Source organism: Ambystoma mexicanum, chromosome 5p, assembly GCF_040938575.1.
Source record: "Ambystoma mexicanum isolate Mex_15411 chromosome 5p, UKY_AmexF1_1, whole genome shotgun sequence".
Classification (NCBI taxonomy): Eukaryota; Metazoa; Chordata; class Amphibia; order Caudata; family Ambystomatidae; genus Ambystoma; species Ambystoma mexicanum.
Genome location: NC_090930.1, coordinates 872,984,082 through 873,056,170, shown reverse-complemented (window position 1 = coordinate 873,056,170; position 72,089 = coordinate 872,984,082).

Below are 72,089 nucleotides of genomic sequence, written 5' to 3'. Positions count from 1 at the left end.
GCAAGCAACAGAGACGGGGTCTGGAGGTGGGGATTCCACTGGTGCTAGTGATGCAGTGCAGGACCAGGGACAGGAGGCAGCACAGGTCGCTGCAGAGGTGCCTGTGTGCAATCCTGTCCCTGATCCTGTCACTGCATCATCTTGCACCAGCAGGGATGCCTACGTCCAGACCCGTTTTCAGGCAGGGGATGAGCTCACGACAACTGGCCTTCCTCTGCCTGCGGACGTGGCTATCCGGGTCCGGGTTGAGCCTGTCCTGACTGGTGTGGCATTGCGTCAATGGGCCATGCGAGGTGACCTGCAGTCTTTTCATGAGGAGACTGCACGTCATCTCGAATGGCTCATTGACCACGTCGGCCTACTGGGACAGGTCACCCAGGCCGGATTCTTCCGTTTGATGGGGCTTGCTCAGACCCCCTCCTCAACTGAACCCCCTATGCGCCAGTCGTCCTCCGTGCCATCTTCCCACCCATCAGTCACCTGGGTGCCCTGTGGAGCTGCCTCTGACGGTGCGGCCAGGCTGGTGGAGGAGGCATCCCTGCCACAGTCGGGAGTCGGACGTCCAGCAGGGGTGGCCACATCAACGACTGCACCCCAGCCAGCGGAGGATGTGCAGGCAGCAGGAGGCAGTGCACGGGCAGAGGCGCAGCAGCAGCAGCAGCAACGTGGTGGGAGCCATGATGGCCCGGGGCCTTCCACATCGGAGGGGCAGGCATCGGCCGGAGGGCAGGAGGACCCAGGACGGGAAGTGTCTTCCGTGTGGCAGCGGTTGGGCCACGCCATAGATGCGGAGCGGTAGCGGGCGGAAGAGGCACGGCTCACGATGGTCAGGGCGGAGAACTCCATGCAGAGGGCCCTGAGGCGTGCCGAGTGCCTTCGAGGCAATCCGCAGGGAGTTTGGGGGGAAAATGTGGACGGCCCTGCGGACCCTCGGGGCCATGGAGGAGGAGCGCCTCCGGGACATTGAGCAGGAGTTCGATGATGCCCTGGCCCGGAACATCCCGAAGTGAGCCGTCGGACTAGCCCGCTGCCCTTGTAAATAGTTATATAGTTAGTGTTAGGTTTCCTTTGGTTTAGCTTTTTTTTTGGACCTTTTGGACAATGGGCCACATTTTTGTATATAGTTATTTTTTTTAGGTAGTGTTATTAGATAGGTTTCATTTCTTCGTTTGGGATCATGGACCCTGGATAGTTATCTGTACATAGTTGACTTTTGGATTTTCAATTTTTATTATGATTTCGCCATGGAGCAATGGTTTTCGATTTTAATTTTCCATTGGATTTACTTTTGTGGACTGTGACTTTGGACACCTTTCCTTTGCATTATGATTTGTGGTTTTGCATTATTTCACGGACCTGCTGTTGTTTTTTTAAAAACATTTCTATTATTGTTTGTTTATTTTTGATTCAATTTATGTTGCTTTTAATACATATTTTTTCTTCAAAGTTCAAAGGGTGGGGGTCTGGTGGAGGCTGCCCCTGCACTGCTGGGGGGTGGGGGTCATAGGGAACATGAGTTGGACATGAGTGGGGGCCTGGTGGAGGCTGCCCCTGGTGGCTGGGGGGTGGGGGTGCAGGGAGACATGAGTTGGACATGAGTGGGGGCCTGGTGGAGGCTGCCCCTGCACTGCTGGGGAGTGGGGGTGGCGGTAGACATGAGTGGGGGCCTGGTGGAGGCTGCCCCTGCACTGCTGGGGGGTGGGGGTGATAGGGGACATGAGTGGGGGCCTGGTGGAGGCTGCCCCTGGTGGCTGGGGGGTGGGGGTGCAGGGAGACATGAGTTGGACATGAGTGGGAGCCTGGTGGAGGCTGCCCCTGGACTGCTGGGGGGTGGGGGTCATAGGGGACATGAGTGGGGGCCTGGTGGAGGCTGCCCCTGGTGGCTGGGGGTGGGGGTGCAGGGAGACATGAGTTGGACATGAGTGGGGGCCTGGTGGAGGCTGCCCCTGCACTGCTGGGGAGTGGGGGTGATGGGAGACATGAATGGGGGCCTGGTGGTGGCTGCCCCTGCCCTGCTGGGGGCTGGGGGTGGTGGGAGACATGAGTGGGGGCCTGGTGGAGGCTGCCCCTGCACTGCTGGGGGGTGGGGGTAATGGGAGACATGAGTGGGGGCCTGGTGGAGGCTGCCCCTGGTGGCTGGGGGTGGGGGTGGTGGTAGACATGGGTGGGGGACTGGTGGAGGCTGCCCCTGCACTGCTGTGGGGTGGGGGTGATGGGAGACATGAGTGGGGGCCTGGTGGAGGCTGCACCTGCACTGCTGGGGGGTGGGGGTGGTGGTAGACATGAGTGGGGGCCTGGTGGAGGCTGCCCCTGCACTGCTGGGGGGTGGGGGTGATAGGGGACATGAACGGGGGCCTGGTGGAGGCTGCCCCTGGTGGCTGGGGGTGGGGGTGCAGGGAGACATGAGTTGGACATGAGTGGGGGCCTGGTTGAGGCTGCCCCTGCACTGCTAAGGGGTGGGGGTGATGGGAGACATGAGTGGGGGCCTGGTGGTGGCTGCCCCTGCACTGCTGGGGGGTGGAGGTGGTGGGAGACATGAGTGGGGGCCTGGTGGAGGCTGCCCCTGCACTGCTGGGGGGTGGGGGTGATGGGAGACATGAGTGGGGGCCTGGGAGGCCCCCCCTGGTGGCTGGGGGGTGGGGGTGGTGGTAGACATGGGTGGGGGCCTGGTGGAGGCGTCCCCTGCACTGCTGGGGGGTGGGGGTGATAGGGGACATGAGTGGGGGCCTGTTGGAGGCTGCCCCTGGTGGCTGGGGGGTGGGGCTGATGGTAGACATGGGTGGGGGCCTGGTGGAGGCTGCCCCTGGTGGCTGGGAGTGCAGGGGGACATGCGTTGGTGGACAGTAGTGCAAGGTGACATGTGGGTTGGCTGGGGGGCATGGCCATGATTGATGGGGTGCCTGCAGGACATGTGCAGGGTAGGCCCCTGTGGTGTGGGCCACCTGCAGGGGCCGTGGAGGGTGTAGAGGGAACACCTGGGAGGACCCACCCGTGCAATTCATGTGTGGTGCTCCCCGCGCACCCCTGTAATACACGTACCCTGATGGAATCGCGTGTGATACTTCCCGTGCATCCCTGGAATACACGTACCCTGCTGTTTTTGCATGTGATACTTCCTGCGCACCCCTGGAATACACATACCCTGATGGAATCGCGTGTGATACTTCCCGCGCACCCCTAAAATACACATACCCTGCTGCTTTTACGTGTGATACTTCCTGCGCACCCCTGAAATACACGTACCCTGCTGTTTTTGCGTGTGATACTTCCCGCGCACCCCTGGAATACACGTACCCTGATGGAATCGCGTGTGATACTTCCCACGCACCCCTGAGATACACGTACCCTGCTGCTTTTGCGTGTGATACTTCCCGTGCACCCCTGGAATACACATACCCTGCTGTTTTTGCGTGTGATACTTCCCGCGCACCCCTGGAATACATGTACCCTGATGGAATTGCATGTGATACTTCCCGCGCACCCCTGAGATACACGTACCCTGCTGCTTTTGCATGTGATACTTCCCGCACACCCCTGAAATAAACGTACCCTGCTGCTTTTGCGTGTGATACTTCCCGCGCACCCCTGAAATACACGTACCCTGCTGCTTTTGCGTGTGTTACTTCCCATGCACCCCTGATGCACACGTACACAGGACAATCGCGTGTGGAACTTACCGCGAACCACTGAAATACACGTTCCCCGCTTGGCGTTTGCTGTTTGCCAGCCCTGTGAACTGGTCCAGAGTTAGCGCAGCCCTTTGCGATTATTTGGGGATTTTGAAGGCTTTTCCTTGCGCGAGGGCGTTCTTGGGGGCATAACTGGTGCTGCTGCAGGGTCGCTGCGCCACGCTGCGCCACGGCTGGTTTTGGATGCGAAAATCCATGAATACGCTGTGCGCGGAAATCGATTTTAGCGCACGTGGCTGCCGCAGACATTCGCACGGGCACGCTGTGCGCCAGCCGTCTGCGCCACTTTTGTGCGAATTTCTATGAATTACCCTGTATATTTCAAGGCTTTGTGATTCACCAACCAATGCCTAGAAGGCACCACCACCCATACCCATAAAAGATACTGCTCTTATATCCTTAAACTGCCTTATGCCCCATGCCCTTCAAACTCCTGGCAGCTACTGAAACTAACATGCAGAAGACCTGATGACAGGTATATCTGAGACTACATGCCTGTTGAACCAACTTCCCTTAGAAATATGAAAAGCCCACAACCATATGCGTTTCAGGCTGTCACTAAAACCCCAACTGTTCTGACCCAAGCCCATCCTTACTTGAAGAGACCATAGAGGTGGTCCTAAGACCACACATGGTACATGACAGATACAATAATTATGGCTGTAATATTAGAGGAATGGAATAACGAAAAACAACTTGTCCAAATGGCTAAATATGTGCTCTCATATCCCTGCAACTTCTAACCAGGTTTGAGGATCTTACTGGAGGGAATCAGTAGACACTCTTGGAATGCAGAATCTGATAGCCAAGGCTGGATGCTGTCTACTTATAGGGGGCTGTCACCTTACATAACACCTGTAAAGGCAATATTAAATGCAGTTCACACAATTTTTCAGTTACAATTTTATTAACACCAAAATGGAAATATCAACTTCTAAACATTACGCAGAAAGGAATAGTACAAACCCAGGACACTAAGACCAACAACGATGACTTCTTGAAAGTCCAATTTAAAGGTGCTATTGAAGTATAAAGAGCCACTGGGATGCTGCCCATGGAACTGGGAAGACATAGGGGATAATGAAGCATCAAAGCCAAAACCAGTTCACACTCTGACAAGCTACAGCCAATACACCTACATCACCAAACACTGCTTTAGCACTCCTCTCCATCCGCAATAGTTGGGAACCACTTAATTCCCAATAGAAAATGCAGGGACACAATGTTATCCCACAGTCCTAAGCTCAATGGAGGCTGGGCCTGAACAGGTTACAATAGTGGATTCAGGCCAATGAAGGTGTGGATTCAGGCCAAAGAAGGTGAGGAGAGGACAACCTAGAGAGGTAGCATTTCCCAGGTGATTTAGTAGAGCCATCAACACTATAAGAAATACATTCTGAAGGGGATTTGAGCAAGACGTAGTGCAGAAACGCATGCCAGACTCCTCAAAGAGGGGGACCTGGGCGGTAGTCAAAGCCAGCCTCTGGGATTTTGGGTTGGTGAACACTCACTGTGTCTTTGTTCAGTGCAGAGGAAACACTAGTTCAGTGTCTAGTAGTTTCTAATAGCCAGCTAGCCCACCAAATCTTAGACAATACCCTTGAGACATGTGAGGGTTTGAGATTACGGCAGGGTGATGGCTAGGAAATTGATGGGCCAAACAATGGTGCAATATCAGTGTTTAATAGCTAGGGGCTGGGCAAGTGGGTGACCAGATTGGCAAGGGAATCCCAAGTGGGTCAATGAATACTTGTAAGTGGTATTGTGGGCTCCACTTCAGGGTCAACCATCAAGTCATTCGGCTCCTACCCACTGTAAGGAGGACTAGTGATGGTCCAGGTAGTGCCGTAGCAAACTCGCCTGTTCAAAGCTGGGTATTTCCACTTTGTAGAACCCTCAAGGTGTCAGTACCTAGTCCTTCCTCTCTGAAGTTTCAGCTGCACCAAGACACACGTGCTAGGGTGCAAGATGGCGTGGAGGGGTAATCAGATGAAACCAAGGATGTTCTGCCGTCTTCAGACAGATGATCCAATGTCCAGAGGGAAATGTTATCATGCTCGACTTGGTCCTTTCTTACAGTACAGTGCTACCCGAGGTGAAGCTTTGAGCAGCAGCTAACAAGCTGTGGGAAGGCAGAAACATCGTTTTTACGTTTTGCGCATGTCCAGAAAAGGATGCCAATGGTGCCAAGAAAAATGAATGCATCCATATCGTCTTAAAACACAACCACTACTGAGAAGCTGTTATGTTAGGTGAATCCATGGGCTTGGCTGGGCGAGGTAGGGGAGGGGAGTGGACGTCTTCTCTTTCCACCAAATGCTATTCACTTACATTTTTGCCTAAACGTTTTCCTTTCTAGATGTGGAATATTAAATCAAGTACCTGGCCCAAACAGGCCATGCTAGCGACAGGTGCAGTGTCTGCAGTGTGGGTGAGGTGGAGCTCTGTCTGTAGTGTAATAATTACATTTGGTCAAAAGGAGGGGGCCTAAGAAGGAGCAGGGAAGTAAATGGTTTCTGTTGGGCTGGGGCATGCGTGTCACTAGCCATAATCTTAGGACAGAACCCAAAGCTCAGGGCTGTCGGGAGCACGGCCATCATCCAAGTTGAGTTTCTAGGATGAATCTACAAAGGATTCCTCCTAGGAGACAACATGACTCCTGCAATGAAGCACTCAGAGCCTGGAGAATGGGAACTCTCGTGAGGGATCACACCCTGTCTCTAGGATGGATAACTAAGAAAAGGGAAAGGGGGAAGGTATGCAGTAAAGTAACCTCAGTTAAACCTTACCATTCCGATCTTAGCTCATAACTTCACACACTAGTACAGGGACAATTTACAAACACGCAATACAGTTTCCAGTGTGCTAGGCATTCCTTGTGAACAGGACTCGGGATAGTGCAAAAAAATTGCTGGCAGTAATCAAGATCTTACTCCAAGCAGTGATCACAATGTGTTTCTATGCAATTCTTAAATTATGGGTCTCATTAAAAAATAAAAATAACTTTAAGATGCATGGAGGGGACTGGCAATATGGTCTCCTCTGTGCAATATTCGACATTTTCACTACGAATTGTAAAATAAAAGTGTTAAATAATACAAAATAGCCATAACACTTTATTTGCATTTTATAGTGCAAAAGTGTCAATGACTCCCACAAGTTACACTTGCAGAACTTATTTACAAATGATTTCTATGGAATCCGCCTGAGTTAACAGTTTCTAAGAACAGCAGGATTCCATAACAATCCAATGCATTTACATTAGCATGAAAATTACACGCTGGCGTAAATGCATTTGATATTTGCAAGCAGCGTGGTGGGGGCATGCAGGGATGGAAATCCTATGCGCAAAGTACAGAATGGGATATTTAACCTGGTGGACCCTTTTGATGTTAGATTTTAACACCTGCTTTTGCACCTCATCAGACTCAAAAATTAGCTCCTATGTAACCAGGTTTCGCATTACTCTCGAACATGCATAAATAGCAGGTAGCATTTACTAAATTTTCACTCCAGTGTACAAAAACAAAGCATGACAGTAATATGATATGTTGTGTTTCTAGGTGCGACAAGACAACGAGGGGGAAACAAAGGAAGGACAATATATTGATCTTACTAGGCCGTGTGTCATTCAGATAGCACAAGTGCAGGGCAGGGGGAAAGTGCAGTTAACTCACAAGTGCAGCCAGCGCTTGGCTCATAAGAGCAGACAGAAGGGACTGTAGCTTCACCGAGGATCCCACCCTACTCAGCCTATTTACTCCTCCCAACCCACTCCTAGCCTTGTCCTGGCACTCTTCACTTCCCCGCTTAAATCTCCTTCACCTACAAACAATCCACATGGCCCTCCCCCCAGGAAACACCAATGAGGCTTCAACCTCTTCCCCACCTCCCCTCCTACAGCACCACAAATCATCACCACTCGGATTCCCCCAGGCCATACTCCCTCCCTGTCACATTTATCCGCCACCGCCCACACAAACATCCACTGCCACCCTCTTTCAACCTGCCCACAGAGCCAGACCACCTTTCCTGCATCCGCATTAAAGACAGACCTATCTCAAAAAATAAGTACAAAATTTTCAATCTCCTCTCCAGTGATAATTCTGATATCATATTCATCACAGAAAAATGGTTTACTGATGACTATGGATCCATTGCACATTTAACTTTCCACCCCTGCTACTCCCTGATCAGACAAAATAGGCCCATCAGAGCAGGAGGACTAGCCATCCTTCAGAAACAACACCTCTCAGTTATATCCACTGAGAATCTACCCTGTAACTCTGATTGTGAATTATTACTAGTAAAGATCCGACTCCGCCGTCACCCACAGCTTCCTACTCATATATAGGACTCCAGGATATAACAGCAACTTCACTGACTTCCTCTGTGACTCCCTATCCAATACCTTAATCCTACATCCATACTTCACTATATTAAGAGATTTCAACATCTGGTTTGACGTCACAACCAACCCAGTGATCTGTGCGCTAACTGACAACTAAGATGCTCTCAGTTTGACTCAGCTGTTCTCTCTCCAAACTCACACTGTAGGGCACACCTTCAATGCCCTTCTCAGCCCATCAGACCTACTGTCCATCATCCTGCCTTGCACACCACCCTGGATGAATCACTGTGATTCTGGAAATGCATTGGAGGGACAGGGCCTCCCTGTCCTTGTCCTGTAGTCCTTTTTCATGTGTGTTCTGTATTGTTTTCTGCCCAGGAGTCCACATGGAATTCCAGGCAGTGCAGCTCTTCCTGTTTTTGGTTTGGTGTGCAGGCCCATGGGAAACCCGTGTGGCACCCATGCGTGGGGAGTGCAACCCTTTGCCCCTAGTGTATGTTTTTGGGCCCCTGTGTGTGGCCCACAGAGCAGGATATGGGCTGGTGGCAGCTACAGGCTGAATTTGACAGGTGCTCTTAGTATCCTCCATTTTGGGATACCCACGCCCTGCCAATGGAATCAGTTGATTCCTGAAAGGAAACAGGATGGGCCTACCTAAGACTTTTGATTCACGGATGCACTCGTCCGCACCGCTGCCGGCCTTATCCTGCTGGAGAAGGCCAGGCTGCTGACGCACCAAGGAGCATCTGCCGGTGGGTTTCCCGCCACCCAACGACTGTAGAGACGCCGGACAATTCAACACCCTTGCTGGGCCACAGTTCTTCTCAAACTCTTTGCGGTCCTGAATTATCATCATCGAGGTGCCCCGCACGCCTCTTCCTTGCAGGACGTCTTCGTTCCGCTGTTGACAAGCACCGCTGGGACCGAAGCTGCCGCATCAACGCCAGAGTTCACTTTCTTCGAGGGATCTCGACTATCCATGGCTCCTGCTTTAATGGGAGTCACTCAAGAAGGATCCATCGACGACCCGACATTGAACTCTGCTATTCCAGGTACATTGGGGTGGTAGAAACATTATAGAAGGAAATAGGACTTATAGAACAATATATCGACTGGGCTTGTGATGCACCTTTGCTTTACAGGTTGCCTAGGTGGGGGGGGTTCTAACCCACTGCTTTCCCTCCTATATTTATTGTTTGTTTCCTTTATTAATTTGATCTGTGTGACATTTAACCAGAGTACAGTTGATGCACTTTAATGAGATCTGCTAATAATTGTGGTACCACTTAGAATTGTATATATTTGTCATTGTAGATTTGCTGAGCAGAAAGTGAGTTATTGTGATAGTGTACATAACCTTGAACTTAATTATATAAAGACTGTGTTTTAATTAATACAGTGTGTGGACATTCCTTTGTGGGGGCTTGGGGACTACACTGTACTTAAGAACTAGCCTGCATCACCTCCTGAGAAGCTAGGCCCTGATTGCTCGTCCATTTCTAGCATAATAGAGAATCTTGGCTGAGGTCCACTGTGCCTCTCCTACCATATAGAGAGCAGAAGTACAGACCTCCCCTCCAGTCTTTACACTGGTGGCAGCAGTGGGATGCTTATGGTTTTAAGGATCAGTGTATAACCATGCCACTTACAAAATATCTGCACTTTGTTAAATTGAGGTTTAGTTGTGTACAAGATAACTGCATTACACGCAATGGAGTCTATTGCAAATGGCAAATTGACTAGGATGAGTTTAAAGGCTCTCCAGAACGCTTGTGAAGCCAGGGAGTTAGACTTTGTGGATAGGTCTAGGGCTGAGCTGATAGCTGCCCTGGTGGACTACCAGACTGATGGTGAAACTCTTGAAGGGAGGGATTCAACCAATGAGGACTGTGCCTCTGGCGTTTTTGCTGAATCTGATTCTGGGAATGCCACCATTCCTGCTGCCTCTGTTCCAAACCCCAGCACTGGTCTTCAGGGGGGCGCCCTGAAGATTGATTAAAATTGGAGCTACAACAAGAACAGTTAGCCTTTCAATACAAAAAGTTGGCAACGGAAGCTGAGTTGAAGAAAGAGGAGTTGGCACAGCAAGTGATACTCAAAGATAGGGACACTGAGCACCAAAGAATCCAGCTAGAGAAAGCTAGAGTGGAGACTTCAGCTAAACCAGATGAGAGTGGCAGGCTCCCCGCCACCAAGTTTATTAAAGATTTGGTTGGTATGTTTGTGGAGGGTTCTGATATCCTCCAATGGATTGAAGTGTTTGAAATGGCTTGTGCAATTCATGATGTTGATAAGAGAGATTGGGCTAAGTGTTTGTTAAGTGTTTGTTAAGCAGAGTGCCTCAGACTGGATATGACTGTATTCTGAAAATGAGTGTGATAAAGGGGTCAGTATGAGTACATGAAATCTGCTTTGATTGCCAAGTTACAAAACCAAAAAGGAGGTAGAGCTGCTGCTGCCTAGGTCCATCACCAATATTTGTCAATGAATAAAACAAAACAAGTAATTTACAATGGGGAACCTGGTATGTTAGTACTAATTGATTGAATCCCTTAATGCATAACCCATGGAATTGTCCAGAAGGGAAAAAGAAACTCACACACATCAAAGACTGTGGATATACATAATCTGTATTGAGACAAAAACATCAAAACGCAATTGTGACCAAAAACATCAAAAAGCAATTGTGAAAGTATACATATAGCAGAATACAATATTCTGAACACAGACAAATGGTGAAAACAAAATTTGAAATCGTCTTCAGTACATGATTAGTTTGCAATATGTGGCATAACCCGAGAGGGAAAGGTACATAGATTGCTTGAAATGCAAAACTTAACCCATCAATGAAACATATGAAGATCATAAGCGCCGATAACTTGGCGCTCTTGCGGACCTATAACCTTCTAGGTCCTAAAATTTCTTAAATGTGGAAAGTATCTAATCTTTCAGGTGCCAAAGCATCTGGTTTTACAGGTGCCTCTGTGCTGTACCAATCGTTATTTCCAGATGGTACAAATGATAAACCCTTTACTAGAACTGAAGTTTGTGTGGCCGTAAGTTGCACATTAGCTAAGTTGAAAATAGGTAGACTCTGGTCTTCCCCTGGATTTATCGCCTCCTCTGGCGTCTCGGGCATCTGTATTGACCTTGGAAACCTGGGTTCCATGGTAGAGGTCCCCAACCAGTCCCTCCTTGTCCTAAAAAAGGTTGAAAAGGTGGCGGGGGATAGTTGTGTGGTTGTGGTTGCCCAAATTGATTATACTGGTATGGGTTATAATTCGGATTGGAGTTCCCACTGGATGAGCTGCTGCTTGATCCAGAGAAAGATACCCCCCTTTTCTTTGGTTTCTGATGACCAGATTGCGTCCCTCCTGGCTGGTTGGTTTTTTTGGAATATTCTTCTGTTGTGTAGGGGTAGATTAATTCTGTTTTGAATTCTTGAATGTCTTTCTGTAATTTGTTGGTTTTCTTAGTCACAGTGTTTGTTTTGAAAGTAGCAAATTGTTTGTTGATTGCCTCTATTTGATTTTTGGCATCAGTTATAAGTGAATTATTTGCAAACTTTCTCTCTTCGTCGTCTAGTGTCTTTTGTAATTCCAGACTAATTCTTTGTGCTGTAGTGATTCTGAGGACCATAAGATCCCTGCTGCATTAGGTGGCAATGTAGCTAAAATTTGTTGTGTATTCTTTGTCTTCGAGAAACAAAAAGGGTTCATTTCTAACAACTAAACCTGTAGGAATAATGCTAGCTCGTAAATACTCTTTCAAAAAGTTTGGCAAGACACCTACCCAATACCTTAAAAGGTTCAGGGATTTTAAGAAAAGAGAGAATGTGTCTTGGGTTGACTGGGAGAGTGCTGCGCACCTGGACATGATTGGGTGGATTGATGGTTACAAAGTGAAAATGTTTTTCGAATTGTACCACCTGTTGTTTTTTGAGCATTTTTCTGAAGCCTGTTCACCAGAGCTGTGTCAATATGTTGCTGACCAGAACATTTTGGATCCCTTTAAGCTGGCTGACAAGTGGGTTTCCCACCGGGTGTCCCCTAGGAACTCCAGTGGGAAGGACAAGGACCAAGAAAAAGGGACCTCTCAGAAAACTGAGGAGTCCCAGAAGCAATCACAGTCGGGTAAACCAAAACCTTCCTCTCCTAAAACCCAAAAATCTAGTGGGGATAAGTCATCTGTGGGTGGGAATAAGAGTAGTGGTCCACCTGCTGCAAAGGAGGCTCCCAGTGGTTCCATTACCGTACCCCGCATTCCAGGCACCTGTTGGGAATGTGGGGCTCTGGATCACAAGAAGGGTGACTCCAAGTGTCACTTGGAGTACAGGCTGTCAGCCTGAGCTACCCTTACCCCATGTCTGAGGTGGAGGCCACTGTCCTCCCCTCCTCTACAGGAATCACATTTGGTGCTCCTGTAGAGATTTCCTTAGTGTCCCTTGGGGCCTGGGACCAGTACGCATAAGTTCTGGCGACTATCCCACAGAACACCCATAGGTTTTTGATAAGTACCCTCTTGAATGGCCAGCCTTCTACTTGCTTGAGAGACACTGGGGCAAGCATGACAGTAGTGGACAGGGTCCTGCTCAAGCCAGAGGACTGTGTAGGTGCTCCTCTGCGAACCACCAGGTTAGCTAGTGGGCCTCCCAAATTATCGCCTGTACCCTTAGTCACACTCATGATTGGAGACAAGACAGCAAAGCTTCCCGTCCTGGTTCAGGACAATGTCCCTGCTAACATTCTGTTAGGTAATGATCTAATAGAGTTGCGGTTGATTTCGGATGGTCTCCCCATGGCTGCTGCTGCAGTCCCTAGGTCGCAGGTGACACAGGGTCTGGCTGTGAGTCAGGTACCCGAACCAAAGGCAAGGCATAAGGCAAGAAGACGGAAGAACAAGAAGGCCACCTCTGTGAAGGGGGCTCCTTCTCTTCCTGCTGTTCCTACAGCACCCATTGTGATCCATGCTCTGGATGGGCTAGGTCCAGTGGAAAACCCAAACTCAACTCCTGAGGGGGAAGAGGCAGAAGACTCTCCTGTGGGAGAGGTTCTCAACCCGGAGGACCACCATGACCTTCAATGCCTGTTGGCTGAAGGGGGTCCCTCCCGGGCGGACTTCTGTAAGGGACAGAGAGAGTGCCACTCTCTCGAGGGTCTGAGGAAACAGGCCCTGTCCCAGGTACAAGGAGAAGTGCCTAGGAGATTCCGGATCTATTGGGAGGGTGAACTCCTTGTTAGTGAGCCCACTAAGCCTGAACTTGGTGCCCTCAAGAGGGTGTTGGTACCTCAGGTTTACAGGCCCTTCCTGCTGCAGTTGGCGCATGAGGTACCCTTTGCTGGTCATCTTGGTACCAAGAAGACTAAGCAGAAGCTCTCTGCCCATTTCTACTGGCCCCAGATGGGAGTGGAAGTGGAGTCCCACTGCAGGACCTGCCCAACTCGTCAGTTATCTGGCAAGACTGGAGGCAGTGTCATTGTCCGCCTGCAACCATTACCAGTGGTTGGCACACCATTTGAGAGGGTGGTCATCATTGACATTGTCGGTCCCCTTGACCCTCCCACTTCAGGTGGACATTGGTTCATCCTGGTCTAGGGTGATCATGCCACCAGGTACCCTGAGGCTATACCCCTTTGGACTGTTACTGCCAAGGTGGGTGCCAGGGCTCTCCTGGGCATTTTCACCCGGGTTGGATTCCCTAAGGAGGTTGTCTCTGACAGAGGATCCAACTTCACGTCTAGTTACATGAAAAGCATGCGGAAAGAGTGCGGGGTAACCTATAAGTTCTCCACCTCTTACCATCCCCAGACCAATGGTCTGGTTGAGAGGTTTAATAAAACTCTCAAGGGCATGCTAGGTGCTTTGGAAGAGCCCCTAAGGAGGAAATGTGATCTCCTCCTGCCATGCCTGCTGTTTGCTTACAGAGAGGTACCTCAAGAGGGTGTTGGTTTCAGCCCCTTTGAGTTACTCTTTCGACATCCCGTGAGGGGGCCCCTTGCCTTGATCAGAGAAGATTGGGAGGCCACCCCTCCATGTCCTGCCAAGCAAGTTTGGGACTATGTGTTAGGCCTCAGATGGAGGATGACACAGATGATGGGTCAGGCAACAGCAAATCTCAAGGCCAGCCAGGAATTGAACAAGTACTGGCATGACCTTAAAGCCTCACAAGTGGATTGGAATCCAGGACAGGAAATCCTTGTGATGGAGCCTACCAAGCCTAGAGCTTTGGCAGACAAGTGGACTGGACCCTTCAGAATCAACTCCAAGATGGGCAAAGTCAATTATCTGGTTGACATGGGAACCCCTGGGGTAGCCTCTCAGGTATTCCATGTTAACAGGCTCAAGCCTTTCCACGTGCGAGCAGAAGTCTCATGTCTCTTGCTAGTATCAGAGCAAGAAGAGGATGAGAGTGAGCCTCTTCCTGATTTGCTGCATAGCAACCCTCAGGATGGCTCAGTGGAGGGAGTGCATCTCTCTCCCGATCTGATGACAGAGCAGCAGAGAGCCTGCAGCGCTTTGCTCCGGAAATATGCCTCTCTGTTTTCACTGACACCGGGCCTTAGACCGTGGTGTAGGCACGAAATTGACACTGGTGACAGTGTGCCTGCCAAAATCAGGTGCTACCGTATGTCAGATACAGTTAAGAACCACGTCCAGGCTGAGGTCGCCAAGATGTTGGATCTGGGTGTTATTGAACCCTCAACCAGTCCTTGGTCCAGTTCAGTGGTCCTTGTCCCCAAGGCAGGTTCCCAGGCTGGTACCAAGTATTGGAGGTTCTATGTGGTGGACTACCGAGGAGTCAATGCTGTCACCAAAACTGACATGTACCCATTGCCCAGGGCTGATGAGCTCGTGGACACCATAGGTGCTGCCAAATTTGTGAGCACCTTTGACCTTACCTAAGGCTATTGGCAAATAGCTCTGACGGACCATGCCAATTAAAAGACAGTGTTCTCAACACCAGAGGGACTCTACCAGTTTAGGGTCATGCCTTTTGGGTTGAAGAATGCCCCTGCCACCTTCCAGAGATTGGTCAATCATGCGCTCAGTGGACTGGAGGCCTTTTGTGTGGACAACTTAGATGACATTGCCATCTACAGTTCCACCTGGGAAGAGCATTTGACACATCTGGATAAGGTGTTGCAGGCCTTGAAAAGGGCTAGCCTCACTATCAAGGCCACCAAGTGTCAGATAGCTCATGGGAAAGTCATGTATCTTGGTCATGAGGTAGGAGGGGGTCAAATCCAACCTCTCCCCAGTAAAGTACAGGATGTATATGACTGGGAGACTCCCACTACTCAAACCCAGATGAGAGCTTTTTGGGCCTCACTGGGTATTATCACAGTTTCATGGCAGACCTTGGAACCATAGCTGCAGGCCCTGCCATTGGAATCAGATGATTCCTGATAGGAAACAACATGGCCCCTGTGGCCTCTTGCTTTCTATTGCCTGTTACCTTGTTTTCCTAAAGTCCTGGGAAGCCCTGACTCTGTCCCTTCCCCCTGACTGGCTGTGGGGTGGAAGTTCCATATATGGAACTTCCATCCCACAGTCCAGGTGGAAGTCCAGGCCAAACTGGATGGAGCCTTCCCAGTGACTGTATGTTGTGTGTACACCCTGTGGGGTGGGACCTGGGTGAATGGAGTGTGGAACCAATATGCAATTCTTGTTGTGGATGTCTGGTTTCTGGTGTTTGACACAATGACTGAGACAGCCCTGCCTGAAACTGGTATGAATGCAGTGTGTAGTGTTGAATGGCTGGGTACGTGTCCTAATACACATTCCTTGTTGTGAGCATCTTAGAGGGAGGAGAATGGCCTGAATGCACTGTATGCCTGATTGGCTGACTGACTGCATGAGTGCCCTCCTGTATGATTGGCTGCTGAGTGTGACCCAGCAGTGTGGCTGAGAGACAGAATAGTATATCTGGGGACCTCTCACCACTGGAAATTGTTTAGAAGCTGAAGTTGAAACTGATGCTTATTCTCGAAGCCAAGCCTGACGAAGAATGTTTACTGCTGTCTCCCTCTGCTGAAATCTGAAAGCCGAAAGCCGTTGAGACTGATCCAAAAGAGGACCTGGTTAGGCGCCCTCTTCCCATGCTCCGAGGGACCATTGAGCACCACTAACCGTCGCTGAAGCGCCCTGGAAGTCAGACCCTCGAAAGGCTGCCGACCGGAGAATGGGACCGCCGAGGAGAACGAAGATCAGCACCAGATGTTCCGTCCACCGTCGTCGACCAGTGTTCGCAAGTCTGCTGTAACCATTGAAGGGCCATCGAAGCCATGTTGCCCAGAAGAGGGGACCATATGATGCCGTGCCACCGACGACCGGAGCTGCACGCTCCTTTGCCTAAGACGTTCGATTCACAGACACGCTTGTCCGCACCGCCACCCGCCTTATCCCGCTGGAGAAGGCCAGGCCGTCGACGTGCCTAGGAGCATTCACTTGTGGGTTTCCCACCACCCAACGACCGTAGAGACGCTGGACGACTCAACGCCCTTGCTGGGTCACAGTTCTTCACAAACTCTTTGTGGTCCTGAAGTATCGCTATCGACGAGCCCCGCACGCCTCTTCCTTGCAGGACGTCTTCGCTCCGCCGTCGATGAGCACCGCTGCGACCAAAGCTGCCATATCTATGCTGGAGTTCACTTTCTTCGAGGGATCTCGACGATCCGTGGCTCCTGCTTTAATGGGAGCCGCTCAAGAAGGATCCGTCGACGACCCGACATTGAACTCTGCTATTCCAGGTACATTGTGCTGGTAGAAACATTATAGAAGGAATTAAGACATATAGAACAATATATCGACTGGGTTTGTGATACACCTTTGCTCTACAGGTTGCCCAGGTCGGGGGATCTCCACACAGAACTGTGTCTAGGTAACGAGGCCAGTAGTCTGTTAATTATTCTAACACATCTGCTTTCCCTCCTATATCTATTGTTGGTTTCATTTATCAATTTGATCTGTGTGACATTTAACCAGAGTTCAGTGGATGCACTTTAATGAGATCTGCTAATAATTGTGGTACCACTTAGAACTGTATAAATTTGTCATTGTAGAGTTGCTGAGCACAAAGTGAGTTATTGTGATAGTGTACATAACCTTGAACTTAATTATATAAAGACTGTGTTTTAATTAATACAATGTGTGGATATTCCTTTGTGGGGGTTGGGGACTACACTGTACCTAAGCACCAGCCTGCATCACCTCCTGAGAAGCTAGGCCGATTGCTCATCCATTGCTACCATAATAGAGAATCTTGGCTGGGGTCCTCTGTGCCTCTCCTCTACCATATAGAGAGCAGAAGTACAGACCCCCCTCCAGTCTTTACAATCACTATGCTATATTCTTCTCTCTTGTGCACCTTTCTCTCGCCCCCTCCTGCCCCACCAACCCCCCTCTACCCACCGCCCCACAGTACCCCTATGGAATAAAGCCATCATAAACCCTGATGTGGCCAATTCCCTTCTTAACACCCATGCAGTCCTCCCATCGCAGGGGAGATACCCGTCCATCGAGATTTTTGATTCTTGGCTCACCAATGCCCTGATCCTCCTCACGCAAATTAGATGCACCTCTCAGGGGTCAGGTTCCATCCTGAAGTGGTAGACACCCTCCCTCAAATCCCTTGAAACCATCAAGCATTGACTAGAGTGTACTTGGAGGGCTAAGCCCACTCCTCAAAACAAAATCTCTATGCAGGACTAAATAGGGACTACTATGGAAACCGGATTTCTAACTCCAAAAGCACAACAGGAAACTACACAAAATCATCACTGAATTCCAGATCCCTAGCTATTAGACCCCTGACTCACCACACTCCCAAGCTTTCTGCAACACACTATCCAACCACTTCCACAATATATCGCTATGGAAAAACACTGCCTCATCCTCTCTAAACTAGCTGTGGCCACCCCCCGTCCTTCTGTCCTATCCCTCCTTGGCCCACTAAGCCAGTCCTCCTCTCATTCTCACCTATCTCTTACTAGGAGTGCCTCAAACTCCTCGCACTAAACTGGCCCTCTGGCTCCTCTGTGGATCACTGCGCCGCCACACTTCTAAAAAAAAGCCTAACTACAACATGTACTGCCAATGCTGCTCAGGCATTTATTAACATGCCTCTCTCCTCTGGTATTTTCCCAAAACCCTTCAAAACCACACATGTCAAACTCATTCTCAGGAAACCCTCTCTCGACCCCCTTCTTCCTTCAAACTACAGACCTATCTCCAACACCTGCTTCATTGCTAAACTCCTTGATCACGCAACTTTCAAGCAACTCTGCCTTTTCTCTGAAGCCAACATGCTCATCGACCAATCCCAATATGGCTTCAGACCCCTTCGAAGAATTGAATCTGCTCTACTGTCCATCTGGGGAAATCCAAAAAGAACAGCTGACTCAGAAATATGTGCTGCTCTCATCCTACTCAAACTTTCTGTCCCTTTTGACACCATTGACAACGCAATTTTCATGGGCAGGCTTTGCACACTAGGCAACAGAGACTCTGCACATAGTACATGGATGATCTTTTGTTGGGAAAAGTCATTGCACTTGGATGGCTTTGAGGGTTAGGGAAGGACATTGCCCTTAAAGACTGCACATCTAGACCAACACATATATTGCACCCAGAGCAAACGGTGTACGTTCCAGCATGCACTGCACTTGAATATCTAAGACTAGCATTTGTTTAGCACTTAGAAGAGAAAGGTAAAACAGCATGTAATGTTAGCCCGCCTTTACACTCAAGATCCACAGTGATAACCTTCATTGCACCTGTACTTCCTAAATTAGCACTGGTATCCCGAACCTGCAGTTAGTTGATGGCTGCTAGTAGTGCTTATAGGAACTGGGATAATAGTGCCAGCAAGACTTTCAAGGTGGCCTTTCTGATGCTTTCAGAATCCTATATCCTTGATCTCATGGTAGCCTGCTTGCACTTAGAAGACTTTAGGGCAGCCTACCAATAGCGCACAGAAGAGTCTACGAATGGTAGCTGGATTTTAGTCCCCACCGATGAACTAATGACACAACAACATTCAAAGATAAGTTCCATCGGAGCTCAAGGTACATATAAATGCATCACTTCAGTCGACATCTACCGCTGGCAGGGCTGTCCATCCACACACATTAGAATGCAGCTACAACTTATGACAAAAATCGGTCTAGCTGGACACTTAATGGTTTTAAGCCTACTCACCCCAGACTTGTCTCAACACCTCTGCCATTGGAATACAGCAACACCATACAACATAATTTCGGGTTAGCTGGACACATAACGAGTCTCTTGCACTCTCATACAAACGTGACCTCAATCAGAATCCACCCACAAGCCTGATCTCGTGGGTTGCTTATCAGAGCCTCGCCAGCCCAACCAATCCCTAATCTTGAACCCACCAACCAGTCCCTAATCTTGGACACATGGACACACGCATTCTAAGCCTCTATGAGAATTTCCCATACTCTGGACTGCAGACCCTGAGGGCATTCCCACGAGCACATTGAGACTATTTTTTTTATTTTAGTTTTTTTATTTTTTAAAAGCATATGGTTTATAGCTTTAAACCTTACATTTATCAAAATCTCATTAATTAGTTCATACATTTTTTTTTTTAAAGTAATAATTTTTTTACAAATTAAAGGAATGGTTCGCTCAAAAATTTGTATTGCCCAAAAAGATGGCCAATAATAAAACAAATATACTCGCACTTTTTTTTTTAAAGTTCCTATGTAAAATTTTGAGCAATTCAAGCTCAAAAATTGAAAAAGCAAGCACATGGGCGCATCCATTTTGTGAAATGGATGACCGCCTGTGCTGGCTTTTGCTTTTGCGGCACTAATGAAGGAAAAGCCAGCCTGCTGTAGTAAGCAAAAGCTACCACTGGGTGGCTTTTCCTTCATTGGTGCCGGGATTCGGAGGACGCGGACCGGAGACTACAGGCAGAAAAGCTGCAGCTGCATCTCGCTAATTGCTATTTATTTTTTTTTTAAAATAAGCACTAGCTGCATTTTTTCTAAGTTTTCCGGGCTGGAGGAGCCTGGACAACTTATTAATAAAACTGCAGCTTTAAAAATGTTGTATTTATGTTTGCGGAGCTTTTGAAGCGACCGGAAACATAAATACAATGTTAATGTGTTTGAAAACGCTGCGGTTTTTCTTTCTAAGTTTCTCAGGCTCCTCCGAGGCGGAGGAGCCTGAGAAACTTAGAAAGAAAAACCGCAGCTTTTTCAAACACATCCGTGTTGTGTTTCTGCATGCTGTGGCTATCACTTTGGGTCTCCGGTGCTCTCCCAGGGGAGCACCGGAGACCCAAAGTGGAAGCCAAGGCAGGCAGAAACACAACGCGCTTGTGTTTACATGCCGCAGTATTTTTGCCTACAGCTGATTTCCCGTTTGGGGCTCTCGGGCTCCCCACGGGGGGCCAGAGAGCCCCAAATGGGAAAGCAGATTTAGGCAGAAACACAATGCAGTTGTTTTCTGCAATGCTAAATGCTGCAGTGTTTATGCCTAAATCTGCTTTCCCATTTGGGGCTCTCGGGCTCTACTCGGAGGAGCCTGAGAAACTTAGAAAGAAAAACTGCAATGTTTTCAAACACAATAACCTTGTATTTATGTTTGCGGTAGCTTCAAAAGCTACCGCAAACATAAATACGTTTTTAAAGCTGCGGTTTTATTTCTAAGTTTTCTGGGCTCCTCCAGCAGCTAGTGCTGTAGTGCAGCTTTTCTGCCTGTAGTCTCCGGTCCGCGTCCTCCGAGTCCCGGCAGCAATGAAGGAAAAGCCGCCCAGTGGTAGCTTTTGTTTACTACAGCTGGCTGGCTTTTCCTTCATTAGTGCCGCAAAAGCCAGCACAGGCGGGCATCCATTTCACAAAATGGATGCGCCCATGTGCTTGCTTTTCCAATTTTTGAGCTTGAATTGCTCAACATTTTACATCGGATCTTAACAAAAAAAAGTGTGAGTATATTTGTTTTATTATTGCCCATCTTTTTGGGCAATAAAAATTTTTGGGCGAACCATTCCTTTAATATGAATTATCCGAGGAAAGGTAATTGTCCATGACCAGGCATTAATTGTGTCTGGATTGCTTGCCAGAAGCGAATAACCGCAGTCGTCATGGAGTTGTTGTTGCCAGATAAGATATGTGCCCATCGTTCTTCAGGGTCCATGGATTTGTTGGATTTCATGTAGAGCCTACAAACTGCAATGCATTTGTCTGCTAAGGCTGGGCATTGCATTAATAATTGATGTAGACTTTCAATACTGTCTTCTTCCTTGCAATACCTGCATGTTTGATTTCAAAGGGTTTTTTGTGCTCGTATTTCAAGGATTTGCTGTGTTGGAAGTGCATTAAGACAAAGCCGCATGAAGGTGTCTCGAATAAGACAGTCAGGAAACAGGTTCAGATAACGAGTGATCACATTTAAGGCTCTAACTTCGGTGGTACAGTTTAACGTAAGTTTGTATCCGTCTTTTTCGTTTATTGTTGATATCCAGTCGAATCTTTCAATTTGGATTTTGGCTCTTTGGGGTCTGCAAACTAGGGTTTCAAATTATATGTCATATCTTATCCTTTCTTGATTGAGGAATTCCTTCCATTTATTCAGTGCCGTTGCAGTGATGTTTCCAGCGATTGGACGAAGAATGTTCAAGGCGGGAATCTTCTCGTTGTTGCTTATCTTCCTGAGAAGATCAAGTTGTTTCCACCGTATGAATGATTCCAGGGATTGCAGGCCAAGTTCGAATCGAATTCTTGATGTTGGAATGGATTTTGGGATGGCTAAAACCTTTGTCCAAAAGATTCGCTCCAATCGGTCCCATACAATTGTTGGTAGGTTTATCATTGACTCTCCGCCGTATGTCAAGATGGGTACAACCTTTTGTTTGAAGAAAATTACGATTGGTTTCGTAGAATATTTCCTATTGAGACTATACTAATGGTAAAAGAGCAGTATATGAATGACAACTACAGTTACAAGATCTTTGGATGTATGGCAATCAAAAATAGATGTTAGACTCACATCGTTTCATTTATGGAATTTGCAAACATTAGCTGTAATATTTCAGCTTTTTTTCATTGTGAGATACTGGACACATTCCCACAGGGCGTTCCACTGCAGATTTCACAGAAATGTCCACATCAACTTTCATGAAATCACAGATACAAAGGGCATGTATTCAGCAGAGGTTTGTGGGCTGTTAGGGGCCATGTCCACCCCCAGACAAGGAGGTGATAGCCAGTAGCATCCTGGGTTCATCCGGGCTGCAAATGGCTTAGTTTTTTGTCAGGAGTTTGTCTGAGCATATTGTGCAACACCAATCTCATAGGGGAAAAAAATGGCCATATATTTATATGCGGGCCTTGGGCAAGAGGAGCGTTGAGATCAAAGCACAAAGTTCTGGTCCAGCAGGTAGGTGGGGGTGGGGGGACCTGGGGAAATGGTATATTTTGTTTGGGAGGGTGGGGTGATTGGTAGGTGGAAGGGTGGGGAAGTGGAAAGGCAACAGGGAGAGGCTGCCTGTTGCCTCCCCACAGTAAAAGACAAAAAAAGCATTGAACCCCCCCCCCCCCGGGGCAGGGCCTCAGGTGGCTGGAAAGAGCAGGCACTATTCAATGTATTCTTGCCAACTCTTCCAGCCACCTGCTTGGCTGAGCACCCTCAAAAATGTATCATATTTATGGCCTGTCTGGCATTCTCAGTACACATCACTTTGTTCTGATCCAGAAGACCATACTAGTACAACGTGCTAAGAGCTAGACGGATAATATGTCTGACCTGCCCAGCATGCTCAGTATAGCCCTTTGAGTTCTTATCCAGATGACCATACTTGTACAGTGTGCTAAGCACTACAACGATACACCAGGTTTTGTCATGGCTGTTTTGGCGTGAGATGTTTTGGTGTGGCGCCTTGGGCTCGGGTCTTTCCCTGGCGTGCCCTGTTGACCACAGCCAACAACACTGTTACTGGAATATACTGATAGCCAAAATACTATTTCATTCCGTGTTCTGGATGTAATTATATTCAAGGAATGCATAGCCTGCTCAGCCACTGAGGCTGTGCTGTCAGCCTCACTGGCTGAGCAGGCCATGCATTCCTTGACTATATTGTCATCCAAAACACTGCACTTATTAGTATTTTGTATGACCGTTTATTTAAGATACAGGGCTGGTGTTAGGCCCCCCCTTTGGTGTGTCCTGTTGTCCATGGCCAACAGGGCACACCAAAGAGGGACCTGCATTAAATGTGCCATGGGTAAATGACCAGAGTTGAAAGGCCTGTGCTGAAATGCCCTGCTTTGGTGCTAAAAGGATCATATTTCTGGCATTCTAGCATGCTCAGTGTAGATCTCTGAATTCTGATTCAGGAGCCTATACTAGTACAGCATGCTAAGAGCTATGAGGATCATATCAGCCAGTAAGATAGCTCAGCCAGTTGAGCGCTCACTGCTGAGACCTGTGTGTGATCTGCAGATCTCAGATTACAATCCCGGCAAGGCCAACTCAGCCTTTCATCCTTCTGAGCTCGATAAATGAGTACCAGTGTTGGTTAGGTGATATTGTATGTAAATATGTTCAATGTAAAGTGCATTATGAATAACTAATTATTATTATTCATAATAATAATAATATTATTATTATTATTATTATTATTATTATTATTATTATTATTATTATTATTATTATTATTATATGTCTGGCCTGTCCAGCATGTTCAGTATAAACCTCTGAGTTCTGATCCAGGAGACCATATTAGTACAGCATGCTAAGAGCTAGAAGGATCATATCAGCCAGTTAGATAGCTCAGCGGGTTGAGCGTTCACTGCTAGGATCTGTGTGTGATCTGCAGTTCGCAGGTTAGAATCACAGCAAGGCCAACTCAGCCTTTCATCCTTCTGAGCTTGATAAATGAGTACCAGTGTTGGTTGGGTGATATTGTATGTAAATATGTTCAATTTAAAGTGCATTATAAATAACTCATTATTATTATTATTATTATTATTATTATTATTATTATTATTATTATTATTATTATTATTATTATATTATTTTATTATTATTATCATCATCATATTTCTGGCCTGTCCATCATGCTCAGTATAAACCTCTGAGTTCTGATCCAGGAGACCATATTAGTACAGCATGCTAAGAGCTAGAAGGAACATATCAGCCAGTTAGATAGCTCAGCAGGTTGAGCGTTCACTGCTGGGATCTGTGTGTGATCTGCAGGTCACAGGTTAGAATCACAGCAAGGTCAACTCAGCCTTTCATCCTTCCGAGCTCGATAAATAAGTACCAACTTCAGTAGGGTGCTATTGTATGTAAATATGTTCAATGTAAAGTGCTTTATAAATAACTCATTTTCATTATTATCATCATATTTCTGACCTGTCAGGCATTCTCAGTATTGACCTCTGAGCTCTGATCCAGGAGACCATACTAGTACAGCATGCAAACAGCTAGAAGGATCATATAATGGTATGTACAATGTGGAGTTTAATCGGAGGCCCCATACAACAGAACTGAAGGGCCCACTGGAAAAATTACCTGCCAGCCTTCAAAACCCTTCAAACTGAAAATGGGCCTATTAAGGAATAATGTGGATTTTTCTGCATGTAACACAAGGAAACGCTATATGAAAAGGCCAATCATTCAAAATCAAAAGGCATATCTGTCATTACAAACGGGAGGTTGAATTGAAAAGAAGCCTTTTAATTCACAGTGGCAGAAGAAATGCAGAAGAAATGCATTGGCCCCTTTTACTTAAAAAATAGGATTTTTAAACACTGACACTAAAATGGCTTTGTATGTGCATTTGCAGTTTTAAAGCAAGACATGAGAAAAATGTTCCTGTGCTTACATAAGGAAATCAAAGAAGAGAACTAGTTTGTGTTGACAAGATGTAATGTATATTGTGCTTCACATGCAATATATCAGCAATAATCCGCTCGCACAATATCCTGTGCTACAACTATGCCGATGACACACAACTAATCCTAAAACTCCTGAATTCAAAACCCAGCTTCTAACCCGACCTCGCTTCCTGCCTCCTCGACATAGATCTCTGGATGACCACTAACCATCTCTTGCTAAACCCCTCCAAAACTGAAATCATAGTATGTGGCAACACCAAACTTCTTCCGTACCCACTACCCTGGCCATCTGCCATGGGCATTTCCCGACAACCTCAAATTCAGTAAAACACCTTGGATGCACCCTAGACTCAGACCTAACCCTCTCGCTCCAAGTCAACAACGTCTCCAAGTCCTTATATCAAGACTGGACTGCGCTAACCCCCTCTACCTCGGAGTCCATGCGTACCAACTGACTAAACTACAAAGAGCAAAAAACGCTGCAGCCAAACTGCTACTAGCACCTGGCCCAAGAGATCACATCTCCCCAGCCCTCAAAACTCTGCACTGGCTTCTGGTTGCCTGAAGGGTGACCTTTAAAACCCTATGCATCGCTCACCGAGCAATGCATAAAACCGGACCTCAATACCTTCAAGACAAACTAAAACCTTACCATCCTCCACACACTCTAACATCAAGCTCTGCAGGCCTCCTAGTCATACCAAAAACCAACTCAGTCAGGTTAGGTAGATCATCATTCTCAGCCCTGGCCCCTACTCTGTGGAACGCACTTCCACCCCACATCCGACTCATGTCTTTCTGCAAATTACTGAAAACATGGCTCTTCCCCTAAAATCAACTCTTAACTCAAACTCGATAACATCAAGCAATGACCTTAGCCCAAAGCTGCTTTATTGTAAATAACAACCCAGCAGCATGAACCGAGCGAGAAATCGAAAACTAATAACCCCTAATGTAAATTAAAATGGATAAACTGAATAGAACGAGTGAAGTGGATGAAGGTAGTGAAGTGGTTGAAAGGAATACACTGGATGAAAGCAGTGAAGTGGATGAAATTAAGGAAATTGATGAAATAAATGAAATGGGCGAGAGGATCAAAGTGGACAAGAGGAATAAAGTGGATGAGAGGATGGAAAGGAGGAGTACATGATATGGATGGAGTGCACAGATTATATACATGGAATGGATAGATGCCATGGAATGATAGAGTGCATGGAATGAACAGAACAAACAAAATAGATGAATCAAGTGCATGACATGTATGGAGTGCATGGAATGGATGAGGTGCATGGAATGGATGAGGTGCATGGGACGGATAAGGTGCATGGGATGGATGGGGTGCATGGGACGGATGGAGTGCATGGGATGGATTGAGTGCATGGGACAGATGGAGTGCATGTAATGGATGGAGTGCGTGTGATGGATGAAGTGGGTTGAACGAATGAAGTGGGTGGAACAAATGAAGTAGGTGGAACGGATGAAGTGGGTGGAACAGATGAAGTGGGTGGTACGGATGAAGAGTGTGGAGCGGATGAAGTGTGTAGAGCGGAGGAAGTGTGTAGAGCGGATGAAGAGTGTAGAGCGGATGAAGAATGTAGAGTGGATGAAGAGCGTAGAGCGGATGAAGAGCGTAGAGCGGATGAAGGGAATGGAGTGGAGCAGATGAAGAGTGTGGAGCGGATGAAGAGTGTGGAGCGGATGAAGAGTGTGGAGCAGATGAAGGGTGTGGAGCGGATGAAGAGTGTATAGCGGATGAAGAGTGTGGAGTGGAGCAGATAAAGGGTGTGGAGTGGAGCAGATGAAGAGTGTGGAGTGGATGAAGAGTGTGGAGCAGATGAAGAGTGTGGAGCGGTGAAGAGTGTGGCGCAGATGAAGAGTGTGGAGTGGATGAAGAGTGCAGATGAAGAGTGTGGAGCGGCTGCAGAGTGTGGAGCGGCTGCAGAGTGTGGAGCCGATGAAGAGTGTGGAGCCGATGAAGAGTGTGTGGAGAGGATGAAGAGTGTGTGGAGCGGATGAAGAGAGTGTGGAGCGGATGAAGAGAGTGTGGAGCGGATGAAGAGTGTGAGCGGATGAAGAGTGTGGAGTGGATGAAGAGTGTGGAGTGGAGCGGATGAAGAGTGTTGAGTGGATGAAGAGTGTGCAAAGGATGACGTGGGCGTAGCGGATGAAGTGTGCAGAGCAAACAAAATGTACGGAAAGGATGAAGTGGGAGCAAAGGATGAAGTGGGCGGAAACGATGAAGTGAGTGAACGAATGAAGTACATCGAAGAAGGAAGCCGATAGAACAGATAGAGTGGGTGTAACGGATGTAGTGGGTGGAATGGATAAAGTGGATGTAACTGAAGAAGTGGGTGTAATGGAAGAAGTGGGTAGAACGGAAGAAGTGGGTGGAATGGATGGAATGCATGGATTGGACAAAGTACATGAATCTGAAGGAATGCATGGAACAGATTGAACAGATGGAGTGCATAGAACTGAGGGAGTACATGCGACGGATGGAATGTATGGAACAGTTAGAGTGCATGGAATGGACACTGTACAAGAATGGTTTGAGTGCATGGAACCGTTGAGTGCACAGAACGCTTGGGGTGCATGGTACGGCTGAGCACATGGAGTGCATGGAACAGTTTGAGTGCATGGAATGGTTGGAGTGCATGGAACGGTTAGAGTGCATGGAACGGTTGGAGGGCATGGAACAGTTGGAGGCATGGAACAGGTGGAGTGCTTAGAGCAGTTAGAGCACTTGGAACGGTTGGAGTGGACGGAACGGTTGGAGTGGACGGAACGGTTGGAGTGCATGGAGCGGTTGTAGTGCATGGAACTGTTAAAAATCATGGAACGGTTAGAGTGCATGGAATGGTTGGAGTGCATGGAATACCTGAAGCATGAAGGCGCTCAATCTCAAGCACCTACTGAAAACCACCATATCACATCACCATGCTTACGCTCTTCTATACACCACCACTCAACTAGAACACATTGATACTATGACACATTCGGTATAGCTGTTCTCATACCACCACCTGCCGCATACTGCCCATCATCCTAACTAAACACAGCTGGCCGCACACCCGTCAGCCTAGGCATTCTCCTCAGGCCTAACGCAGCTAGAATCAGTCTGGTATCACCCTGCCAGAATGAACACATACTCCTAATCTTCCAACCACCACAACTGCTGCTAAGAGCAGCTATCATACGAGTGCCACAACTGCTCCACACATATCCGGTGCACACATGCACCTTATGACTCTCTCTCTCTCTCTCTCTACTGACTTGAACTATCATTCCCGAGGGCGCTCAACCTACCAGCGCCTTGAGATCATACCAATGGTGCATAAGGCACTATATAAATGCAAAGTAAAATAACATAACATAACAATTGAAAAGAAAAGGCAACTTTATTTCCATGGGTCACATGTAAATTTCATGTACATTTCTTTTAGGCCCAAGGCAGAACCTTTTCCTTGATGTTTGGCAGACTTCACAAAGGACCGCCCACTGCAAGCCTGTTGGCCTTATGGTCTGGAAAGGAAATTCTTTTGAAGCATGTGCATCCCCACTATTTACGACCTGCAGCGTACCAACGTCAAACAACAGAATGCAATGAGTTACTGGAATGTGGGTAGAAGCTGTGCTCTGAAAATAAAAAGAAATACAAGAAAATAGAAAGTTTTCAGATTGGAATGTTGTCAACTTCAGATAACAGGCCACATGCTGGCCAGAAATGGCAAATGGCCTTGAGTAAGAGGAGCTGATTTGCATGCACATGAAGATTTCCCATTAGTATAAAATGACTATTATTACTTATGCATTTTTCTCAGAAACCACAAGTCGCTCTGCATTCATTTATTTGTTACTTTTAAGGTAATTTCCAGGCGATTTTGTTGAAATAAAATTCATCCACCTGGGATTTAGGGAATTGTAATGGCTAGCTAAAATGTGGTTTTGGATGCTCAGAAAATGTCCTGAAGTTATGAATTGGCATGCTGGTGGAGTGTAAAATTAAGTATTTGTAGTGTAAATTGCATTTTCATAACTATTAGGCTTTTTGTGTTAACGGTGGGAAACTGCCACATGCCCATCCAACATGTTGTGGACCCGACTGTCATTTTATTAAATCCCCCATGATTAGCTGAAGCATAAGATATATATATATATATATATATATATATATATATATATATATATATATATATATATATATATATATATCATGGCATTTATGAGTAAATTACAAAGTTTTGCAATGAAGGTACTTTTTGCCAAAAAGTTAACATAAAAAAAGGGGTTTTCAAATAGGAGTTGCCATATTTCTGTTCTGGACTCCTAAGCCAATCCTTAGAGAGAGGCTGGACTTGGGGGTGGCGGGGTGTAAAGTGTTCATTCCTGGTTGAAATTCTTGCAGGGCACTGTCCAATATTGAAATCTTGATGGTGTCATTGCTGGTATATAAAGTGGATGCACTATGAGAGAAGGGGAGAGTAACTACTAATTACCAATTAACAGCCGCAAGGAAACACCAAAGAGGATTTGCTGAAATTCCATCTGGGTGGAGCTTGGACTAGAGCTGTCTATTGCTGGGGAGGCAGAAAAGTTGACTGGGCCCTATGGTGAAGAGCTTGAGAGTGGTGTGACAGACCTATGTCCTATCCTCCAAGAGGGTCCTGAAATAATCCTTTCCCTTGACAGTGGGCGGGGGTAGGTGGGGTGGATGCACAACTGTGTAGATCCTTATACTATTTGACTGAATATAATTTAAATAATTTCCATTTAGCAAATCACTCCGTGGTGATGTTTTTGTTAACACACAAAATTAACAAAGGTAATTTCCAGTGTACGCTGAAAACTATAGCCTGTAATTTAGTTGGGTAATCCTATTTGTCCTGTTGACCCTGACTTCTTTAAGAAAGAGGGGTGTCCCTGCCCCTAAACTAAAATCCCTAAAACAGTCAACTCCCCCTAACACAGGCCTTTAAGTGGATGGTGGTCTGAAATCCTAAATTCCTAAATCATTCCAATGTTTATGTCTGATTTCCCCAAAACAGGACAACGTAGGGTGGGTCTGTAAAACAAACTGCTAAATCATGTGTTTATTTTAAAGCAAAAGTGTGGGTGAAATAATAATTGCCATATGCCTTTGTACAAATCTGTACAGAAAACTGCTAGCATTTTAAGGATGCAGGATAATCGAAATGGTACAGCACTGTACATGTAATTTGATTTTGTTCATTGACCAGTGTTGATTATTTCCTGAATTGAAATCAGTATCAATTAGAGTATTGTGATTTATGTTTGTCCCAACCAACTTTTGTGATTTATTTACATAAAAAGAAGTTTGTGTGCCACAAAAAACGTGCCGTGTGTAGTTTAGTGCGATCTCTATTACATATAATTCAAATAAGTACAAACATATTTCCTGTACACTGGACTGGTTCTTGGCTCATTGGTAGCACAGGGGAGGGAACCAAGTGGCATGATCTGAATCTGAAAAAGGGCTGAACGAAGAATTGACATTTAACAGTTTGTTGTGTGACACCTTGATCCGGGAGGGAAGGATTCCCCATGTTGAGGGTGGGCTATCAATAAACCATTACAAATTGGGGACTCATGCAGGGATTTGGCTGGATATTTTTGACTCAAGACAAGTGCATTGTGACATACTATTCATTTTGATGTAAATGCATTTTGGCAGAGGGAAAGTCATTGTTGCTTTGTTAAAGTCCCACGAGGACTTGACCCCTGAGTTCCAGGGAGTTGTATAGGTGAAAAATTAAGATTGACTAAGAATTTTGATTTGGCATTGTGAGTGGAAATTAAGCTGGAACAGGGTAATTTGTGCCCCTTTGCAAAGGGAATTCTATAAAAATTGCAAAATGACCATTTAGAAATATGAGTTGAATTGAATTAGAAGATGGCAGGAGACATTTCCTTACTAAGATGTTCATTTCTGATGAGTGGGGCACATGAAGGGAGCTGGCAAGCTACAATGATGCAAGATGTTACATCAGAAGGAGCTGACGTTTGGTGCAAAGGTGGGGTATGGCACAAAGCATTAAAGGCATTTTGTATGACTCGAACTGCTCAAGAAGAACTGAGTCAAATGGCTCAGGCCACAGCTTATCTATACTTCCACTTGAAGTTAGTGGAAGAGAGAGTGTGCAAGGGTGAGGTGTGCGAGGAGTCAGACTGTGATTCGAAATTAGGCGCAGGAAGAACTTAAACAGTTAAAAGGTCAAGCACAGGAGAGCCATATTTTCAAGTTAAAATAAGAAAACCTCAAGAAACAATTAAAAAATGAGGTAAAACCCCATCAGCAAGAGAGTACAGAGCATGAAACGGTGTGTTTTGTACTGCAAGCTGCACATAAAGAGTGTGTGAAAAATGTGAGCACACTGCAACATAATGGCAATGATCAGAATATTTATAATAGAGGGCTGCTAGATGACAATATGGCCTTTCAATTACAAACAAAGGAGTGGAAAAATGAAAAGTCAGTTAATTATGAAAGGGGTTGGTTCACAAAATGACTTTGATCAGGTGTATCAGAAGGGACAGACTTTAAAACAGCAGAACATGCAAATGGTGAAGGAAAAATATCTCTTGAACCTGGAGAATAGTGTCATTGCATAGGAGTTGCAACAGTTGAAATGGATGCAGAAAAGAGTTGATCAGGTTCTCAGGAACTGACTGGAAATAGGCAAGCAAATGAAGAACTCATGGAGCATGTGAGGCAAGCAGAAGCAAACCTGTTACAGGCATCAAAGTGTAAAAACACGCAAGAGAAAGAAATTTGTATTTTAAAAGCAAACTGCTTTAAATATGCACACACAATGCAAGCCACTGAAAACGAAAATTAGTCAAGTCGGAATTAAATCAGAGAATTGGCAGATTGATTAATGGCCCAGAGTAAACTGCTTGAGACAATTCAGGCACTGATGGGAATAGGGAGCGCCTTGAAGGTAGGGAATAGAGTGCCAATAGCAGCTCTGAGTCAGAAGGTGAATGGACTCATGTGCAGAGAAAAAGGAAGATAGGGAATCAAAGAAAGGGTTTTGTCATAGACCCAATTAGACAGATCAAGGCCACAAAGAGCTTCATGACCTCATACCATAAAAATACTAAATATTCGGTGTGAGAACATCTAGAATTGTATGAACAAATGATTGTACATTGTATGGAGTTTGTGAAATGGACGTTCCCTCCTGAGTACTCGAGTTTCTTTTCCTGACTTGAGGACCAGAATCATTATAAATGGTCCAACTAAAAGGCAGCTTTTTTGAAAAAAATGTCCACACATAGGAACCCAAAAGAGGCCTGTAAGGCTGCATTTTATTTGCAATGTGGGGAGTTTAGAGATTTTGGGCAAGGTTTAAAGCAGGCATTTGCTCAGACTTGGCTGGCGAACACAAATAGTAGGGAGTTCATAACTACATATTTCTATGCGCTCCCCCAAGTACATAATGACTCAGTTTGTGTGTGATTTTCATGAGCACAGAAATCTGGATTGGGTGATTGAACAGGCCACCAGGATCTATGAGGTCCATAAGCCCACTGAGAGTAGAAATAACTCCAAAACCCCCAGACCGTCCTGCTGCTGTGAAAGTGGTGGAGGAAGAAATCACCCCTCCATTGGATCTGGAGATGGGAGTGCCCTAAAATACTCCTTCTGCCAACAAGCAGAATGAAAGGCAGAGGTGACCCTCAGACTGAGCCCATCGAATGGTAGTCAGTCAGGGGCACAGAACAATTATCCCTCAGACCCTGCCACCTATGTAAGCCCTAGGTACAAGGGTACCAAACCAATCTTGGGGTATGTATACACTCCCTGGGCCCAAGGGGGCGGGACCAAGCAGGTAAGTACTGCCCCGGGAAACTTCCCTCCAAACTTCCCTCAGAAGAGAAATATCACTCCACCTCCCAATCTGAACTTTTTTCCCAGAACCCCCTGGAAGCAGAATTTCCAAAATAATCCTCCACTCTCTCCCAGATTCCAGGACAATAGATCCCTGAACCTGGGAGAAGGGAGATTCAGGATGCAACATTTTGGGGGGAATTTCCAGTATGCAAGCTACTCTGGGAGAAGGCACAGTTACCCTTTTAGAAGCAGCAGAGGTATGACTTAAGACCTCCCTACCACCCAGAGAAGGTCTTGCAGCTGGAGCAACAGGTCCAGCGATGGCCTGATGACCTGCAATGCTTGCTGAGGGCTCAGTCCAACCCTCAACCAAACCCTGCTTCCCAGAATTCCCCAACACCAGGACTGATGTCTTGGGGGGAAAATGCCAGGAGGCAATGGGCCTCATTACGACCCCGGCGCTAAACCATGGTGCTATTAGCACCATGGTCCATGCCGGGGTCCGCCATGGTGATGGCAGAATTACCGCCCCATTCCAAGGTTGGTGGGGCGGCAATTCCCCATTCACCATGGGCCCTTCCCCATTCCCATTTTTGCCCCATAGGGCTCAATGGGAACGGGGAAGGCGCTAAGTACAGTGCCGCAAATTGCGGGCCGTACTTAGCACCAAGGTCCCTTTGCGGCACCCTACTTTAACGCCTGCTAAAAGCAGGCGTTAAGGTCGGGTCCCGCAAAGGGAACTCGTAATGAGGCGTTAAGGGTTTAACGTTGCCGACACCTTTTACGGCGCCGTTAAACCCTTAACGCCAGGGTCGTAATGAGGCCCAATGTCCAACAAACCCCAGGTTCCTTAGGAGGGCGGCCGGGTGGAGTAGAGATGCCAAGCCTCAGAGGAAATTTCCTTCCTCACCCAGACAGAACCCCAAGAAACCTCTCATCCTGAAAGTGGCTCTTCTACCCTCAGAAAGTTAGAACACAAAGAGCAAAGGGTAAGTAAGAGAGGCCAATGAAGAACCCACTTTGCTCAGGAACTCTGGATCACCCCTTTTGAAAAAGAAGAATCCCTGGAGGATTCAGGTAAGGAAATCTTCTTTTTCAGGAACGGAGGTATCCCTCCCAAAGAAAAATGGTTCCCAACAGACCCTGAATTAGACTGGGTAAGTATGGAAACTGACCCCAACCAAGAAACTCCTCAACCCTAAAAGTTTGAGCCAAACAGAATTGACACTGAGGTGGTGTTCTCCTCCCAAAGAGATTCTCAGTTCTCAGAACTGCATCCAGGAAAAGGTGGACTGCAAAGAATCACCAGAGAAAGAGGATTCCCCAAATCAGCCCATTGTTAGTTGTAAAGTTTTCTTTAAAGATTCCCAAATTCTGACATGAAAAATTGCCCAAGATCACACAGTGTCGGAGTTCAATATTAAGAAAATGACCACTGGACTGCCAAATAACTCCCACTTTCTTTGCACCCTGGAGGAGAAAGAAGGCCGATTTTACACACCGGTAAGGGTGCAGAGTTTGTGTGAAGTATCATCTCTGGAGGACACTGCATACCAAGTGACCCTCCTGTTCAAAAAGGCCTTTGACTAACTAAATTCAGGACAGAGGGAGGGCCACCAAATTCCCCTCACCCCACTACCCAGAAAACTCCAAAATTTCGATGGGAATGATATATCCATCAAGGGGGAATGATATTTCCGTTGAACAGACTGTGAATCTGGAAATCAAAATTGGGCGACATCCATTAAAATATCTGGTGACAGTCGTGACTCAAAAGGGCATACCTTGTTTACTGGGGAACGATCTCTTGAGGAGGTGATCATCTAAGATCAACTGTTTTTTCACAAGGTCATCTGGACCCAGACTAACTGGCTTACACAATGAAAAATGAGTACCAATTATGTAAGCATGAATGGTACCTGCCATTTAATTGATAGAATTTCTGAGAAAGTAGAATTCCATTTTAAGAATATCCAAGTCCCAGCCATCACTGGCATCTCTGTGGGAGAACAAACTGGCGATGGGAACCCTTCTTCATTCTTGAAAATGAACCTTCCCCCTAGTTTTAAGGGACAATCCACACTGGAAGGGAACACCCTAAATGTTTACACCAGTCCAAAATCAGAAGAAACATTGACTCCTGTGAAACCAGACAAAGAAGAACCCGCTCAAAGTCTGATGTACATTCATAAAAAGGGCAAACAGTTGTTTATCCTCATTCAGCTACATGAGGGGGAGGAGCCTGTGCTCGCCAGAGTATGCCTTGAGAATGTAAAGAGCTTCACCAGCGAAGGCGTAGTCAGGACACTCCCAAAAGATCTTACTGTTCCCACATTTAAAGTGATTGACAAATAAAGAAATAGGTCTGGAAACCCAGAATTCCAAACATCTCTTGCCTAGCAGATGGATGCTAAAAATGTCCATTGGCAACAAAAGCATAGAGCATAATTGTTGGGTTGTGAGAGCTGTCCCTTGTGTCTTTTATTTAGGCAGTGACATTCACAACTGATTCACAATAAATTTGGACCTAATTAATAATAAAGCCTGGTTACGACTGGGGGTAACCCTATGGGCTGTGACAACACTAAAAAAGCATTACGTTCAGCTCAAGGTCTGCCTTATGCAGTTGATTTTTAGGTGTGAGAAGAGGTTAGAGGAGAGGTGCGACAATTCATTATTCCCCTCAAAATTAAGGTAGACTGGAACCTCAGACATCAGGAAGCCTATATAAATTTAAATTCTCATCTCCAACAGCAAGGTTTGTAATTAAATACAACACCTCTAGTAGACCTAGAACACAACACTATTTCAATATTGGTGGATAACAGCGACTCTTGAAGTATCACTTTGGGGGAAGACTCGTTTATTGGAATGGTGGTTGATGCTCAACATTATTCCATTGATTTAGGTAATGAAATCATGGCACCAATCCCAAACAACTGTTTTGACACCAGAGACGGTATTCCTCCAGAAAAGATTTTTACTAGGCATGGGTTGAATTTCTTGGGGTACTCATCCTACTCCTACAGGGTGGAAGAGGTGACCTGTGGCATCAGGAGGTAGTGTTCAGAGTCAAGGACTATTACCTCGAATCCCTGGACCCTCCTGTTCCGGTCAATGCCAGCAAAAGAGGTCTCTCCTCCCAACTAGAGGACACTGCTGAAATTGCAGTGCCTGAGGTCTTTCCAGGTTTCAAGAAGATGGCGGAAGAATGGATCAATCTGGCGGATGCATGTGAGACCGAGGAGCAGAGATAAAAATTGAAACAGGTCTTCTTGGAATTGCAGGTTATCTTTTCAGTGGACTCATATGATTGTGGACACACACCTTTTCATTCAACCACCATAGCCACGGACCCTGAGATGGCTCAAGTACTTATGAAACAATACCAGTTACCTCTCGCATCCATGGACTCACTCACTCATGGGGATTATTGAGAAGAACAAGTTGCTTACCAACTGTAACATTCTTTCGATTGGATGTTCTTCCCACAGATTCCTCATCTTAGATATATCCTTACCTTCAGCTTTGCTGCTCTCTCCACCAGAGGGCACTCCACTCTTGGCTGCGGCATTGATATCCCTCGGCGGCATCCGTCGAGCGCCAACGTCTCTGTTGTATAAATGCCTCGAGCACGCCCATTGGCCTCAGTTCTGTTTTTTCATATTGTAGCCAATGGATTGTAGTTAATAGCATGCCTCTTTTGACCCAAACCTTAAAGGAATTTTGAGTGTTAACCACATAAACTGTACTGTGGGGTAGGCTGGGAGGGTCGATGAGGAATACGTGGGAGGAACATCCAATCGAAAGAACATTACAGTTGGTAAGTAACTTGTTCTTCGAATGGATTGTGTCCTCCCACGTATTCCTCATCTTAGATAGACTCCCAAAACAGTTTTGTATTGGAGGCGGGAGTACAGAGATATTAGTCATGCATAGAATGCAGTACTGATTTAGCAAAGCAACCTCCTTGTGAAGAAGTCAAATCTAGGGCATAGTGTTTTATACATTTGTGCATGGATGACCATGTGGCTGCTGTGCAAATATCTTGCACTGGGACACCCCTTTGAAGTGCTGTTGAGTCTCCATGCCCATGGTTGAATGAGGCCTCAGCCCATCTGGAGGATCTTTCCCAACCAATCTATGACCTTCAGTTATAGCCAAAACTATCCATCCTGATAATGTTGCTTAGTCACTGCCAGTCCCAATTTACAGCCAGTGTATCCCACAAAATGTTGGTCACACTGACGTAATCTTGCCAATCTTGAAATATAGAAACTAAGAGCCCTTCTAGGGTCTAATCTATGTGGCCTTTCCTCCTCCTTACTTGAGTGAGGGGGAGGGTAAAAAGCAGGCAGTGTTATTTTCTGTGACGGGTGAAAATCAGAGACAATTTTTGGCAAAAAAGAGAGTTTGACCCTAAAGACAACCTTATCTTTATAAAATATGGTGTGAGGACGCCCACTAGAAAGTGCCTGCAACTCACTTACCCTGCGGGCTGATGTAATTGCCACAAGAAGTATGGTTTTTAAAGTAAGGAGCCTTAATAGACAAGAATATAAAGGCTCAAATGGGATGCATGTGAGGAACTTTAGTAGTAAGTTTAAGTCCCACACAGGTACTTGAAAAGGTGTTGGAGGAAACACATTATTAAGACTTTTAAGAATTGTGTAATCAAAGGTATTTTGAAGTAATATTCTTCCTCTGAGGAGCGCTTAAAAATAGATAGCACTGATAAATAACTCTTTATTGTGCCAACCTGGAGCCCCAGATTAGCCAAGTATAACAGAAAAGACAATATTGTGGGAATATTACACTGAAACGGGTCCACATTCCTATCTCTGCACCAGTAATTGAACTTGTTCCAACGACACCGGTACAGAGATTTAGTTGCTGGCCTTTTGGCTGAAAGCAAGATTTCCATGACATCATCCAGAAGGTCCCAATCCTTGCATCTCAGCCTCTCAGAAGCCATGCGTTAAGGTTGAGTGTCTTGACCTCTGGATGGAGAACGTGACCTTCCTCTTGTTAGAGAAGATCGTCTCTTTTTGGAAGACGTATTGGAAGGCAGATGGACATGTCCAGAAGGGTACCATGTTCTCCTGGCCCAATCCAGGGCAATTAGGATCATGGTTTTCCTGAACTTTCTCAACCTTCTGATTACTTGAGGATTCACAGGGACTGGAGGAAATGCATACAGTAGTGGAAATTCCAAGTCCACTACAAAAGTGTCTCCCAGAGCTCCTATTGATGGAAATTCACTTGAGCATTACAGTTTGCATTTCCTGTTGACACTGGTCGTGAACAGATCCACTTGAGGGGTTCCCCAAAGGGCGAAGTTCTCCTAAAAGACTTCCTGAGCTAGTTCCCACTCGTGGGAGACTGTGCTCTGCCTGCTCAGAGCATCTGCCACTGTATTTTGCTCTCTGGCTAGATGAACTGCTGACAGAGAGATCCCTACCTGTATTGCCCAGAACCAGAGCTGCATTGATTCTCTGCACTTTGGTAGTGACCCTATTCCTCCTCTTTTGTTGAGGTAGTACATGGCCACCGTGTTGTCCGTCATTATCAGGACATTCCTTCCCCGTACAGAGGCAGGAAGGCCTTCAGAGCTAGTCTAATTGCCCTCAACTCTATTAGGTTGATGTGTAGTTTGCACTCCAATGGAGACCAATGACTGCTGATTTTCAACTTGTTAGTGTGAGCTCTCCACCCTGTGAGTGAGGCATCAATCACTACCGTTATCTCCGGCCATGGTTGCCAAAAAGATTCTCCCCTGAGGATATGTTCCCTGCAAGTCCACCATTGAAGATCCTGTGCTACTCTGGTTGGAACTTGCAAAAGATCTGACATTTGCCCTGAGAAATTAGGACCATTGAGCCCTGAGAAATCTGTCTCCTGGCATTAAAAAAATGCAGGATGCCATAAGACCGAGCAACCTGAGAAAATCGAAGGCCGGTAGATGCTGGGCATTCTGGAATTTTGTTACTATCTGCAGAATGTGGTGAGCTCTCTCTTCAGGAGGCAAGGCTTTACCCATACAAGTATCCAGGACTGCTCCAATAAACTGGAGTTTCTGTGATGGTATCATGTTTGACTTTTTTAAGTTCAGAGAAAAGCCTAGCTTGTGAAGAAAGTGGCAGGTCTTGGACAGATGTTCCTGGACTTGTTCTGGAGAACATGCCCTGATCATACAATCATCCAGGTAGGGGTAGACGTGAATCCCCCCTCTGCTGAGAATCGCTGCCACCACCACCATCAACTTGGTGAAAACTCTCGAAGCGAAGGTCAACCCGAAAGGCAGAACTCAAAACTGATAGTGAGAATTGCCAATCGCAAACCTCAGGTACTTCCTGTGCTTGAGATGTATTGGTAAATGAAAGTAAGCATCCTGAAGGTCCAATGATACCAACCAGTCTTGGAGTTGGAGAGCTTGAAGGATCTGAGAAAGTGTGACCATCTTGAACTTGTCCTTCCTGAGGAACTTGTTCAAGCTTCTCAAGTCCAAGATGGGTCTCAATACTCCATCCTTCTTTGGTATGAGGAAATATAGGGAAAACCAACCCTTGTTTCTCTCCGCAATAGGTACATGTTCTATTGCACCTTTCTGTAGCAGGGTTAAGACTTCCTTAACAGGAGTGGGTCTGGATGTTTGGCAGAGTTGTATACAGGTGGGTGATTCTGAGGTTTCTTTTGAAAAGGAAGGCAGTAACCTTGGGATACTGTTTCCAGTGCCCAAGCATCTGAAGCAATACCCCGTCATTTTGCCAGATGCTGTGAGATCCTGCGTCCCACCAGGCTCTTGTGGGTCAAAACCTCAGAGTGGTTTTGCAGCAGCAGCGGCTGAAGGGACAGTTGCCGTTGCTGGGGCAGATCTAGTACCTTTTCCTCACCCCGAGGATATTTCCTTTGTCCTCTTTGACTGGCCTGTCCCCTTCCTTTTCCAAATGAGGAATAAAATTGAAAGGGACAACCCCTCCAGGAAGATGAGCCTGTGTAGGGGCGTTGTTGAGGTTGTCGTATAGTGGCACTGAGTGATTTTTCTGCTGCTTTGGAGGTCTGCAGCTTCTCCAAACTTTCATCCGCCTTGCTGCCAAACAACCTTGAGCCATCAAATGGCATATTGAGAAGCCTTGACTCCACATCCAGTGCAAAATCTGACTTCCTCAGCCATGCAAATCTGCGTAGTAGCATACTAGATGCTATGGACCTACTGATACTGTCAGCCATGTCCAAATCTGATTGAAGGCATTCCTCCGAAGCCTCCTTTGCATCCCTTACTATGGACAGGAACCCTTCACATTCCTCACCTTCCGGGATGTGTTCAGCTGCCGCTGTCATACAGTCCCCTTGGTATATGTAAATCTTGCAAGGGTGCAAGTTACATTTGTAGATTTTAAAGCCATACTCCCTGAGGTAAAATGTTTTGAGACCATGCATCAATCTTTTTATCATCCCTATATGGGAGAATTGTAGGATATGCAGCATTTCTAGTAGAAGTAGCTGCCTGAACTACAAGACTTTCAGGTGATGGGTGTTTACTCAAATATTCAGGACCTGAAGAACAGGGCCTATATTTTGAAACATATTTTTTATTTACTGCCGGAATAGATTCAGGGTTTTCCCATGCAGTGTTCACCCTGTTTTGTAAAGCTACATGAAAAGGAAGTATGGGGTCTTGCTGAGGTCCCTCTGAAAGGATGTCAGTCATATCATCTTCCTGATAAACAGGTGAATTTCTACTCCACCCCATAAATTCAGTTACCCTGTTCATCAACTTTCTATATCCTGCATCAGCATGCTCAGCCGATTAAGGCTTTTCAAATTCATGTTCTGGAGATGTGTCCAGACCACTTGCTGACTGCAAGCACTCATATAAGTCTGCCATCTTAGATTGAGGGTCAATCAACTCCTCGGGAACTTGTTTAGTACCAAATTTCACACCAGCAGGTGAAACATCTTCTCCTGATGAATCTCGCTCATAAATGGAGGACAGGGTTCTAAAGAAATCCTGTCTACTTTCTGGATGAAATACCATCTCAGGTGGCATAGACTTTGACACAGGTGTCAATTTTGTAACCGGAATGAACGGAGACGTCGACAAAAGCGTTGATGGCGTCAATGTTGTAGTTATCACCTTCGATATCGTCAAGGTAATCTTCGACACTTTCGAAAGAATTGTCAACCCCGTCGAAGGAATTGTGCAATCAACGTAACCTTTTTGGGATGGTTTGTCGACACCATGTGCTCGACCGCCTTTGATAGAGGCTTCGAAGAAGTTTTAGACGAGGATTTTGATGGCGTATGAGTGTCTGATGCGATTCTTTCGAGTTCTACCCTGGAATTTTGCACCGATAGGTGTTTTTTATGAGGAGTTGGGGAAGATTCCCTGGACGACACCCTCAATGATTTTTTTGCCGGATTTTCTCGTCTTAGATCTTCTCCTGTCACTTTTTGTATGAGCAGGGGCATGGCCTTCGCTAGACTTTTTTGAGGGGGTCTGGGCCGCATTGTCAAAAATCTTTAGCATAGATGTTCTGAAAGCTTCCCACTTTCTTGGGGAATCATGTTTTGACGGATATGTAATGACTTCCTCAGACGATGTTGAGGATGAGGAAGATGGAGACCAGTGTTGTCTTTTCTTCGCCTTCATTGAGGAAGAAGAAGAGGGCTTCCTGGATCTACTGCTCCATCTCGAATTTTTGTGACGTTTTGATGAAGACTAAGCCGAATCTTTTCTCCCTCTCAAAAAAAACTTCGAGGATTCCTCCCCTACCGCCAGTTTACCTCTCTGTTCCTTCAAGGCCTTATGGGTCATCGATTGACAGGAACCGCATTCGTCTATATGGTGTTCGGAACCGAGGCACCAGAGGCAATTCCGATGGGGATCAGTCAGCAACATCTTTCTCCAACATTTCTGGCATATTTTGAATCCAGTCTTTGGTGTGGAAGGATTAGATGAAGACGACATTTCTACAAACTGAAGCACCGTTTTCTCGATCCGATGCGAAGCTAACGGAAAAACGGAACTAATGCAAACGGGCGCTCTCGAGGCATTTATACAGCAGATGACGTCGGCGCTCGACGGATGCCGCCGAGGGATATCAACTCCGCAGTCTCGAGTGGAGTACCCTCTGGTGGAGAGAGAACATTTTTTTCCAAAGCAGCAAAGCTTAAGGTAAGATACATCTAAGATTAGGAATACGTGGGAGGACACAATCCATTTGAACTTAGAATCCTGTGGGATGGTCTGATCCATAGTCCCTTCAACAACCCAGTACTGGGGATACTGAAACCAATAGGCCTACAGAGACTTTGTGCAGACCTGTGGGAGTTGAACAACGGCTCCATACGTCAAGATAACCTCTTCCCTACATCGATCAGGGACTGGCACACATCCAAGGGTCAAAGGTGTACACCACCATTGACCTAACCAACAGCTACTGGACAGGACTTGTGAGTAGAGAAGACCAATACAAGCTTGCCATTACCTTTGGGGGGCAGTAGTACAAGTGGACCAGAAACCCTTTTGCATACATTAACTATGGCAATGAGTTCAACATCTTCCTACAGAAGGCCATGCTCGACTTGGGCGAAAGAGGAAACCTGGTCTATGTGGATGATGTTCTGATCAAGAGCTCAACTGTGGAGGAACACATAGCAGAAATCTGCTATGTTCTAACCCAGTTACAGAAAGCCAGACCAACACTTTCCTTTCAGAAGGCACTGTGATGTAAGACCCAAGTGAACTTCTTAAGGCACAAGATTACCCCTAATGGTCTTAATCCCCAAGTGAAGAATGTGGAAGCCTTAATATAATTAAGAGATCATACTACTCTGTGAGATTTAAGAAGCCTTCTTGGACTCACCAATTATAATCAGAAATTCATTGAAGACTATACAAAGTTCACTTGACACTTGATCCCTTCATTACATGCTCGAGTCAAGTGGGAGTCGGGTCCGGAACAAGCAGAGGCAGTTACACAAGTGAAAAGAAGCCTTTCTCAGGCTCCTTGTTGAACTTACCCATAAGGATCAAGGAGTTCTTCTTGGAGACAGGGTTCTCAGATACTTGCCTAACAGTGGTGTTGTATCAAAAGCATGACAAGGTCAACAAACTCATCTCATACGCATGCAAGACTTTGTCCTCTGTGGCGGTAAAATTCAATGACTCTGGGGAGCCATTCCTTGCATCAGCAGGGGCATTAAAAAAATGCTGTTTCATCCAGGGGGAGCACATCATTGTTGAGACTCCTCACCAACATTTATCTTCAAAGTGATAGAATCTGGATGGGGAACATCAAAAATTTCAGAATTACTTCCTGGATTCAGTCCATACAATGCTTTCCTGTGGAGGTCAGATATGGCCAAAACAAGAAGAGTTCCCTAGCGTAAGGGTTGGCAGACTTGCATGATTGTGTTAAAAAGAATTGTCAAGAGGACGGAAGTCTGCTGACAAACAACATAGAGGCGTACTTAAATTCCCCACACAAGGTCTATGAAGAAGACGTGTCAGGGGATAGCCACAGTTTATGTGGATGGGTGCTCCTACCATGCTGATAACAACGGTGAAAAAGAACTATTGGCTTGAATTGGGAATTCCTGGGTGAATGACTGTGATTATGTCAAAAATGGGTTTGTGGAGCAGCCGATTTACTGGTAGAATCGAGGCATGCTTTGTGCCAACAATAAACCCGTAAAGCATGCCAAACGGATCCAGTCAATTGATGATCTGGTGACCTCCAATAAGATGACCAGAAGAAAATAAGGGGTCATTCCAAAAGAGAGGAGCCAGATAAGACTGGAAATGACCTGGCTGCCCAGCTGTCTAAAACCAGAGATCTCCAGGGGGATTTCATAGAAATGGAATCCCTGCTGGGGGAAATTCAAGTTGCTGCTGTCACCAGGTCACAAACTCATGAGAATAGTGAACTCTCGACTGCACAGTGGAGTAAAGATTCCCCAGATGCAGATTTGATCACTGCAGAGAAATAGGACCCTCTAACAGAGTTGGATTGTACTGGTAAAGAGGATCTCTGGGTGTTGATGAAGTTTTCCAAGATGTTCCATATCCAAGACAGTTTCTTGGTAAGGAGAGCCCTATCTGACTATGACCAGTCAAAATGTTGAAGCACACCCATGAAGCGGCCACTGCCAGTCATAAGGGGTTTCACATGGCATTATAAATGTTGTGCAAAGTTGCCTATTGGATCTGCATGGTCCAGGACCTTATCATTTACCTAAAGGGGTGTCTTGTTTTTGCTCAATTTCAAACCAGTTCACTCACACACAGAGATCCCCTATAAAAAAAGGGGAATGACACTACCTTGGTCAGATTTGTAAGTCGATTTCATTGGGCCAGTGATTCTCTCCTCTAGAGAGGAAAGTACATTTTGACTGTGACATGCTTGTTCACAAACTGGGTGGAATGTCTTCCAGCCCCCAATTGTAAGGCAGAGACAGCTGCCGCACTAATGATCAACCACATCTCCTCTCGTTTGGCCTCTCACAAAGGTTTGAGTGTGATCAAGCAAGTCATTTTGCCAGTGAGGTGATAGCGAAGATGTGGGAGATTCTAGGGGTAAAAGAAAGCTTCACATTGCTTCCCACCTGGCCTCAAACGGGTTGGGGTAGAATGGTACAACAAGACAATTGTGAGTAACTTAAAGAAGTTTGTGGCAGACTCTGGACCCCAATGGGACATCTGATTACTGCTTGTCCTGATGGCTATTAGGTCTACACCTTCTGCAACAAAGATGTCACCATTTGAACTTATGATTAGATGACAAATTGTGTTACCTTAGCATCTGCTCTATAGAACTCAGGAGCAGACACTGTTAAATGCATCCACCACTCATGAGTGCATTGAAAATATAATAAAGCACCTCCAGTACGCTTTTGCTTATGCTGAGTACAATTCAGAAAAGTCGGCTGAAGGAGTAAAGACCTATTATGATCTACAGACCACCAAAAAGGAGTATGAAGTAGGTGACAAGGTTTACCTGTACAATTTTCAAAGGACTCAGACCACAAAGCAGAAATGTTTTCCATCTTGACATGGTGCCTTTGAAATTGTGGATAAAATATCACATGTTGCCTACAAGATCATCATCCTAAAAGGAAAACAGAAAGAAGAAAAATGGGTCCTCATCATTTAGTAGAAAAGGTGTCATCCCTGAGAAGCTTTAAGGCTGATTGAGAAGCCAAATAATATCCAAGAAGTGGAACCTTCCAAGGAGTGAAAGGAAAGGGGGAAACCCCCAGATGGAGACTTATAACAGGTGAGTAGTTTAATTAATATTCTTTGTAAATGTTAAGAAAATGTGTTGAATTGCTGTTCTGAATTGCTGTGTCTAATTTTATGAAATGTATTTTTCTTTCGAATGGATGTTTTGAAATGTAATGTCTATTTCTATGTAATATCTTTCTCTCTAATGTAATGTCCATCATGCGGGGAAATATGTTGTGTAAAAAGTACTGAACCTTTCTTTTCTTTCTATTGCTAGATAATTAACTTCATTTACTTGTAGCCTGGAGGCAAGTGGGGAGTCTGGGAAGGATCACAGCGACCCCGGAAGAAGGAAGAAAGAGGATTTGTACTACACCCTCAACCCAAAGACAGAAGTGAAGGCCGGAGTGCCCACTCCCAAAGCAAGGAATGTAAGCTGGACGGGCTCCAACAGTTAGAAATAAACATATAAAGAAAAAAAAAGGACTGCGGATGAAACCCCACTGAGCCTTTCTCTTCCCCATGAAAAAATCATTGAAGAACCGTTGGGGGCATGGGGAGTTTAATCAGAAGCTTCAAACCAACAGAACAGAAGAGCCCACTGGAAAAATGTCTTTCCAGCCTTCAAGAACGTTCACACTGAACATTGACCTATTAAGGTAGACTGTGGTGGTTTCTGCAAGTAACACAAGGAAAAGGACAAACATTCAATATAGAAAGGCATATCCGGCATTACAAAAGGGAAGGTCAAATCGAAAAGCAGCCTTTTTATTCAAAGTGGTAGGAGAAATTCATTGGCCCCTTTTACATAAACAGCAGAATTTTCAAACACTGACACTTAAATGGCTTTGCATGTGCATTTGCAGTTTTAAAGCAAGACATGAGAAAAATGTTCCCGTACTAACATAAGGATATCAGGGAAGAGAATGAATGTGTGTTGACAAGATGTAATGTATATTATGCTTCACCCGCAAAATACTGGCAACAATTGAAAAGAAAAGACCACTTTGTTTTCAAAGGAAATATGACCAAAAATCAATCCAGAAAAACCAAAAGAATGCAAAAATTGGGAGTGACAAAAATTGCTAGTCCACAAATGTAAAGGTTGCCGCCAGAGAGTTTAAAAGTGTGTTCTAAGGACATCTTTGGCTGAATTCTAACAGTATTCAAAATAAAGACAACAAAATGAATAATAATGGATGAAGCATATGAAAAACTGGAAGCAGTAGCTGAGGAATTATTCCTACGACATAGGCAATCAAAAAATACAGGTCCCTCTCCCAATTCCTCTCTGAGAAATCTATTTGGCAGTTGGAAAAAGCAAGTAAAAATGAAATGTCCAAATGGTGGGAGATAAAAACGCTTAAGATGTATATGGAAGTGGGAAGAATACCCAGGGGATTAAGAATATGCATCTTTCCCTCTTTTGAAGAAGATGACAAACAAGCATTAAATGATTGGGAAAACCTTTTAAAAAATACCTCAAGATAAATGATGCTTTGTATAATAAACCAAGCAGCATGCACCCATGAGAAAATTACAAAAGAAATTGAAGAAATCAAGCAAAAATAGAGAAACTTAATCTACCAGAAATAACATATAAGAACTATCAAATAATGGATGAGTATCTACAAAAAATTGAGGATGAATTAAAAATAAAAAAGCAGAAGAAATTTATACGAGATGAAAACGTTTACTTACAAAAAATAATCTATACATTTCAAAGGAAATATGGCCAAAAATCAATCCAGAAAACCAAAATAACGCAAAAATTGGGAGTGACAAAAATTGCTAGTCCACAAATCTCGCCGTGTTCATCAGACATAGACTCTGCTTATGATATTGATCAAAGAGCTGAGTTTAGAAATTAAGAAGAAAGTAGGCACACACATCAAAATAAAAACACTACTATGAAATGTCGCAAGTGGATATGTATAAAATTTGAAAAATCACTTTGTTTCCATGGGTCAATTGTAAAAATTAATTTAGGCCCAAGCCGGGCCCTTTTGCTTGTTTTTGGGCAGACATCACAAAGGACTCCCCAGTATGGGCCTGTTGGCCTACTGGTCTGGAAAGAAAATTCTTTTGAAGCATGTACATCCCAGCTATTTATGACCTGCAGCCTATCAACTTCAAACATCAGAATAGCAAATGGCCTAGCCTGTGCATTACTGGAATGTGGGGAGAAGCTGTGCTCTGAAAATAAAAAGAAATACAAGAAAATAGAAAGTTTCAGAACAAAATGGTGGTCACCTTCCGTTAACAGGTCACATGCTGGCCAGGAATGGCAAATGGCCTGGAGTAAGGGGAGCTGATTTGCATACACATGACGATTTCCCATTAGTTTATCACAGCATAAGCATTTTTTTCAGCAACCACAAGTCACACTGCATTAATGTATATGTCAATGTTAACATCATTTCCAGGCAATGTTGTTGTAATAAAATGTGTCCACCTGTGATTTAGGGAATTATAAATGCAAGCTAAAATGTATTTCTGGCTGCCCTGAACAGCTCCTGAATGTTAGAATTGGTGTGCTGGTGGAGGGTAAAAATAGTTATTCGGAGAGTAAATTGCATGTTCATAACTAATGCTTTTTATATAAACAGTGGAAAATTGTCACATACCTATGCAACATGGTGCCTACTGGGCTGTTGTTTTCTTAATCCCCCCATGATTAGTTGAAGATATATATGTATATATCATGGCATTTATTAGTACATTACAAAGTTTTCCCATGAAGGTACATATTGCCAAAATGTTAACGTGAAAAAGTGGATTTCAAATGGGAGTTGCCATATTTCTGTTTTAGGCTCCTAAGCCAATCCTTGGAGAGAGGCTGGACCTGAGGGCAGAAAGAAGGGTAACTATCCAATCCTGGTTGTGACAATTTATGCAGGGCACTGCCCAATATTGAAATCTTGATGGTGTCATCACTGGTATATGAAGTGTGTGCACTATGAGGGAAGGGGAGAGCTGGGGAGGCCGAAAAGCTTACTGGGCCCTATGGTGAAGAGATGGGGAGCATCCTTGAAAGTGGTGTGGCCAGGCCCCTGCCCCATTCTCCAAGAGGGTCCTGAAATTCAGCTAGCTTTCCTGAACTTTAAAGAGAGGTTTTCAATGTAAGTAGAATTGAGACATTTAAAACCAAAAGGTGGGGGAATCTGCTTGCCGCAAACCCTTTCCCTTTATTGTGGTTGAGGGGGGGGCTGTGTAGATCCTTAGCCTATCTGACTGAATATAATTTAATTAATTCCCATTTAGCAAAACACTCTGGGCTGATTTTTTTTTTAACATTTGAAATTAACAAAGCTCATTCCTAGTGTATGCTGAAAATGATAGCCTGTAATTTAATTGGGTAATCCTATGTGTCCTGTTGAACCCAAATTCATTTAGGAATAGGGGTGTCCTTGCCCCTAAACTAAAATCTCTAAAACTGTCAACTCCCCCCTAACAGAGGCCTTTAAGTGGAGGGGGGCTGAAAACCAAAATTCCTAAATCATTCCAATGTTTCTGTCTGTCTTCTGCTATACAGACCAATGTAGGCGGGTGTTGTTTGTCTTGCTAAAATACCAAACCTCCCCCATGGTGCCTAAATAATAAATAATGGCGTGGAACACAAGGCTGTAGATGAAAGTCTTTATTAAATCCTGGCCAAACATGGACTGCCTGGAAATCCCCTCACCTTCCACCTACCCCGCTTCCCATACCTTCTGGTGCCCTCCCACTGCACCTGACCATGCACATGATCAGGAAGATGCTACAACCTCCCCCCTTGTTAACCATGAAGTCAACATTCACTCCATATCTTCAATCAGTTTCTTTGGTTTGAGTTTGGCTCGTTGAGGTCATCCAGTGGGATCCTCTGGGGATCTCTCAGGGCTGGAATGTTCAGGAGGGCTCCAACTCTCGCTATCCAACTCTTCTCCAACACCATCATAATGTTCTTCCGACTACCTGATCCCTGCATTCTCTCTCTGTGCTTCTCTGTTCAGTGTCTCTGCAGATCTTCGAAAATGCGATGAGTTCCTTGTTATCTGCCACTGCCCATCCCCTGCTGTTATCAGTGACCCTTTAATCTGGGTGACTGTCAGTGGGGCACTGTTCAATGCTGCAGTGTTTTTGTGTGTGCGTGTTGTTGCCTTACGACAACTGCATCTCCTTCTTTAAAACTCACCTCCCTTGCCCTTCATCTTGTATCCGCATTGTGCTTCATATGTGCCTTATCATGGGCATCTCGTTCCCTCACTTCCTAGTATTCAGGGTATCTTTCTTCAGGCAGAGGTGAAGTAGTCAAGTTCTGACATTTCGCCCGAACATGACCTCGTATGGCGTCTTCCCCGTGGTGCTATGTGGGGTATTTCTGTAGCCTCTCAAGAGCTGGTATATAGTATCTTCTCTATGGGATCTCTTGTTAGATGGGCAGTCTGGACATTACTTTTGACATTGCTCATGAAACGTTCTACTGTCCCATTGGCTTGAGGCCATAGCAGAGTAATCTTTCTGCGTCTAAAACCCATATACTCAGCAAATGTCTTGAAGTATTTCCCCGTAAATGGGGACCATTATCAGATGTCCATATGCTGTGAAAATCCTATCCAGTGCTGGATGGTGTGGTAGGCCACTGAGGAGGACACAATCTGCATGTCTGGATAGCGGGAGTATTCGTCCATGGACATGAGTATGTGCTGAATTCCTGCAATGGGACCAAAGAAATCGATGGCCACTACGTCCCAAGTGTGTTCTGGTAGCTCCGACATTCACACCTTTTGTCACAGTAGTCTCTTTGTGGACACTATGCTCAGTGTCCCTCTTGAGCTAGTTGTACTATCTTTCTTCTCACATTACGAGGTATCACTACTTTGGTTCCTTTCAACAGCAGGCCTTCTTCAGCCCACGTTAGCTCTTCTCTTACTAGTACTAAGCACTGAATATCCTTATGTGTCTCAAGGACAGGTACTCTCCCCCATTTGCTTGGCTTTTTTCCATCTTCCCGACTGTATGCATTGTAGGATGATTAGGATGGCTGGATCATTTTCCGACTGTGTAATCTGTGTAACGTCAGCCCCTTCCAGGGTAGCCGCTTGGACCATGTAGAGTATGTACTGGTCCGCAACTGTGAAGCTTGTGTCTACAACTGTGATTGGGTGATGCTGGGTTCTCTTCCTTGCCAGGCCTCTATATAATGTGGAATTGATAGTCCAGGAGTCTGAGGCCCCATCTAGCAATACGAGGAGGTATTTTGCCACACTGCTCACAGTTGGTTGCTGATGATGGCTCCCCAGGGCTCCTATGCAGTCGGGCCCAGCACACCTCCTCTGGTGTGCGCAGCACTCGCAGGCGTTTCGAGTGACACCTTCGTCACCAGTGTCTTTTGTCTTGCTAATGTGCCCAGCCTCCCCACATGGTGTCTCAGTAATAAATAATGGTGCGGAACACCAGGCTGTAGATTAAAGTCTTTATTAAATCCTGTTGGAAGACAGTATATTTAAGGAAAACATACATTCGTGCGCGGATAGATCGTGGTGCCCTGCCTACCGCGGCCTGAGCCCATGGTGCAGCTCCAAAACTGCCAGTGCCAAAACTGCGGCGCCGGTTTAACGTTGTGCATCGTCAATTCTGATCTCACAACCAATATGGCACCCAAAAGTCTCTCCTAATGCAACGATGAGAACTATTTCATGTAAAGTACCTTTTCGCTGTGGCGTGGAGCTACAGAGTGGCAGCAACCATGCCTGACTCCTGTAACTATTTCACAAGAAATTCTTATAGCAATGTATCACTGCTAGCAAACCATATATGCTGTCATAAAGCAGTACGTGATTGTATGAGTGAGTGAATGAATACGTTCACATATATAGCGCTGTACCAAACTACAGCAGTCGCTATGAGCAGCAGGTCTACAAATAAAAAATAAGATGGCAAGTGAACTAAAACCAGTGAATTGAGTTTTCATCACCAATCTAGCTTTATTTCGATAAAATGTAATAAAAACATCAACACACATAACAATGAATGAACCCAGACATAAGTAAAAAGGTTGTGAAATAAATAAAATCAGATCAGATCAGTCATACATGTATTAAAATAAATGTAATATTCATAGGTGCCCACATACATGGTCAAAATAAGAACAAGAAGTACAACACACGTTTATAAATATAAGGCACGTTTATAAATATCAGGCACACATTAATGACTCTATCATACTTCCCAACAGTGTAATATATATATTCCTATCCTGTAAAGTCCATTAATAGTTACATTGTCAAGGGAGAAAAACGTATAATCGAAGACTAAGTATACGTAAGGAGTGCGTGCAAGTAGAGTTACGTTTGCAGAGTACATTTCAGTGAATTGGGTTTTATTGTTAAAGTTACTGGGGTTTGTTCTCGGTAATCCGTTTTGTAAGACTTACATGCATGCATAATGTGTCTGTGGGATGCGTGAGGATGAAACTAATCAAATGTACTTGATAAAACACACGACAATGATTCAATCGTTTTTTGCCGTGTTGGTAATTTTGTTAATTTAATGTCCTCCCGTGCTTGGGTGGGTTCACTGGTTTTATGAAAAGAGAATTATGGACACCCAGTCAAGCGATTTTCCAGAAAAAGAACATTATTTTCTCAGCGGCCTTGTTCCTCCCTGACAAAGAGAGGACACTCTGGACTTGTCTGTGACAAGACAAAACAGTCTAAAAAAAACACGCACTTGCTAACAAGCTCATGGTTGAAGCAGAGAAAGGTCTGTGGAGAAATGGCTATTCATGGCCTTCCTGTACGTGCACTGGGAACGCAAAGAAATTGGGGCGTCCATTACAGAACATTTTAGGACGAGTAAAGAAGTAGCAGCTGGGATCCGGCATCTGTGATGGGAGAGGAAAGTGAAAAAGCAAAAGAGAAAAATATGACATCTATTGATCAGCATGCAATGGATATAGACCACAAGTTGTTTAGCATAATTGTTTATGAAGGTTCATGACTTGCCACAATGTCTAAATCCAACAATGTTGACTTACAGTATCATGTCTAAGAACCTGGCCATACTAGTTAGGGGGCAATACATTGGACGAACCCCACCAGATTTGCAGTAAACTAAAATATAGTGCCACAGCCATCATGGTTTAAGCTTTCAGGTCTCTCGCCATCGCTTGGAAACTGCAGTGGTGGAGCTAGAAATGGCTCTGCCCAGTGGTAATTGAGACCGTGGGATAGGGGCGGACAAGAATTACTGACACCTTACATTATGACAACACAAATGATGACATGCACCGACATAATTCAGTTTGCCATTCAAACCTTTCATACAGCAATGCACACGGTTAACCTGTGAAGTGTGTGGCTTTCTGTGAAGAATCCAGAAATAAGGTACACAGATAAGGAATTCCAGAATGGACTCTTAAATTGTCTTGTTTTTCGAATTCTTCATCCCTTCTCTGCCTGAAGTGAGGATCGGAAGATCATGAAAGCTTTAAAATAAATTACTTTGTGAGCATAATTAAGGTATCAACGTCTTGTATATATCATATGTATATATATATATATTCACTGAAAAAAATCTAAGGTAAGCTGCAGTTAAATTGCACAGATTTTACACAACCAAATCCTCGAAATTCAGCGGATGTGGGAAGTCATGAACAGTTTAACTCAACGCGTTACCGTTGATGTCCCCCATACGGCCAAGTTCCCAATAATGTCATTTCGTGTGTCATTGTTAATCCCTTCTCTTATAATATATATGTGCTTATGGGCTTTGCAATGGGAACCTGCCGAGTTAAACTGGTCATGACACCCTGCATCTGCTGAATTACAAGGGTTTTGTTGAGTTAAATTTGCGGAATAACTCCCCCTTAAGTAAGGGTTTTCATTGAATTTCATGGGTTTTGTTATACCATAGTTTTTTTTATGTGCCACAAGCCATGGCCTTCAACCATGGCCAGTGGCCACAGCCTTCGACCATGTCCTCTGTACATGTTTCTCCTCTGTTTCCTTTGGACCCACTAGGTGGCCACAGCATTCGCCATTGCCATGATGCATGTCTTTTGGACCCACTTGCCAGGGCCTTCAGCCGTTCCCCCTGTATATTTAAAAAAACTACTGGCCACGAACACTGTAAATATTCCCCCAATATGTTTCGCTTGGTCCCACAAGGTGGAGTGTCCACTATACCTGTCTTTCAGGCATACTAGCCAGGGCCTTCGGCCATACTCACTGTAGACTTTAAAACCCTACCAGGCCCATGTACATGTTCCCCTATATGCTTCTTTTGGAGCCCCCTTAGGTGGACACTTTTTTTGGCCCACTAGCCAGGGCTTCATGATCACAGGCCACTGTCATATTGCAACCTTTGACATGTTGCCCCAATAAGTTACCCATCACTTCACTTTAGCTATAAAATTCCACTTTTTAGTATTATGTCATTTTTTAACTCTCCCTTTTTAAAAACAAAAGTTTTTCCCATAAAAGTGGTTATCTAAGCAATGAACTATAAATAACCCTGAATATTCTGAAAATATTCACGGTAATTATACGTCTGACACACGAAATAACCTTGAATATTCAAAAATAACCTTGAATACGCCAAAACGTTTGAGCTCTGAACTTGGTCTCCAGTCCCCCTCCCCACCTCTAGCCAGATGCAATTTCATCCATTTTCGGCCTCCAAATGGCATTGATTCAATGTTTTATTTTTGGATAACCGCGGATATTACCCCAAATATTCGTCAATATCTCTTGCATTGTCCCGAAAAACAAAAAAAAGGTGGCTTTTCATTTCTGCACCATGAGAGATATAGCTATGATTTTGGGAAAAGTGGGCACCTGCTTCTCCATCAAATATTTAAAAAACTACTGGACGCAAGAACCACAGACCACCCCGGAAATCGAGTCAACGCTTTGTGCCCAGGTTATTTCGTACCTGGTCCAATTCTGCCCAGTGGTTTTTGCTGTGCACTTGAGCAAACATTTCACTTTTTTCTCTATGGGAAAATGAATGGGGACTAAGCTGAAAAATGAGTTGTCATTTGTTTTCTTAATAGCTTCTTTACTTTTTAACAGATGTTTCCCAACATTTCCATTCAGGGGTGGGGATGGGGGTCACCTGGGGTGAGGGCGTGAGTGCAATTTTGTCTCCAATATTTCAACCAAATCCGTCATGTGAGTCAAAAGTTATTATTTAGCTTTTCTATGTATCTTAATACTCAACTATGCTGCGGCAACCGCAGGACTATAATGTGTATATGTATATATATATATATATATATGTATATATATATTCAGTGAAAAAACTTTGTTAAAGGGATGTTAAGGTTAAGTTGCGCTACTAAAAACCTATGAAATTCAGTGAAAAAACTTTGTTAAAGGGACGTTATGGTTCCAAGTAAAACCGAAAAACCCTTGAAATTCGCCAGTTATGGTAAGCTAAGCAACCATAACTCACGCCACCACCGTGCACTGCTAAGACTAACACCCACGACATCAAAGATGACATCACAAATGTCATTGATGACATCACATGTGTATGTACTTTTCATGAAATATGTGTACAAGGGATTCTTATTATAATGTTGCGAAAAAAGTGTCAAGGATCATTGCAATAAATATCATACCCTAATTAGTGCATTGAACGATGCATTGATATAAATAGCATTCTATTATGGGGTTCTATCTAGTATACTAAGCTACTCATACAGAAACATAGCATTGTGTGCAGCGTACAAGATGAAGGTATAATATTTGTAATGTTAATATGTTGAATAATGAAATTATAATTGTTTTCTTAATAGATTTTTGTGTACTGTGAAATATGTAATAAGTAGCTAATAAAACCCATGTATTACATAATTGCATTACTATAGACAAAACACAAAGAGACAAGAACACATACCAATATGGGTATATACAGGGAAAGTGAAGTTAGCAAAAAAGCAAAAGTAGTAGCAGAAAGAGTTCATAACCTAACTGATTATCTTTCTGCAGAGAAATGATTGCTCTGTTTCAAAGCTGCTACTTACTATATGTATGTGTATGAAATGATGTCAGTGAACCCTAAGGAAAGGAGTGTGAGTACAATGTATACAAATATGAGCATATACAGGGAAGGTATAGTAATAAAAATAAAACTATGAGAAAATGCTGATAACTCTAATGATTATCTTCATGCACAGAAAGGATTGCTCTCTTTCAAGCCTGTGTCTTCCGCTATATATATGTTTCATATGATATGACTTGACCCTAAGTCTACAAATATAGTACCTTTTCAATGTTTACTTCCTGACTGTTACTGAAGAAAACTATGTGGCTTAGATATGTCTGTAAAGGAAAAAAGGGAGAGCCAGCCATGTGATGTCATCAGTGATGTCATCAATTACATTTGTGATGTCATCTTTGATGTCCTGGGTGTTAGTGTTAGCAGTGCACAGTGGCGTGAGTTATGGTTGCTTATTTTACCATAACTGCCGAATTTCAGGTTTTTTTTCGGTTTTACTTTGAACCATAACGTCCCTTTAACAAAGTTTTTTTACTGAATTTGATAGGTTTTTAGTAGCGCAATTTAACCATAACGACCCTTTTAACAAAGGTTTTTCACTGAATTTCATAGGTTTTTAGTAGCGCAACTTAACCATAACGTCCCTTTAACAAAGTTTTTTTTTACTGAATTTCATATGTTTTTAGTAGCACAATTTAAGCATAATATCCCTGACTTTATATACATCTAACATAGAACATACTGAACCCCTAGCTAGTGATTTCGATTTCTGCAGACTACCGCCATGTCCGCGGACATATCGAAAATCTGAGCGTGGTGAATGTCAATTTAAATAGTGTGCCCCATTTCCCCTTTGAGGTTGGCTCTGAAAAGAGCCGTTTTTTGGGGGGGTTTTTGCAGATGCTTGACAGACACCTGTTATTTTGTATTCTTTTTTTCTTACTTTACTCCTACAATCTTCACATAACCTTCTCCAAAGCAACCTTTACATTCCAAAACAGAATGGCATTTCCCACAAAAGATAAGGAAATGCCATCTTCTTTAAAATAAACAGCATTACTGGAATCAATATTCTCATTATTACAGAAGAACATACCAGCTCTAAGCATGAAGGCACACATGCCTCGGTTGATTACACACCTAGCATTGTTTTGCTGAGGAAAAAAAACGCAACTATTGTCCCATATTGCCCTAGGTACTAATCCAGAAAAAATTACTTTGGCATTTGGAAGGATGTTCATTACTGCTTGAACCCAGTGTTCCAAAGTATTAGCAGAAACAATTCATAAACTAACTGATTATTTTCATGCAAATAAATGATTGCTCTGTTTCAAAGCTGCTATTTACCCTAAGTATATGTATCACTTGATGTGATTGGACCCTAAGGAAAGTAGTGTGAGTACAATGTATACAAATATGACCATATAAAGGGAAAGTACAGCCATAAAAAAACAACAGAACTATCAGAAAGTGCTGATAAGTCTATTGATTATCTTTATGCACAAAAGGGATTGCTGTCTTTCAAGCTTGTGTCTTCCCCTATGTATATGTTTCATATGATGTGACGGGACTCTAAGGGAATTACTGTAAGAACCTACTTGAAGGATATGTCTACAAATAAAATAAAATTCTTAGTTTCTGACTGTTACTGAAGAAAACCATGTGGCCTAGATATGTCAGCAAAAGAAAAGAAAGTGAGCCAGACATGTGATGTCATCAGTGATGTCATCAATGACATTTGTGATGGCATCTTTGATGTTGTGGGTGTTAGTCGTAGCAGTGCACGGTGGTGGCGCGAGTTATGGTTGCTTAGCTTACCATAACTGGCAAATTTCAAGGGTTTTTCCGTTTTACTTGGAACCATAACGTCCCTTTAACAAAGTTTTTTCACTGAATTTCATAGGTTTGTAGTAGCGCAACTTAACCATAACGTCCCTTTAACAAAGTTTTTTCACTGAATTTCATAGGTTTTAGTAGCGCAACTTAACCATAACGTCCCTTCCACAAAGTTTTTTCATTGAATTTCATAGGTTTTTATTAGTGCAACTTAACCATAACGTCCCTGTAACACATTTTTATTAACGAATTCAATAGGTTTTTATTAGTGCAAGGTCACCATAACATCCTTTTCAATAGATGAAGACCACTAGCATCTTATGTCCTCAAAGTGGGAACCCCGGGTGGTAAAAAAAATATTTTTCACCATGGAAAGGGAAGGCGGGGTGCATAAAGAGAACACAACAGGGCATCAGCGGGGGTGGGGGGGAAAGGAGGGAGACACAGGGAATGAGCAGGGGGTGGGGGGAACAGTAGAGAGACACGGGGCATGAGTGGGGGGTGGGGAGGAACAGGGGAGACAAGGGGCATGAGTGGGGGGGTGGGGGGAAAAGGAAGGAGACACAGGGCATGAGCAGGGGGTGGGGGGAATAAGAGAGAGACACGGGCCAGGAGCGGGGGGTGGGGAGAACAGTAGGGAGACACAGGGCATAAGCGGGGGGTGGGGGAGAACAGGGGAGACACATGGGCATGAGCGTGGGGTGGGGGGAACAGGGGAGACCCGTGGGCATGAGTGGGGGGTGGGGGGAACAGGGCACACACGGGGCATGAGCGAGGGGTGGGGGGAACAGGGGAGACAAGGGGCCATGAGCGGGGGTTGGGGGGGAAGGAGGGAGACACGGGGCATGAGCGGGGGGTGGGGGGTAACAAGGGAGACACGTGGGCATTAGCGGGGGTTGGAGGGGAAAAGGAGGGAGACACGGGGCATGAGCGGGGGTGGGGGGAACAGGGGAGACATGTGGGCATGAGCGGGGGGTGGAGGGGAACAGCGCACACACAGGGCATGAGCAGGGGGTGGGGGGAACAGGGGAGACAAGGGGCATGAGCGGGGGTAGGGGGAAAGGAAGGACAAGGGGCATGAGCGGTGGGTGGGGGGGAAAAGAGGGAGACACAGGACATGAGCAGGGGGTGGGGGAACAAGAAAGAGACATGAGCCATGAGCGGGGGTGGGGGGAACAGTAGGGAGAGAAAGGGCATGAGCGGGGGTGGACGGGAACATGGGAGACACGTGGGTATGAGCGGGGGTGGGGGGAACAGGGGAGACACGTGGGCATGAACAGGGGGTGGGGGGAACAGGGGAGACAAGTGGGCATGAGCTGGGGGTGGTGGGAACAGGGAAGACACCTGGGCATGAGTGGGGGTTGGAGTGGAAAAGGAGGGAGACACGGGGCATGAACGGGGGTGGGGGGAACAGTAGGGAGACACGGGGACATAAGCGGGGGTGAGGGGGAACTGGGGAGACACATGGGCATGAGTGAGGGGTGGGGGGAACAGGGGAGACCCGTGGGCATGAGTGGGGGGTGGGGGGAACAGGGCACACAGGCGGCATGAGCAGGGGGGAACAGGGGAGACAAAGGGCCATGAGCGGGGGGTGGGGGGAAAGGAGGGAGACACAGGGCATGGGCGGGGGGTTGGGGGTAACAAGGGAGACACGTGGGCATGAGCGGGGGTTGGAGGGGAAAAGGAGGGAGACATGGGGCATGAGCGGGGGTGGAGGGAACAGGGGAGACACGTGGGCATGAGCGGGGGGTGGAGAACAGGGCACACACGGGGCATGAGCAGAGGGTGGGGGGAACAGGGGAGAAAAGGGGCATGAGCGGGGGTGGGGGGAAAAGGAGGGAGACACGGGGCATGAGCAGGGGGTGGGGGGAACAGTAGAGAGACACAGGGCATGAGCGGGGGGTGGGGGGAACAGGGGAGACAAGGGGCATGAGTGGGGGGTGGGGAAAAAGGAGGGAGACACAGGGCATGAGTAGGGGGTGGGGAGAACAAGAGAGAGACACGGGCAATGAGCGGGGCGTGGGGGGAACAGTAGGGAGACACGGGGCATAAGCAGGGGTGGGGGGGAACAGGGGAGACACATGGGCATGAGTGAGGGGTTGGGGGAACAGGGGAGACACGTGAGCATGAGCTGGGGGTGGGGGTAACAGGGCACACACGGGGCATGAGCAGGGGGTGGGGGGAACAGGGTAGACAAGGGGCCATGAGCAGGGAGTGGGGGAGGAAAGGAGGGAGACATGGGGCATGAGCAGGGGGTGGGGGTAACAAGGGAGACGCGGAGGTTGGAGGGGAAAAGGAGGGAGACACGGAGCATGAGCCGGGGTGGGGGGAACAGGGGAGACACGTGGGCATGAGCAGAGGGTGGAGGGGAACATGGCACACACGGGGCATGTGCGGGGGTGGGGGGGAAAAGAGGGAGACACAGGGCATGAGCAGGGGGTGAGGGGAACAAGAGAGAGACACGGGCCATGAGCGGAGGTGGGGGGAACAGAAGGGAGACACAGGGCATAAGCGGGGGATGGGGGAACAGGGGAGACACATGGGCATGAGTGGGGGTGGGGGAACAGGGCACACACGGGGCATGAGCAGGGGTGGGGGAACAGGGGAGACAAGGGGCGATGAGCGGGGGGTGGGGGGAAAGGAGGGAGACGGCATGAGCGGGGGGTTGGGGGTAACAAGGGAGACACGTGGGCATGAGCGGGGGTTGGAGGGGAAAAGGAGGGAGACACGGGGCATGAGCGGGGGGCGGGTGGAACAGTGGAGACACGGGGCATGAGCGGGGGTTGGGGGGAACAGGGAAAAACAGGGCATGAGCGGGAGGTGTGGGGGAACAGGGCACACACGGGGGTGGGGGGAATGGGAGGGAGACATGGGGCATGAGCAGGGGGTGGGGCAAACAGGGCACACACAGGGAATGAGAGGGAGGTGGGGGAACAGGGCAAACACAGGGGTTAGGGTAACAGGGGAGACACGGGCATGAGCGGGGGGTGGGGGTAACACGAGGGAGACATGGGGCATGAGCGGGCGGGGGTGGGGGGAACACAGGCTAGACACGGGGCATGAGCGGCAGGTGGGGGGAACAGGGGAGACAAGGGGCATGAGCGGCGGGTGGGGGAAAAGGAGGGAGACACAGAGCATGAGCTAGGGGTGGGGGGTACAGGAGGGAGACACGGGCATGAGCGTGGGGTGGGGGGAACAAGAGAGAGACACGACACAGGGCATGAGCAGGGGGTTGGGGGAATGGGAGAGAGACACAGGGCATGAGCGGGGGGAACAGGGCACACATGGGGCATGAGCAGGGCGTGGGGGAATAGGGCACACATGGGGCATGAGCGGGGGGTGTGGGGGACAGGGCACACACGGGGCATGAGAGGGGGGTGGGGGGGAACAGGGCACACACGGGGCATGAACAGGGGGTGGGGGAACAGGGGTGACACGGAGCATGAGCGGGGGGTGGGGGGGAAAGGAGGAAGACACAGGGCATGAGCGGGGGATGGGGGAACAGGGGAAACACGGGACATGAGCAGGGGTTGGGGGTACAGGAGGGAGACACGGGGCATAAGCGGGGTTGGGGGGAACGGAAGGGAGACACGAGGCATGAGCAGGGGGTGGGGGGGAACAGGGGAGACATGTGGGCATGAGCAGGGGTGAGGGGGAACGGAGGTAGGCACAGGGCATGAGCGGGGGTGGGGGGGAAAGGAAGGAAACAAGGGGCATGAGCGGGTGGGTGGGAGCTACAGGGGAGACACGGGGCATGAGCGGGGGGTGGGGGGAAAAGGAGGGAGACACGGGGCATGGGCAGGGGGTGGGGTGGACCAGTCGAGACACAGGGCATGAGCGGGGTGGGGGGAATGGGAGGGAGACACGGGCATGAGCGGGGGTGGGGGGAAAAGGAGTAGGACACGGGGCATGAGCAGGGGGTGGGGTGGAGCAGGGGAGACACGGGGCATAAGCTGGGGGTGGGGGGGAAAGGAGGAGAACACAGGGCATGAGCAGGGGATGGGGGAACAGGGGAAACACGGGACATGAGCGTGGGTTCGGGGTACATGAGGGAGACACGGGGCATAAGCGGGGGTTGGGGGAACGGAAGGGAGACACGAGGCATGAGCAGGGGGTGGGGGGGAACAGGGGAGACATGTGGGCATGAGCAGGGTTGAGTGGGAATGGAGGTAGGCACAGGGCATGAGCGGGGGGTGGGTGGGGAAAGGAAGGAAACACGGGGCATGAGTGGGTGGGTGGGAGCAACAGGGGAGACACGGGGCATGAGCGGGGGGTGGGGGGGAAAAGGAGGGAGACACGGGGCATGAGCAGGGGGTGGGGTGGACCAGTCGAGACACAGGGCATGAGCCGGGAGGGGGGAACGGGAGGGAGACACGGGGCATGAGCGGGGAGTGGGGGGAAAAGGAGTAAGACACGGGGCATGAGCAGGGGGTGGGGTGGAGCAGGGGAGACACGGGGCATGAGCGGGGGGTGGGGAAAACAGGTAAAACACAGGGCATGAGCGGGGGGTGGGGGGAACAGGGCACACACGGGGCATGAGCGGGGGCTAGGGGGAACGGGAGGGAGACACAGGGCATGAGCGGGGTGGGGGGGAACAGGGCACACACAGCGCATGAGCAGGGGGAGGGGGAACAGGGGAGACACAGAGCATGAGTGGGGGGTGGAGGTAACACGAGGGAGACACGGGGCATGAGCAGGGGGTGGGGGGTAACACACAAGGAAGACACGAAGCATGAGTGGTGGGTGGGGTGAAAAGGGGAGACACACGGTGTGAGCAGCAGGTGGGAGGAACAGGGGAGACAAGGGGCATGAGTGGGGTGTGGGGAAGAACGGGAGGGAGACACGGGGCATGAGCAGGGGGTGGGGGGAACAGGGCACACAAGGGGCATGAGCGGGGGTGGGGGGAACAGGGCACACACAGGGCATGAGCGGGGGGTGGGGGGAACAGGGCATGAGTGGGGGGTGGGGGTAACACGGGGTATGAGCAGGGGGTGGGGTGGAACAGGGTAGACATGGGGCATGAGTGGGGAGTTGGGGGAACAGGGAAAACACGGGGCATGAGCAGGGGTGGGGGGGAACGGGAGGGAGACACGGGGCATGAGCGGGGGGTGGGGGGGAACAGGGCACACACGGGAAATGAGCGGGGGGTGGGGAGGAACAGGGCACACACAGGGCATGAGCGGGGGTGGGGGGAACAGGGCACACACAGGGAATGAGCAGGGGGAAGGGTGAACAGGGCACACACGGAGCATGAGCGGGGGTGGGGGGGAACAGGAGGGAGACACGGGGAGACACGGGGCATGAGCGGGGGGTGGGGGGAACAGGGCACACATGGGGCATGAGCGGGGGTGGGGGAACAGGGGAGATACGGGGCATGAGCGGGGGGTGGGGGGGAACACGAGGGAGACACGGGGCATGAGCGGGGGGTGGGGGGATAAAGCAGACAAGGGGCATGACCGGGGGGTGGGGGGAACACGAGGGAGACACGGGGCATGAGCGGGGGTGGGGGGAATAAGAGAGAGACACGGACCATAAGCGGGGGTGGGGGAAAAGTAGGGAGACACGGGGCATGAGTGGGGGGTGGGGAACAGTGGAGACATGGGGCATGAGGGGGGGTGGGGGGAACAGTGGAGACACGGGGTATGAGCGGGGGTGTAGGAACAGTGGAGACACGGGGCATGAGCGGGGGGTGTCGGGAACTGGGCAGACACAGGGCATGAGCGGGGGGTGGGGGGTAACACAAGGGAGACACGGGGCATGAGCGGGGGTGGGGGGTACAGGAGGGAGACACGGGGAGACACGGGGCATGAGCGGGGGTTGGGGGGAACAGGGCACACACGGGGCATGAGCGGGGGCTGGGGGGAACAGGGCACACATGGGGCATGAGCGGGGGGTGGGGGGTACAGGAGGGATACATGGGGCATAAGCGGGGATTTGGGGGGAACAGAAGGGAGACACCAGGCATGAGCGGGGGTTGGGGGGAACAGGGAAGACACAGGGCATGAGCGGTGGGTGGGAGGAACACGAGGGAGACACGGGGCATGAGCAGGGGGTGGGGGGAACAGGACAGACATGGGGCATGAGCGTGGGATGGGGGGTACAGGAGGAAGACCCGGACCATGAGCGGGGGGTGAGGGGAACAGTAGGGAGGCACAGGGCATGAGCGGTGGGTGGGGGTAACAGTGGAGACACGGGGCATGAGCGGGGGTGGGGGGAACAGTGGAGACACGGGGCATGAACGGGGGTGGGGGAACAGTGGAGACACGGGGCATGAGCGGGGGGTGTCGAGAACTGGGGAAACACAGGGCATGAGCGGGGGTTGGGGGTACAGGAGGGAGACACGGGGAGACACAGGGCATGAGCGGGGGGGCGGGGGGAACAGGGCACACATGGGGCACGAGCGGGGGGTGGGGGGAACAGGGGAGACTCGGGGCATGAGTGGGGGGTGGGGGAACAGGGGAGACACAGGGCATGAGTGGGGTGTAACACATGGGAGACACGGGGAATGAGCGGGGGTGGGGGGAACAGGGCAGATACTGGGCATGAGCAGGGGGTGGGTGGAACAAGAGAGAGACACGGGGCATGAGCGGGGGGTGGGGGGAGAACAGGGCACACATGGGGCATGAGCGGGGGGTGGGGGGAACAGGGCACACACAGGGCATGAGAGGGGGTGGGGGGAACAGGGCGCGCACAGGGCATGAGCAGGGGGTGAGGGAACAGGGGAGACATGGAGCATGAGCGGGGGGTGGGGGAGAAAAGGAGGGAGACATGGGGCATGAGCGGGGGTGGGGGGAACAGGGAGACACGGGGCATGAGCGGGGCATGGGGGGTACAGGAGGGAGACACAGGGCATAAGCGGGGGTTGGGGGGAATGGAAGGGAGACACGAGGCATGAGCAGGGGGTAGGGGAGAACAGGGGAGACACGAAGCATGAGCGGGGGTGGGGGGTACACGAGGGAGACAAGGGGCATGAGCAGGGGGTGGGAGGAACAGGGCAGACATGGGGCATGAGCAGCGGTGGGGGGAACAAGAGAGAGACACGGACCTTAAGCGGGGGTGGGGGGGAACAGTAGGGAGACAAGGGGCATGAGCGGGCGTGGGGGCACGGTGGAGACATGGGGCATGAGGGGGGGTGGGGGGAACAGTGGAGAAACGAGGTTTGAGCGGGGGCAGGGGGAACAGTGGAGACAAGGGGCATGAGCGGGGGTGTCAGGAACTGGGGAGACACAGGGCATGAGCGGGGGGTGGGGGTAACACAAGGGAGACACGGGGCATGAACGGGAGTGGGGGAACAGGGCAGATACTGGGCATGAGCGAGGATGGGGGGTACAGGAGGGAGACACGGGGAGACACGGTGCATAAGCGGGGGGTGGGGGGAACAGGGCACACACGGGGCATGAGCGGGGGGTGGGAGGGAACAGGGCACACACGGGGCAGGGGGTGGGGGGAACAGGGCACACACGGGGCATGAGCAGGGGGTGGGGGGAACAGGGCACACACGGGGCATGAGCGGGGGGTGGGGGGAACAGGGCACACACAGGGCATGAGCAGGGGGTGGGGGGGAACAGGGGTGACACGGAGCATGAGTGGGGGGTGGAGGGGAACAGGGGAGACACAGTGCATGAGCGGGGGGTGAGGGATACAGGAGGGAGACATGGGGCATAAGCAGTGGTGTGGGGAACAGGGGAGACACAGGGCATTAGCGGGGCATGGGGGGGAACACGAGGGAGACACGGGGCATGAGCAGGGGGTGGGGGGAACAGGGCAGTCATGGGGCATGAGCGGGGGGTGCTGGGTACAGGAGGGAGACACGGACCATGAGTGGGGGTGGGGGGAACAGTAGGGAGACACGGGGCATGAGCGGGGGTGGGGGGAACAGTGGAGACACAGGGTATGAGCGGGGGGTGGGGGGAACAGGGGAGACATGGGGCATGAGTGGGGGGTGGGGGGAACAGGGGAGACACGGGGCATGAGCGGGGGGTGGGGGGAACAGTGAAGACACAGGGTATGAGCGGGGGGTGGGGGGAACAGGGGAGACATGGGGCATGAGTGGGGGGTGGGGGGAACAGGGGAGACACAGGGCATGAGTGTGGGGTAACACAAGGGAGACACGGGGCATGAGCGGGGGGAACAGGGCAGATACTGGGCATGAGCAGGGGGTGGCGGTACAGGAGGGAGACACGGGGCATGAGTGGGTGGTACAGGAGGGAGACACAGGGTATGAGCGTGGGGTGGGGGGAACAAGAGAGAGACACAGGGCATGAGCGGGGGGTGGGGGAACAGGAGGGAGACACGGGGCATGAGCGGGGGTGAGGGGTAACATGAGGGAAATACGGGGCATGAGTGGAGGGTGGGGGGAAACATGAGGGAGACACGGCGCATGAGCGGGGGGTGGGGGGAAACAGGAGACACACAGGGGGTGGGGGGTACACAAGTTAGACAAAGGGCATGAGCGAAGGGTGGGGAGTAACACAAGGGAAACATGGGGCATGAGCGGGGGGATGGAGGTGAAACGGAGGGAGACAGGGGGCATGAGCGGGGTTGGGAGGAACAGGGGAGACATGTGGGCATGAGCGGGGGGTGGGTGGGAACAGAGGTAGACACGGGGCATGAGCGGGGGGTGGGGAGGAAAAGGAAGGAAAAACAGGGCATGAGCGGGGGGGTGGGGCAGCAGGGGAGACACGGGGCATGAGCGGGGGGGAAAGGAGGGAGACACAGGGCATGAGCAGTGGGTGGGGTGGAACAGTCGAGACATGGGGCATGAGCGGGGTGGGGTGAACGGGAGGGAGACACGGGGCATGAGCGGGGGGTGGGGGGAAAAGGAGTGAGACAATGGGCATGAGCAAGGGGTGGGGTGGAGCAGGGGAGACATGGGGCATGAGCAGAGGGTGGGGGGAACAAGGCACGCTCGGGGCATGAGCGGGGGGTCGGGTGGGAAAGGGCACACAAGGGGTATGAGCGGGGGGTGGGTGGAACAGGGCACACATGGGGCATGAGTGGGGGGTGGGGGAGAACAGGGCACGCACAGGGCATGAACAGGGGGTGGGGGTAACATGAGGGAAACACGAGGCATGAGCGGGGGTGGGGTGAAACACGAGGGAGACACAGGGCATGAGTGGGGGTGGGGGGCAACAGGAGACACGTGGGGGGTGGGGGTACACGAGTTAGACACGGGCATGAGCAAAGGGTGGGGAGAACACGAGGGAAACACTTGGCATGAGCGGGGGGTGGGAGGAACACGAGGGAAACATGGGGCATGAGCGGGGGTTGGAGGGGAAACGGAGGGAGACACGGGGCATGAGTGGGGGGTGGGAGGGAACAGGGAAGACATGTGGGCATGAGCAGGGGTGGGGGGGAACAGAGGTAGACACGGGGCATGAGCGGGGGTGGGGAGGAAAAGGAAGGAAACATGGGGCATGAGCAGGGGGTTGGGGGCAACAGGGGAGACACAAGGCATGAGTGGGGGGGTGGGGGGGAAAGAGAGGGAGACACAGGGAATGAGCAGGGGGTGGGGTGGAACAGTCGAGACACGGGGCATGAGCGGGGTGGGGGAACGAGAGGGAGACACGGGGCATGAGCGGGGGTGGGGGGAAAAGGAGTGAGACAAGCGGCATGAGCAGGGGGTGGGGTGGAGCAGGGTAGACACGGGGCATGAGTGGGGGGTGGGGAGAACAGGGAAACATGAGGCATGAGCGGGGGTGGCGGGAACAGGGCCCACACAGGGCATGAGCAGGGGGTGGAGGGGAACAAGGCACACATGGGGCATGAGCAGGGGGTGGGGGAACAGCAGAGTCATGGGGCATTAGCGGGGGGTGGGGGTAACATGAGGGAGACACGGGACATGAGAGGGGGGCGGGGGTTAACACAAGGGAGACATGAAGCGTGAGTGGGGGGAACAGGGCAAACACGGGGCATGAGCAGGGGGTGGGGGGGAACAGGGCACACACGGGGCATGAGCAGGGTGCGGGGGGTAACATGATGGAGACACGGGGCATGAGCGGGGGGGTGGGGTGGAACAGGGGAGACACGGGGCATGAGCGGGGAGTTGGGCGAACTGGGAAAACACGGGGCAGGGGCTGGGGCTGGGGGAATGGGAGGGAGACACGGGGCATGAGCAGGAGGTGGGGGGAACAGGGCACACACGGGGCGGGAGCGGGGGGTGGGGGGAACAGGGTGCGCACGGGGCATGAGCAGGGGGTGGGGGAGAAAAGGAGGGAGACACGGGGCATGAGCGGGGGGTGGGGAGAACAGGGCAGACACGGGGCATGAGCAGGGGGTGGGGGGGAACAGGGCACACACGGGGCATGAGCAGGGTGTGGGGGGTAACATGATGGAGACACGGGGCATGAGCGGGGGGTGGGGTGGGACAGGGGAGACACGGGGCATGAGCGGGGAGTTGGGGGAACAAGGAAAACACGGGGCATGAGCAGGGGCTGGGGGAATGGGAGGGAGACACAGGGCATGAGCAGGAGGTGGGGGGGAACAGGGCATACACGGAGCATGAGCGGGGGGTGGGGGGAACAGGGCACACACAGGGCATGAGCGGGGGGTGGGGGGAACAGGGCACACACGGGGCATGAGCGGGGGGTGGGGGGGAACAGGGCACACACAGGGCATGAGCAGGGGGTGGGGGGAACAGGGGTGACACGGAGCATGAGCGGGGGGTGGAGGGGAACAGGGGAGACATGGGCCATGAGCGGGGGGTGAGGGATACAGGAGGGAGACAAGGGGCATAAGCGGTGGTTTGGGGAACAGGGGAGACACAGGGAATTAGCGGGGCATGGGGGGAACACGAGGGAGACACGGGGCATGAGCAGGGGGTGGGGGAACAGGGCAGACATGGGGTATGAGCGGGGGGTGCGGGGTACTGGAGGGAGACACGGACCATGAGCGGGGGTGGGGGGAACAGTAGGGAGACACGGGGCATGAGCGGGGGGTGGGGGAACAGTAGAGACACAGGGTTTGAGCGGGGGGTGGGGGGAACAGGGGAGACATGGGGCATGAGTGGGGGGTGGGGGGAACAGGGGAGACACAGGGCATGAGTGTGGGTTAACACAAGGGAGACACGGGGCATGAGCGGGGGGTGGGGGGAACAGGGCAGATACTGGGCATGAGCAGGGGGTGGGGGTACAGGAGGGAGACACGGGGCATGAGTGGGTGGTACAGGAGGGAGACACGGGGTATGAGCGTGGCGTGGGGGGAACAAGAGAGAGACACAGGGCATGAGCGGGGGGTGGGGGGAACAGGAGGGAGACACGGGGCATGAGCGGGGGTGAGGGGTAACATGAGGGAAACACGGGGCATGAGTGGAGGGTGGGGGAAACATGAGGGAGACACGGGGCATGAGCGAAGGGTGGAGAGTAACACGAGGGAAACATGGGGCATGAGCGGGGGGTTGGAGGTGAAACGGAGGGAGACACGGGGCATGAGCGGGGTTGGGAGGAACAGGGGAGACATGTGTGCATGAGCGGGGGGTGGGTGGGAACAGAGGTAGACACGGGGCATGAGCGGGGGGTGGGGAGGAAATGGAAGGAAAAACGGGGCATGAGTGGGGGGTGGGGCAACAGGGGAGACACGGGGCATGAGCGGGGGGGAAAGGAGGGAGACACAGGGCATGAGCAGGGGGTGGGGTGGAACAGTCGAGACACGGGGCATGAGCGGGGTGGGGTGAATGGGAGGGAGACACGGGGCATGAGCGGGGGGTGGGGGGAAAAGGAGTGAGACAATGGGCATGAGCAAGGGGTGGGGTGGAGCAGGGGAGACATGGGGAATGAGCAGAGGGTGGGGGGAACAAGGCACACTCGGGGCATGAGCGGGGGGTCGGGGGGAAAAGGGCACACAAGGGGCATGAGCAGGGGGTGGGGGGAACAGGGCACACATGGGGCATGAGTGGGGGGTGGGGGAGAACAGGGCGCGCATAGGGCATGAGCAGGGGGTGGGGGTAACATGAGGGAAACACGAGGCATGAGCGGGGGTGGGGTGAAACACGAGGGAGACACAGGGCATGAGTGGGGGTGGGGGGCAACAGGAGACACGTGGGGGGTGGGGGTACACGAGTTAGACACGGGGCATGAGCGAAGGGTGTGGAGAACATGAGGGAAACACTTGGCATGAGCGGGGGGTGGGAGGAACACGAGGGAAACATGGGGCATGAGCGGGGATTGGAGGGGAAACGGAGGGAGACACGGGGCATGAGTGGGGGGCGGGGGGGAACAGGGAAGACATGTGGGCATGAGCGGGGGTGGGGGGGAACAGAGGTAGACACGGGGCATGAGCGGGGGTGGGGAGGAAAAGGAAGGAAACATGGGGCATGAGCAGGGGGGTGGGGGCAACAGGGGAGACACAAGGCATGAGTGGGGGGGTGGGGGGGAAAGAGAGGGAGGCACAGGGAATGAGCAGGGGGTGGGGTGGAACAGTCGAGACACGGGGCATGAGCGGGGTGGGGGGAACGAGAGGGAGACACGGGGCATGAGCGGGGGGTGGGGTGAAAAGTAGTGAGACAAGCGGCATGAGCAGGGGGTGGGGTGGAGCAGGGTAGACACGGGGCATGAGCGGGTGGTGGGGAGAACAGGGAAAACATGAGGCATGAGCGGGGGTGGCGGGAACAGGGCACACACAGGGCATAAGCAGGGGGTGGAGGGGAACAAGGCACACATGGGGCATGAGCAGGGGGTGGGAGAACAGCAGAGTCATGGGGCATGAGTGGGGGTTGGGGGTAACATGAGGGAGACACGGGGCATGAGAGGGGGGCGGGGGTTAACACAAGGGAGACATGAAGCGTGAGCGGGGGGTGGGGGGAACAGGGCAAACACGGGGCATGAGCAGGGGGTGGGGGGAACAGGGCACACACGGGGCATGAGCAGGGTGTGGGGGGTAACATGATGGAGACACGGGGCATGAGCGGGGGGGTGGGGTGGAACAGGGGAGACACGGGGCATGAGCGGGGAGTTGGGGGAACTGGGAAAACACGGGGCATGAGCAGGGGCTGGGGGAATGGGAGGGAGACACGGGGCATGAGCAGGAGGTGGGGGGAACAGGGCACACACGGGGTATGAGCGGGGGGTGGGGGGGAACAGGACACACACAGGGCAAGAGCGGGGGGTGGGGGGTAACATGATGGAGACACGGGGCATGAGCGGGGGGTGGGGTGGAACAGGGGAGACACGGGGCATGAGCGGGGAGTTGGGGGAACAGGGAAAGCACAGGGCATGAGCAGGGGCTGGGGGAATGGGAGGGAGACACAGGGCATGAGCAGGAGGTGGGGGGAACAGGGCATACACGGAGCATGAGCGGGGGGTGGGGGGAACAGGGCACACACGGGGCATGAGCGGGGGGTGGGGGGAACAGGGCACACACGGGGCATGAGCGGGAGGTGGGGGGGAACAGGGCACACACAGGGCATGAGCAGGGGGTGGGGGGGAACAGGGGTGACACGGAGCATGAGCGGGGGGTGGAGGGGAACAGGGGAGACACGGGGCATGAGCGGGGGGTGAGGGATACAGGAGGGAGACATGGGGCATAAGCGGTGGTGTGGGGAACAGGGGAGACACAGGGAATTAGCGGGGCATGGGGGGAACACGAGGGAGACACGGGGCATGAGCAGGGGGTGGGGGAACAGGGCAGACATGGGGCATGAGCGGGGGGTGCGGGGTACAGGAGGGAGACACGGACGATGAGCGGGGGTGGGGGGAACAGTAGGGAGACACGGGGCATGAGCGGGGGGTGGGGGAACAGTAGAGACACAGGGTATGAGCGGGGGGTGGGGGGAACAGGGGAGACATGGGGCATGAGTGGGGGGTGGGGGCACAGGGGAGACACAGGGCATGAGTGTGGGTTAACACAAGGGAGACACGGGGCATGAGCGGGGGGTGGGGGGAACAGGGCAGATACTGGGCATGAGCAGGGGGTGGGGGTACAGGAGGGAGACACGGGGCATGAGTGGGTGGTACAGGAGGGAGACACGGGGTATGAGCGTGGTGTGGGGGGAACAAGAGAGAGACACAGGGCATGAGCGGGGGGTGGGGGGAACAGGAGGGAGACACGGGGCATGAGCGGGGTGAGGGGTAACATGAGGGAAACACGAGGCATGAGCGGGGGTGGGGTGAAACACGAGGGAGACACAGGGCATGAGTGGGGGTGGGGGGCAACAAGAGACACGTGGGGGGCGGGGGTACACGAGTTAGACAAGGGGCATGAGCAAATGGTGGGGAGAACACGAGGGAAACACTTGGCATGAGCGGGGGGTGGGAGGAACACGAGGGAAACATGGGGCATGAGCGGGGGTTGGAGGGGAAACGGAGGGAGACACGGGGCATGAGTGGGGGGCGGGGGGGAACAGGGAAGACATGTGGGCATGAGCGGGGGTGGGGGGGAACAGAGGTAGACACGGGGCATGAGCGGGGGTGGGGAGGAAAGAGAGGGAGGCACAGGGAATGAGCAGGGGGTGGGGTGGAACAGTCGAGACACGGGGCATGAGCAGAGGGTGGGGGGAACGAGAGGGAGACACGGGGCATGAGCGGGGGGTGGGGGGAAAAGGAGTGAGACAAGCGGCATGAGCAGGGGGTGGGGTGGAGCAGGGTAGACACGGGGCATGAGCGGGTGGTGGGGAGAACAGGGAAAACATGAGGCATGAGCGGGGGTGGCGGGAAAAGGGCACACACAGGGCATAAGCAGGGGGTGGAGGGGAACAAGGCACACATGGGGCATGAGCAGGGGGTGGGGGAGCAGCAGAGTCATGGGGCATGAGTGGGGGTGGGGGTAACATGAGGGAGACACGGGGCATGAGAGGGGGGCGGGGGTTAACACAAGGGAGACATGAAGCGTGAGCGTGGAGTGGGGGGAACAGGGCAAACACGGGGCATGAGCAGGGGGTGGGGGGGAACAGGGCACACACGGGGCATGAGCAGGGTGTGGGGGGTAACATGATGGAGACACGGGGCATGAGCGGGGGGGTGGGGTAGAACAGGGGAGACACGGGGCATGAGCGGGGAGTTGGGGGAACTGGGAAAACACGGGGCATGAGCAGGGGCTGGGGGAATGGGAGGGAGACACGGGGCATGAGCAGGAGGTGGGGGGAACAGGGCACACACGGGGCATGAGCGGGGGGTGGGGGGGAACAGGGCACACACAGGGCAAGAGCGGGGGGTGGGGGGAACAGGGAGCGCACGGGGCATGAGCAGGGGGTGGGGGAACAGGGGAGACACAGAGCATGAGCAGGGAGTGGGGGAGAAAAGGAGGGAGACACGGGGCATGAGCGGGGGGTGGGGGG